At 51.3% G+C, this 66178-nt stretch overlaps 7 protein-coding genes across 9 annotated transcripts; 1 reads left to right on the forward strand and 6 right to left on the reverse strand.

Moving 5' to 3' along the window:
• Nucleotides 1–15298: 15298 nt before the first annotated feature.
• On the reverse strand, nt 15299–16703 carry HOXD8 (homeobox D8). Of its 3 annotated transcripts, XM_054278272.1 has the most exons (3): nt 16578–16703; nt 16160–16307; nt 15299–15594 (listed from the first exon to the last, which is right to left on the reverse strand). In XM_054278272.1, exons 1-3 carry the CDS (start codon nt 16701–16703, stop codon nt 15299–15301), a joined length of 570 nt encoding a protein of 189 aa, XP_054134247.1. The 3 variants fall into 3 exon arrangements, with proteins under 3 accessions (XP_054134247.1, XP_054134246.1, XP_054134245.1); XM_054278271.1 differs by having other exon boundaries at nt 15299–15591; nt 16160–16703; XM_054278270.1 differs by having other exon boundaries at nt 16160–16703.
• Nucleotides 16704–21554: 4851 nt separating this feature from the next.
• Nucleotides 21555–23042, reverse strand: HOXD9 (homeobox D9). The gene is made up of 2 exons (XM_054278297.1): nt 22370–23042; nt 21555–21796 (listed from the first exon to the last, which is right to left on the reverse strand). Exons 1-2 carry the CDS (start codon nt 23040–23042, stop codon nt 21555–21557), a joined length of 915 nt encoding a protein of 304 aa, XP_054134272.1.
• Nucleotides 23043–27109: 4067 nt separating this feature from the next.
• HOXD10 (homeobox D10) lies at nt 27110–29529 on the reverse strand. Its single transcript, XM_054278360.1, has 2 exons — nt 28788–29529; nt 27110–27387 (listed from the first exon to the last, which is right to left on the reverse strand). The coding sequence occupies exons 1-2, from the start codon at nt 29527–29529 to the stop codon at nt 27110–27112; spliced, it is 1020 nt and encodes a 339-aa protein (XP_054134335.1).
• A 7854-nt stretch (nt 29530–37383) lies between these two features.
• On the reverse strand, nt 37384–38799 carry HOXD11 (homeobox D11). The gene is made up of 2 exons (XM_054278358.1): nt 38193–38799; nt 37384–37619 (listed from the first exon to the last, which is right to left on the reverse strand). The coding sequence occupies exons 1-2, from the start codon at nt 38797–38799 to the stop codon at nt 37384–37386; spliced, it is 843 nt and encodes a 280-aa protein (XP_054134333.1).
• A 6034-nt stretch (nt 38800–44833) lies between these two features.
• On the reverse strand, nt 44834–45971 carry HOXD12 (homeobox D12). Its single transcript, XM_054278453.1, has 2 exons — nt 45410–45971; nt 44834–45072 (listed from the first exon to the last, which is right to left on the reverse strand). The coding sequence occupies exons 1-2, from the start codon at nt 45969–45971 to the stop codon at nt 44834–44836; spliced, it is 801 nt and encodes a 266-aa protein (XP_054134428.1).
• Nucleotides 45972–51362: 5391 nt separating this feature from the next.
• HOXD13 (homeobox D13) lies at nt 51363–53066 on the reverse strand. Its single transcript, XM_054278423.1, has 2 exons — nt 52403–53066; nt 51363–51613 (listed from the first exon to the last, which is right to left on the reverse strand). Exons 1-2 carry the CDS (start codon nt 53064–53066, stop codon nt 51363–51365), a joined length of 915 nt encoding a protein of 304 aa, XP_054134398.1.
• A 7921-nt stretch (nt 53067–60987) lies between these two features.
• EVX2 (even-skipped homeobox 2) lies at nt 60988–64005 on the forward strand. The gene is made up of 3 exons (XM_054278489.1): nt 60988–61411; nt 62551–62810; nt 63358–64005. The coding sequence occupies exons 1-3, from the start codon at nt 60988–60990 to the stop codon at nt 64003–64005; spliced, it is 1332 nt and encodes a 443-aa protein (XP_054134464.1).
• Nucleotides 64006–66178: the final 2173 nt, after the last annotated feature.

The following is a 66178-nucleotide window of genomic DNA, read 5'->3' on the forward strand; positions in this document are numbered from 1 at the left end:
CTGGACCCTTGACAGGGAAATTTTGCTAACGTCTCGCATATCTAGCTAATTTATGAGTATCTTATAAAAGAATAAAAGACTCATTCACTGATTGGTAGATAATATCTTTTTTTTTTTTTTTCTCCCAGAAATTTTGTAACTTCTGGTGAATTTAACTGTTTAGATTCAAAGATTGTCAGTGAGAGTTAGGACTGAACGACAACCGAAGTTTTAAGAAACGTCCTAAAACCTAGCAAATAGGAGCGAGGCAGCAAAACTTTTATAATTTCTGAGTGTTCAGCACGCACATGCCTCTTGATTCCACCAGTATTTTAACTTCTAACCATCTGCAGAAAGGTGAAGTTTTTGCATCGACCATATATTCCCCTAGAATCGAATCTGTGACTATATGAATATCACACAAATTCGGTTCTACAGGGTATATATAGACAACGTAATAACATTCTGTTTTCATCTACAATATAGCAGGTCTCTGCAATTCTCTTAGCCTCTTACTGTCTTCTGAGGAATGCAAACTATTCTGCTGGGACTCAGTTCTGAAATACAGATTTGCAGGAAGGTGGGATTTCAGAAAAGATTCACGCTTGTTATTATTGCTGCAATAGAGCTACACGACCCTCCACCAATTCAAAGCGACGAATTTCGCCTACCAAATTCTCAGAAAGACCTGCCGCTTTCTTTAAATTCCCTGCCACTTACGTCCTCGCTATGGAAAATGGACGTGGTCAGTCAAATTGCGCTATTTAGAATGATAATGGTTAAAGTAATTTAGCTAAGAGTCTAAATATTTAGGCTAACACGAATCTGAAAAGATTCTCCATAATTAGAAATTCCCCCAAAATAAAAAAGATTTTCTGAAAAATCGAAACAGGAGCAAAACAGCCGACAACAGAAACAGCGGTTGGTGAAAGAGATGAGGTTAAAAGCTGGAGTTAGTTGCTCTCGGGAAAAAGAGAGTTTCCAAATTTACCTTCATCCTATTATGCTGGTCTAGCTATTATCCCCGCGATCTGCCTGCGAGCCTTAGCCTCGCACCCTCCCAGGTTTTCCCTGCCGTAGCGTTTATGGTGAAGGGCAGGGCGAGAGGTCAGCCGAAATCATTTACAAACATATCACAAAGTTTCATTATTTTTACTTTGTCGACAGCGGCACACAGGAGTACAAAAGTTCATGAATTGTGTCTGACCCAGCTCCTCACTGCTGTCCTGCGGTCAACCTCTTCTCCTTCCACTATTTAAAACAGGCACCATAAGGACAAATAATGGTGCGGGTGTGATACATCCAACCACTGCGGAGGGCAGATTTGGGGGTGTTGCGCTTATCCGAGCGATGTGCACCGGGTTGTTTGGCTGCCTCCAGCTCCCAAGTGCCTGAGCTGGGAGATGCTATTTTCAAACGCCTGCTTTCCTACCACTGCGGCGGTGCCTCCTTCACAGCAAGTGCAACCCAAAACGACTTTATATCCTTCATCTCCCCCCGGATTCTTCAAATCCCTACCCAGCTATTTTCAGCATCTCTCTCGCTTTCGCATCCTTTCTCTGAGGGGAGAGGGGACACCCCCCCGCCCCCGCGGGGCTTGTTTAGCACCCGGCTGAACTGGCAGGGTAACTCCCCTCCGCCCCCCAAAGAGAGCTCTCCTTTGGGGCAGCCCCCGGGAGCGGACAAGCCCCCCTAGGGCTGCCCAGGGAGCAGCGAGGGAGCCGGGGAAGCAGCAGCTCCCCGTTCTGCTTAATACTACACATTTTCATATTTGTTAGACGCTGTGACCTGCGTTTCACCTTATTGCACGACTTGCTCAGACAGGTCAAAGCCAAAGAGTTATTGATGAACAAAAGCGTTATATATTCACCTCCTGTTCAACTGCCCATACAAAATACTTTTGATCTATCAGGCTTTTTGTATTCTGGTTCATAATCAGTATGCTAAATGTACGTTGGCAGAAAACAAGTAATCCATACATTTAGGGCCGACCCTGGAATAAAATGCCAAGGGCGTCTAAGCAGCACAGGACTGAGCTATGGGGGAAGGAAAGTTACCTATGGAACACAATTAAAATTGCAACGCTGAAGGCGATTCTTCAGCTCGTATTTATGGGACTCGAAAACCAATATTGCAATGGAAGACAAAAAGACCGCGAGAAGCTTGGCGCATACAGTGAAATAGATTATTTATCAGGAAACAGGGAGAGGAAGCGGGAAAACGCAAACAAACGCACACGCAAACACTCCTCTCCTTCACATGCTCCGGGTCAGAGCCGGGCTGCCAGAAACGGGAAGGGCGATGTACAACCTAATGCATCTCCAAATACCGCAGTCTTCCTCTCCCTCTTTGAGAGACAAGCCGGTCTCAGCCTGGAGGACCAGGACCAATGCACCCAGCTCCTCACTGGAGCCAGAAAGGTTCAACAGCAGCTCCAGACACACACTGATCTTCTGCCCTCCCCTCGGTCCCCCTGGCGCAGCTCAGGCAGGACCATCTGGGATGCGAAAACCCCTCCAGTAAAAGATTGCCCTGCTAAGCATGATACCCATTCTATTCCGTGCCTTCACAGCATTTAAATCCGCGTTAGAGTCTCCCTTGCTCCGAGACCTCTCGCACCAGCAGACCAGCCCTACTGCCCGCAGACCCGGGCTGCAGCTGGGCTGCCCCGGCTCGCCAGCGCTGACCGCCCCGGCCCCTGCCGCCTCTTTCACCCCGCCACCCGCCTGTGCCAAGCGAGGGGAACAGCAGAAAGCAGGCACAGCTCTGCTTCGGATCCCGTCTGCAGAAAAGAGTGGGAGTAGCCAAGGTTATGAGGTGCTGGGATACAACGTGATCCGTCTGGATTCTGCACAGGGAGGCGCTGTACAGTCCCGCCGAGTTAAAATGGAAACGCTGCTAATTGCTTTGGAGCGCTTAAAAGCAGGACGACACCTGTACAGCCCTGTAATAAACCCCCAGGAGACTGCACCTCTGCTTTTAATGCTAGCCAGGATTATGACATGGTACCACAAACTGACTCCACAAGAACCTTCCCATGCTGACATAGTCCTTTCTCTTTTTTTCTTTTTTTTTCTCTTTTGGGGGGGGAGGGGTGGAGGAGGAGAAGGAAGAAATATCCACCAGGAATCATAGTTTGCGGGTTTTTTAGGTCTGGAGGGAAGAACCAGGATTTTCGATTAACACAAACTACAAGAAATAAAAGGTTACTTACTGTGGATGTTCTTCCATGCTGCAGAACCTGTTGCAATAAAAACGTTTGTTACTGTTGTATTCCACATACGGGTGATATTTCTGGAGCACAATTACAAACCACGTTTGATAGATGAAGGCAGAAAGGAGCTGGTGGTAAATCCTGCAAGCAGAGGAGTGGTGGGATGGAAGCCCCTTCCAAATGAGGACCACGTTGCGTTCAGGCAGTTTTTTATGAATACACGCTTTCCCTGTGCCTGGGGTGTGATCTTTCACTTTTAATATTCATAGTCTAAATTTTATACGGGATAATTTCTAAAGAAATGAAGAGCCAGACCTCCTTCTTTCACTAATGGAAAAGAATAACAAAGGCCTTTTTCTTTTTTCTTCTGTGGGAATCCAGTCGCATTCAGATCACCTTTGCCAAACCATCACCCACAAAATATGCCATGCAGCATTATATCCGTGCTAAACACAGAAAGACCTGTAATTTTATCAGAATAAATATCGGATTACTCCAAAATAGTTCTCTTTTAGGATCACCTAATTAACCTCTCAGTAACCACGAGACATGCGCCTTTGTTTGCATTATAGAAGGATAGATTTGACTTCAACTTTCCTTCAAATATTTTATTAAATCTATTCAAAGATTACATAAGGGAAACAAACCCACACGTTTAGTCTAATTCTCCTGAAACTCGTCATATATTTAAAAGTAAATACTACTGGGGGGTTCTTTTCTGTTAGCGATTTTTCATCTCCTGTATTGCCTTCTTACGATATCTTGGCGAGTTATTGTATTAAACACAGAGCAATTGCCTCCGTATCAATACTTCACTGCATAGAGCTCCCCAAGACCTTTCTTGTTAATTTAATTATTTCTTTTTTTGTTGTTGTTTTTTTAAGTTCTGCCCACTCTAGGCAACATTCATAGCCTGCGAGGAGAGTGGATTAATATCAGTATTTTGGCACTAAGCATCCCCTTACGGAGCCTTCCCTTTTATCTTCGATTTTTATTAAAATATATGTTTTTTATTTAAAAAAATAAAAATAATAATTTAAAAAGCTTATCTCCATTTAAGAAACGCCATCAAATTCGGAAATCTCCGAATTTGAGGCAGAGCAGCCGGCTGGCCCCGGCGCGGCCGCAGCACCTGAGGGTACCTGCGGGTTCCCGGAGCCGCGGCGGGCGGGCAGCGCTGCCGCCCCGCTCCGGTGGGTGCCCGGGCCCGAGCCCGAGCGGCGGAGGGAGGCGGATTGCGGACTTACTGTGCGCTCCCCCCGCGGCCTGGGGGACCCGGGAGCAGAGGTGCCTGCGCGCTCGCATTCCGCCGACGGTTCCCTGCTAACACTTTCCCGATTACTGCTTCCAGGAACGAAAGCATCTGCACTTGTATGCTCTTAAACTAATTTATGGTGGGAATTATATTTTGGCTTGTCAACTCTCAAGCCATAAAACAAAGTTTATTGGAATCACGTGCTTCTAAATAGCCACTCAGGACTTATCTCTGTGGAACCATAAATAACCTTCAGCTTTAAACTTTTATTCGCTAAATAAAGGTTCTCTGAATCTGTCCTATAAAACGGGACCGGGTCGAAATAGCGGGGATGGGTGGAAGCTCAGCTGCATGGCGCTATGCCGGCCTTTTTGAGGAGCGTGTTTTAGGAAAAGCTGCAAAGGGGACTTAACGCTCCCAAAGTGCTCTTGGGAAAGGAGCCGGGCGTGTTTTCTGCGGGTACCAGTTCAAACCTTTCTTTACAGCTCTTGGGGTACAAGGAAGCACATCTTTAGGAGGAAATAAAAAAAAAGTCCCACAAAAAAACCCCAAACAAACAAACAAACAAAACAAAACAAAACAAAACAAAACAAAAAAACAAAACCAAAAAACCCCAAACCAACTGAAAGATGGAACCTTTTCTCCCTTTCCTGGGTGTTTATGGCATTTTGGTGAGGCTCCCCTGCAAAACGGCTTTGAGTCATTCATCTCAAAGCTTGGGAGAGCTGTGCCAGGAGCTGCAGGTTCGCCGGGCACCCGAGGGACCTTTGTAAGTGACCAAACTGCTGCCAAGAGTGAGTGCACAGGGCTTCGGAAAGGGAGAAAGTGTGAAGCCTGCCACAATGAGATCTTTGAGGACTGGAAGTTTAAGGACGGTTATAAAGCAATAAAAGAGCCCTGGTGTGAAGGGAGCAGGGTGTGAGCTCGCAAATGAGAATTTCAAGGAGCCCGAGCACAGGAAGTCAAATGTCCCAGGCAGTCACACAGCATGAAGAAACTCGGGCATCAGCTCCCAATCTATCATGGCTAAGATGGGGACGTCGGAGCGGCCAGCAGCTCCTGGCGCATCCCAGGAAGGGTTCGTGCCCTCCCAGAGGGCGGGGAGCTGTGTCAGCCCCGCCGGGACCGGCCCCTGCAGAGGAGACTCGGCCCCTCGCCCGGCCCGGGGGTGCGAGTGCGCCTCCGCCCGGGGGCTCGGCCCTGGAAAACGAGCAAAATGCAATTCCCTGCTGGGCGGTGGCACCAACTGAGTGGTGCCTGTTAACGCTAGAGTCTGCTCTTACTTATGAAGTCACCCAAAAGGACCAGCTCAGCTCTCGCTATATTTTTTAGATGGCTCCAGTCACAGCTGAACAATTTCTCTTCCTTCAGACAACAAGAGGCATCCCGAGGTCCTTCCCTGCTCCTTCTTTATGACCCAGAGTGACTTTGCATTCCACTATTTTTCTTGCTCTTTGCAAGCCCTTACTCACAAGGCATTGCCTTCATGGTTTTTCAGTGGCCTAAGCTGTGGAAGAGCCCTTTCCCCTCCCCTGCCCAGGACAGCTGGCAGGGGCAGTGCACAAGGTGGCATTTCAGACACAGTGCACGGTCTGAGAAGCTTTATCAGGCCCAGGGGCTCCAAACAGCCATCCCAGAAAAAAGGAATGGGCTGCCTTGCATGGGGCTGACTGCAGGGTCTCTGTCAGCTGGTGCACGGCCTGTGCTCCCAGTCCTGGGCAGGCAGAGGGATGAGATCCCTGGAGCTCCCTGAGCTCCTCAGGCACCTGGGCCTGGCCACAGTGGGCCCTGGATCAGGCTCTGTGGTAGCCTCCAGCTGCCTCCTCCCCAAACACATCACCCCCACTGGCCTCTGGAAGAAAGGCTTCAGCAGCAGGCAGCTGCAGGGAGCCAAAGTGGCCACACCTGGAGAGGGACAGGAAAAGGCAGAGTGGTGGGACAGGAGGGGTGGGGTGTAATGAGAAAGTGCAATAAAACGTAGGGAAAATAGTTTGGGACAAGAAGTAGGATGCAGAATTGAGTGTGTTTGCCCCAGGCCTGGCCCTGAGTGCGGGGTATGGCACAGGTCAGGCCCCAGGCAGCCATGGGTGGGCTCCAGACCCTGTGCAGTGCTGTGAGCATCACATCCCTCCCTCAGTGTCTGTGAATGCTTCAGCTCTCTTGGCCTGTCTCGTGGGCAAGAGAAGGCCATGGTTTGGAGATGAGAGACTGCCTGGCATGTGCAGGAGGAGAGGAGCCATGGACAGGCAGGTGGCATGGCAGCCATGCTGCAGAAGTGACAGCCCCTGGCGAATGGGGTGGCCCGGGCTGGGCATGTGCTTCAGACACACGTGTCCAGGACATGGGGCTGTGAAAGATGAGGCTGTGAGATTGTGAGGAGTTGATGATTGAGATACAACTCTCTCTCAGTTAAGGACAAGACAAATGTTTCAGTAACTGAGTAATTCTAGCCATGAGATTTTTGAAGTGGGAATTAGAACGATTTACACATTTCCTATTCTAAAATGCAGATGTGAAATTTGACTTTGAAGCTCTGGCCAGTTCATTCTCTAGGCTTTTATGCAAGTTTTCATATTTGGGGCTGATGGTCTGGAGACAGATAAGAGGTGTAATGACATAACACAGTAACAATTGGTTTCCCTCTGGTAATTGTGATAAAGAGGCTGGAGGAATAGAATCACATGTGCATGCCGCCATCGCTCTCAGTGCGACTTGACAGACACGACGACTGGCATCCTACCCTGAGGACCACACTGCCGGAAAATTACAGGCTCCATCTCTGACTTTGAAGACCTACTAAGCACCTTGATAGCGTCCAACGCATTTTGCCCCTCCGCTTTTATCATAACCCCGACTTTTAAAGAGTCACCTCGTCGCCCATGCCCTGGCAGAGCAGGATGTGGGCATGCAAAGTCCCCTGCCTGCAGCACCCCGCGCCCGCAGGCAGATCCGGGGGCAGCGGAGGCCTGGAGCGGGCAGGGCGGCGTCGAGCCGCGCCTCAACATCAAACGGGGCAGCGGCGGCGACACCTCGGGTCCGCGGGGGAAGAGGGCGAGGAGTGCGGGGCAGGGAGGGGAGGCCGGGGGCCGTGGGAGCGCCCCGCCGGGGCAGGCACGGCCCGTGGGGGTGGGTGCCGCCGGGGTCGTGTCCGGGCACGGCTGGGGAAGGTGAAGCCTGCAGGCAACAGGAGAGGCGGAGGCAGGGAGCTCTGCCGGGCCCCGGCTTGCAGGAGGCAAGGGAGGGTGCGCGGGGGCCGGGGGCTGCGCCCGCGGGAAGGGAGCCGGCGGGAAGGAGGGTGCTCTGGCACCCGCATCAAAGGAGCGGGGAGGGAAGAGGCGGGTGCCCGACATCAAAGCGCGGGCTGGTGACCGGGAGGGCAGCGGGGCACACGGGGGGAGCCCCGCGGCACCGCGGGTGAGGCGGGGAGAGCGAGGGCGCGCCGGGGTCTGCGGACCCGGGTGAGAACGGGAAATCGCGGCGCTGGAGGGAGTGGGACCGCCGGGTGGCGGCTTGAGGCGCCCGAGGAGGGCGGTGGAGCCCCGCCCATGTCCCCCGCCCGCCGGTGGGCCTCTGCCGCGGGCGGCAGGGCACGGGCCCGGGGCTGGCGGAGGGGCGGCGGGCCCCTGGCCCCGCGGAGGGGAGAGCCGCCAGGCTTGTCCTAGAGCGCCTTCTCCTGGAAGAGGCCGTGAGACAGGAGGGCTGGTGGCGGCGGCCGGGGCCTGTCGCGCCCCCGGCGGTGGCTCCGCGGCCCGGCCCGGCGGCCCCGAGGGGGAGCGCGGGCAGGTGAGCGCGTCCCGCTCCGTCGGGGCGGGCGCCCACCCGCGGACACACGCGGCGGAGCCAGGCCGGGCGGGCGCTGAGGGGACCCCGCCGCCCCTGTCTGAGCTCTGGCAGGCTCCAGCTCGGAGAGCTGCGGGCGTGGGGCGCTGGGCAGGCACCGCGGGCCGCCTCCCCTTCCCGCCGCACCCTCCCCCGCGTGATGGGAGGCGAGCGCTGGGCTCGGGCAGAGCCCGCTGCCGCTGAATGCAGTTTTATTGCCTCTTGTCTCTCGCAGGGACCCTTCCTCCGCGCCCCGCCCGGCCTCCGCGACCTGCTGCAATGTTTATTGCGCCTCATCTTTTCCTTTCGCTTCCTGTTTTTTCCTCTCCCGCTCCAGCAGCGTTGAGTGCCGCACTGCAGTAGAGCAGTAAATACCTTTAACAGCTGCCTGCCAACCGAGGGGTGAAATACCGTCTTTGTTCGGGTTTCTTTTTCTGTCCCAAGCGCACATAAAACACCCTGTGGGAATCATATTTTTTGGGGGAACGAGAAAATGAATCGGCGGGATTTTCAGTTCTTAAGAACGCAAAACCAACATATATATCTTCGCCTAGTCTCATCGGGTTTCCCGGGCCCGCAGTTCACAACGCACCCTCCTCCTTGCACCAAAGCCCTGCCTGGCTGGGGGAACAGAGCTGCACTTCTGTCCCATGCAACCTGCAGCAGCTAAGCGGGAGCCAACCTGGCTTCCCGAATGGCAGCGGGTGCCAGCGGTGCCCCGGCACTGACAGGGACAGGGGGCTGCCGCTTCCTGCCAGCTGCTTTGTGATGATGGTGTTTTTATACTGCCCGTGCGTCAGTAAAGGGTGCACTGGGGATCGGCTGTTTCCTTTCAACACGCACATACACACACACTAAAAAAAAAAAAAAAAAAAAAAAAAAAAAAAAAAAAGAAAAAAGAAAACGAAAAAAAGAGTACAATTTTGTCAAACAAATCAGGAAACGAAGCAAGTGCAAGAAATTTGACTGTGAATCTTGTACTCCAAAAATTTCAGCACACCAACACATCTATACTCATACCATGTTTATAGGTGCATAAATAGATATAAAAATACAGTCCTCATATGTGCCATATATATATAAACAAGTACATATAAATATATATATGTGCCATATATATAAAGGCGTATTTGTTTGCTATGAGTGCTTACAATTCCATAAGCGTATTTAAGAACGTGAGCAGACCTATGTATACTTGAAAGTTAATAATAAATAAATAAATACACACATACATCTGATAAGGAAAAGAATAAGAGCAAAAGCAAGCCAGGAAGGAAGCCATTTAGAAAAAAGCCGAATTCCCACATGAACCAGTGGAATCATAAATGCATGTGTATATCCGTATGTGTCAGCAGATGGACCCGCAGACACACACATACATATTAGAATTCGTTAGAACATCCTGCTTTTGTTTTTTTTCTTTTCCCCAGGCTACGAATAATTTCAAAACAACTCAAGGACGAGATTTTCCGAAGTTTTTTGAGAGATTTATAGTCAAGTAGCTATAATTACTGTGTCACCTAGGAGGGATTCTGAGAGTGAAACCTAACGCAGCGCATATTTTCCACGTTACTCTTGAAGACTGTTGCTATGTTGAAAACGATTCGTCCCAAATAATCCCCAAGTCCTGCAGGAGCGCAGGACGGCCGGCTCGTGCAAACAAGGGGGACAGGGATCTTATCGCTGACTGCAGCGGGGCTCGGGCTCAGCAGGCTGCGGGGTGCTCGGGGGTGGATTAAAGAACAATTTCTTCCGTGGGTTCAAAACATGTACTCGGGGCACGACTGGCACCTTTCCACCCTCGCCGTGTATTGTGTAGTGGGGCGTTCTGCTTTGCCGTTAATTAGCCGGCTGCTTTCGGGGTAAATGGCGAGTGGGTGAATTCCTGCAGTGCAACAGCACGGTGCCCTGCAGCCACCGAGCATCGATGTGAACGCTAAACACCAAACGGCGGCTTTTCCACCGTGCACCCACAGCTCGAAAATAACATGGAATGAGTAAAGCATATATACGTTCACAACAACGTACTCCCAAAGAGTATGTGCTCTGCAGAGAGAAATGGATGTGTGGATACGATATATATGTATGAATATAGGTAAGGTGAATATGGATGTATATACACATATGGGTAACGCAGGAATAGTTAGCTATTCTATCCCCTCGACACATTTTAAAATAAACCCAAGGATTTGTTGTTGGGTTTATTTCCTAGAGTCTGTCCTCCATGTAGCCCCCGATGATTTGCACGTGGATAGTGGCCGCACTGCGGCCGGGCGCTCCCGGCCGCGTCTCCGCGCAGCCGCCCCCACGTTCCGGCAGCCGAGCCCGGCCCGTGTGCCGCCCAGCGAGCAGCTCGGAGCCGCAGCCCTGGCTCCGCGCCGCAGCGGGACAAGGATGTGAGAAAAAGTCCCTGCGGGGCAGGGGAGGGCTCCCGGGACCGGCCCCGGGCACAGCCCCCGGCTCGACCGGCTCGGCGGAGCCGCCCCGCGCCCTCCGCCCCCGCGGGAGCTCTGACCCGCTTCTCCTGCGAAAACACCTGTTAGGCTTTAAACTTACTCGGCTGCCCTTCCGCCATGGGGGAAATAAACTACAGCATCACCACAGCACTCTTCAGTCTGGCAGGGCGAAAAACCTATCCCAAAAGCAGACGGCTTCATATCGGAAGAAGCCCCACGGGCAGGCGAGGCACTGCCTGCGCGCACCGCGCCCCAGCCTTCCGCCCCTCACCGCGGAACACCCAGACATCGCGGCCCGCAGCGCATTTTCCGCGAGAGACGGCGCGCAACAGCCGCTCTCACTCTGCGGCATGCCCACAACCACTATTAGTAATAATAACACCACGATAATTACAATAGCAACAACAACAGCAGCAATCATAGCGGTAATAAGAGTAATAGCAATACTAAATGGAAGAAGATGGGTGTTCGAAGGACAGGTGATGAAGAGGGACAGGAGGACAGGGGAGCCGGTGCCGTGCCGCATATCGCGGAGCACCGGCCACCAGCCCGAGGGGAACTCAGTGCTTACCAGCTCGCGGCATTGCCCGCCTGCAGAGAAGCCCCGGAGTGTCGCTGTAATCCATTTTGCACCCGAGTAGCAATCCGTGTGCCGGAGGAGATAGCGGCAGCGGGGGCGTCGAACGGTGGGAGAAGAGCGAGGGGCGGCGGGCGGCGCGGCGGCGGGCGCGGGTCTCCGCGCATCCCTCCGTGGGCGCGGGAGAGGAGGCGGCGCGGGGCCGGGCAAGTGTCAGTGCGGCGGCGGCGGGACCGGCCGCGGGTTTGGGGGAGCGGGGCACAAACATGAGGGCGACTGCCATACACCTCAGCCTAGACAAAGGTTAGAAAAAGAGGGGCTGAGGCTCTCTGAAGGCAGAATGCGGGGGGAAATTCGCCAGGGAAATCAGGAAAAGGCCATGAAAGCGCTCGCTGCCTGCACATGACCAGCCGCAGCCAATGACGAGCCCAAATAGGTCATAAAAAGGTCTATTACCAAGTTGTAAATTTTCTTCAAACAAAAAGGAATTTACTGCAATTCCTTGCGGATTTTGCACATACTGCTTCCCAGCGCCATGTTTCTTTCGCCTGCGCGCTGCGCTTTTACTGAGGCTTCGGTCCCGCCTGCCCTCGGCCTGCGCGCCACGGGCGCGGTGGCGGAGCCCCACGAGCAAGGCGGGGGCGCGGGAGATCCGCGCGGGGGCGCGGAGAGAGGGGCAAGCGGTCGCGGAACCGCATAAAGAGGGGCAGGACACTGTGCCGAAGGATCCGTTTCTTGCCAAACGAAAGGGGCCTTAACCCGCATCCCCACCCTCTTCTCCCACCCCTCCCCACCGCTCCGCCGGGCACTAAAAGAAACCACATCTGCTTTAGCGCCCACTACTGAAGCGGAAGCCGTCGCCGACATAAAAATGGTCCGAGGCTCTTTCCCACCCCGCCGTGCGCGGTTCCCGCAGGTTGCGCCGGGCACTGTCACCGCGCCCAGGGCAGGCTGCCTCCGCCCCCGATAAAACATTCCCGGGGCACCAGCAGGGAAAATCCGATTCCTAGAAAGTATTCTAAAACAAATTTAAATGGGCCTGTGTCCACTAGGAATATTCGGCTCGGAGACGGAATACTGTGGATGTTCTAGCTCAAGTTTTGTTTCAGGGAATAGCCAGAGCCCTCAATCCGTGACCTCCGTGCTGGTTGTAACTGCTAACAAAAGTAAACACGCCTAAAGATGCAGGATCGAGCTTGGATCTTTTTAACACGCTGCTTCAGGCAGTTGCACACCTTTGAATGTTGCCTCGGCGGAGGCTGTGGCAAATCCCGTGGTGTCCCTGCGGCGCTCACGGCCGCGCTGAGCTGCTCCTCAGGGAACGGAGAAATTCCGCGGAAACCAAAGGCGCGGAACATCCACCCCGCGGCCGCCTCAGGCGGCCTCTCGCCGCCGCTCCCGCCGCAACCCGCGCAGCTACGGCTTTTCCTGGCCAAAAGTCCGATGGCTCCGGTTTTACAGGGGACTCAGTGGCCGCCTGGCTCAATTCTTGACTCCGTTATCTTTTTCTTTCCAAGTGAAACCGAGGGAGAGATTCAGATGCCAGGCTAAGGGGGTAAATGCCTTAACAACTATAGCAATGTTTTGTTATTCTTAGTGAGTAAGACAGGGGCGATTCCAGTTAGCACTAGGCCTTGGCCAATTCTGCGGTCTCAGGGAAGTCAGTTTTTGCCTGCGTGGCTGCGTTCCCAGTCGGTCCTAGGAGAGCAACGCAACGGAAACTTCTTCAGGAATATTTTAATTTTATTCTTTGTCTGATAATTAAAAACAACTACCGCAGCAGCTCTTTTCCGGACAAACACCAGCCTAAGGAGTGCTCCGCTGGTGTGTGAAGGTCCTCGACGTGCGGGCAGCCCGGGATGGCAGCGGGCGGCCCCGGCACGGCTTTCCCGCAGCAGGGCCGCCGGAACCGCGCTAAGTCCAGCCTCCGCCGCCAGCGCAGCAAAACCGAGAGGCTTTTCCTGCCCGGAGACCAAATATGTCGGTGCCACTAGCACGAGTATTGTTTTAAAAAGCCAGGGGGTTTTGCGTGTCGGGCCACCGGGTACTTTATACGCGCAGCTACCAGCCCCACATCCTCCCCTGACACTACGTGTGCTGGTGTATTTATGCAAATCCATGCAGCAAAAATGTTTCTTTCACTGCTTTGTTGCAGCTTCCCCTTGTTTACAACCTTTAGCCAGCTAGGCGATTAAAATAAAAGCAAGAACAATAGCTCCGCTCGCTCGTGCCTCCCTCCAGAGCTGGCGCTTTGCAGCAGTGGAAACGTGCCTGCCTCGGTGGTGGGAGCGGGGAAGGGAAATGAAATGAACCCAACCCGCCCCGCAGGTCCCGTGCCCGCGGACGGCGGGTCCCGCCGCGCCGGGTGCGCTCCCGGAGCGGAGCGAGAGAAGGGCCCAGCGGCGGGCGGCACCGCCTCGGGAACCGGGCTGCGATTGTCCGAGCAAGGCCTCGGCTCGGCCCCGGCCTCGTCGGGATCACGCTCGTCTCTGGGCGGAAAATAGAATTATATATCGTGTTTGTCGCAGTTTCTGGCGCGTCCATTCGATTTCCTTCACGGAGCCATTACTCAGGGGAGCGTCAGCCGGTAGGGAAAAAAATGACGCAAAAATATTGGTAGAGATTTATACCTCATCCTTCGACCCTCTGCCTGCTGCTCCTAAAAAGGGCTGCTCTCGGCCGCCCTGCTTGATACCGCGCTCTGCGGGACCCTGCCGGGAACGGGAGCGAGAGGAGGGAGGGCAGAGAGAAATTAAATTGTTTTGTTAATCAGAGCGGACCTTTCCTCCCGTGGTTGCCGGAACAGTGAGGCAGGCTCTATCCTCAGCTGCGGCCTCCGCTGGGAAACGCATAATATGATAATATTTAGGGGCAGAAACATCTTTCTCTCGGTCTACGCATGGCTTGGGACTCCTAAGAATTACAGCCCTCCCGAAACCCCCACGCAAAGTCGCAAAAGCTTTGTATTTCCCTGCTCGTCAGCCATCCTCGGGGGAGGCTGGGCCCGTTTTTGCCGCAGTTTGCTTGGAGCAGCCCTTGGGGATGGCGTGGGGCCGGAACGCTCTGCGGGCTCTCCCTGCAGCCGGGTAGGCAGCAAATGCTCCCTAGGGCAGGGCCGCGGTTGGGGCAGCGCTGTCCCGCACTGGTGCGGGCAGGAACAGGGGAGAGCCGGGCCCGGGCACACACCGCGGCCGGTCCGCAGCCCGGGATGAGTGGCAGGAACAAACAGGCGGGAGCAGGGCCCGGGCACACACCTGCACACACAGCCTGCTCTCCGCTTGCAGGTGAGGCCGCGGTCCCTGCTGGCCGCTGCTTGGACCGCGGCACGGCAGCTGCTCGCAAAAAGCAGGTTTTATGCACAATGCGCCATTTCTAGACCCCGCAGAAACACGGAGGAGAGACGGAGGAGACTCTGGATGTTCCTTGAGGAGTAAATTACAAAATTAATATAGAGAGGCCGATACATTTTATAATCGAATAAATTCAGTTTATTTTAATCAAATATTATAGAAGAAGGTTAAATATATTCCTATGATATTTTCTTCAAGATTATTAATTTAATTTATTCAACATGAGATAAAAACAAGAATTAAAATAGTACAAGTGCACTTGTCTTGATTAATAAAGCATTGTTAAATGTCTTACTTATTAATATTTATTATTAGGAAGTTTATGTCGTTTCCCACAATCACCGTCCATTAAGATTGCAAATATATATATATATGTATATCATTAGAAATTTATTGCTAGAAACTCTGTATCAAATTTGAAAAAAATAAGTAGAGGAAATGTTAAATCAAGAGATCATTCTGGATACGCTAATAAACAAAATAAAAGCACAAACAAGTGAAGCACCCGAAGCAGGGAGATGTCAAATGGAGGGACATGGGGTCACTCGTCCCACGACAAGATCACGTAGAGGTGTGGATGAGCCGAGATGTCGGGCTTTAGCCCTGCTTGTTTTTGATTGACTCTCACAAAGACATTTGGGGCAAAAATTAATTCATCTGGCCTTCAGCTCTGTCTTCTTCCAGATCATGTGCTTCCTTTCTGGCCTCCCCTTCCTTTCCCTCCTGTCTGGAAGCGGGGAATTTGTCCTTGTTGTTCTCTTTTTTCCATTTCATCCTCCTGTTCTGAAACCAGATCTTTACCTGCCTCTCGGTGAGTCCTAGTGCGTGGGACACCTCGATCCTTCTCTTCCTGGTCAGATAGGGGTTAAATAGGAACTCCTTTTCCAGCTCTAGAGTCTGGAATCGACTGTATGTTTGTCTTCCTCTCCTCCTACCCGGCGCTGCTGTTTAAAACAAAAACACAGGGGTTTGGAGGTTGCTGCGGCCGTTCAAAACAAGGCGCAGGCAGGCAGCGAGGACCCCGGTGCCGCCGGAATCCCTCGAGAGACGCCCCACAGAGCCGCAGGGAGAGAAGGCAGAGGGCACAGAGGAGTCTAGAGCTTTGCACTTGAGTGAGAGGAGCACAGAGACAGTAAATGCACGAAGCGCCTCAGCTGTCCTCCTGCATAGAATGCTGCGGGGTCACTTTATCATCTTGTACACCATCCCCTTCCCGACCCCGCACCCTTCCACGGGAGACAGGCGAGCGTGTCAGCTGCACCTCGGCGTCCGACAGGCGTCTCAAAGGCTACTCCTGGGTCGGGAGCTGCCTGCTGCAGAGGTTTCTGCTTGCTCACTGCATCTCTTTATTATCGCAAGCCACCGCGGTGATAGGACTCGCGGTGAGAGAGGTAGGGAGTGGGGGAGACAGAGGCAGGGAGCGAGAGTCAGCGAGAAAGAAGCGGGAGGAGGAAAAGAAAGTTTCAAACTCAGACGTGAGATGGAAGCAAATTTTTGACTGCGTCCAACCTTGTGGTCTCATCCAGGGAAACATTTGAGCAGGAGACGAGCTCTGATTTAAGTGGTCTGGTTCCTCGCCAATATTAGCACTGGACGATTTACAGTCAGGATATTGTACCAGCTCGGCCTCTTGCTGTGTCGTAAAAATCTGCTGTCTCTGTAAGTTATCGTATCCGTAAAATTTAGCGGGCTCCCCGTGACAGGTAACCCCGCTGCAGGGGGCAGGAGGCGGAGGCGCGGCGGGGGGAGGAGGAGGCGGCTGGTAGGCGGCCGTGGGGCTCCCCCCGGCCGGCTGGTAAAAGTCCGGGGCCGCGCCGCCGCCGCCCCCCGTCCCGCCGGGCGCGGGGTGCGGGAAGCCCGCGGCGGCCGCGCCGTTCCCGTAGAGCAGAGCGGCGGCGGCGGCGGCGGCGGCGTGCCGGCCGCTCACCTCGGGTGCGAAGTGACAGTCGTAGTACGGGGAATTGATGGCTTCCCCCGCCGCCGCCGCCGCCGCCGCCGCGGCCGCCGCCACCTTGTACTTGGAGTAGAGCGGGTTGACAAAGTAGGAGCTCATCGGGGAGGGGGCAGCGGCGGGCGGGGGCTCGGGGCGCTGCTCTCGCCGCCGCCGCCGCCGGTGCCTCTACGCCGCGCTCATGCCGCCGCCGCCGCCGCTGGCCCGTGCGCTCCCCGCTCCTGCTCTCCGTGTATGTGGTGACCAGGACTGGATTATAATCGCTCCCAAAATGACCTGCCTCACTGCTTTTACTATTTCCTATTAGGCACACAGCAGCCCGCGCACGCACACACACACACACACACACACACGCTCATGAGCTCAGGGGGGACTTTTGGCTTCAGTTTACATGTGCCGCTCCTCGGGCAAGAAAAAAACTCGGCCCAGCCCTGCCCGGATCCACCCCGGCCGCGGCACCCCCGCTCCCCCCGCCGGTGTGCGCTCGCTAGGAGCCGCTGAAAGCCCCGGCGCGCAGGGGCGAGGCGGCCGCGCAGATCCCGCGCGATAACCGCGGGCGCGCTGCCCGGGGCCGCGCCGCCCGGCTCAGCGGGGCCGCACTGCCCGCAGCGCGGCCTGTACCGCGCCCGGCGAGGGCAGAGCCCCGCACAGGAGCCGATGCCCACCGCAGGGGCTCCGGGGTGCGGGCGAAGGCAGTGGGGTGCCCGTGGGGCGGCACCGTGCGGCGGCAGGGCCCCCTTGCCAACGGGCCTGCGGGTCATTTCCTTCCAGGCGAGCAGATCGCTGGGAAATGAGATGCACATTTACCCTTGACGCCTTGCACGCATGGCTGAGGCTCCAGGTTAATTGATACTTAATGGAAATCATGCCTATGAATATACTTTCCATCATTTCACCCTTGGTGGACGTCATTACCGAGGCAAAAAGAGGGAGGGGGGCGAAAAAATAAAAATGTGTGGGTGAACGGTTAGCACCGCTCGGGGACTCCGTCCGAAATAAGCGAGCCCTGTTGGCCGGGAGGAAGGAAGGAAGGAAGAAAAGCGCTGCCCAGCAGGCTCGGGGCTGCCCCCGCCCGGGCCGGCCACCCCCCGTGCCCCAAGAAGCGGCGTCTCCAGTCCTCTCTTTCCCGCTTCGTCCTGCAGTGGGAATCAGATTTTTGGAGAGACACCCTCAGGAGCTCGAGTCCGCCCTATTTTGGAGAGAGACGAAGAATGTAGGTGAAATATAATACAGGCCCAGCCAGAGCCACGTGTGACAGTCTGATGCGAATTGACAAAAAAATCCTTGTGGTTACATAAAAGGCATTTCAGGCTCCTTCCCCATCGCATCCCGTTCTTCCACCACCCCCCCGCCTCCAGGCCGATTAACTCGCTTTGTGTCGCTGACCAGCCCGGCTGCCCCGTATGTGAGCACCCCGCGGGCCCTGTGCCCGCAAGGACAGCCTTGCCCGGGCAGGGGCCCCGGGGTGCACGGCTTTAGGAACTCGCAGAGGCTTAGGGACCCCCGTGCAGCCCAAGGAAAGGCGGGGGAGGCGGGAGAGGCCCGGGCACACCCACACGGACACGGACACGGACAGACAGCAGCAAAAGCCCTTCGCCAGAGAGCACAGGAAGGCAGGAGGCCGGGCCTGGCAGGGGCTGAGCGGCGGCATAGAGACACTGCCTCACGCTGCGGAGGGGCACAGAGGGGCAGTGGCTGCTTCCCGCATCCGCGCCAGACACCCCCGGCCCCGTTCCTGTGCGTTGGTTCCGCGGGCGGCCCGTCCGCGCCCGTCCGTGCCCGCGGTGCCCAGGCCGAGCCGCGCTGCCCGGGCCGCGGGCGCGCAGGGCGGGCGCGGCGGCCGCGCAAGGGTGGAGCGCGGGCGCCCTCTGGCGGCGCGCTGCGGCAGCGGCAGGCGGCGCCCCCGGCCCCGCCGCTGGCCGGGAACGCGAACTGCGGAGCACCCCGGGGCCAGCGCCACCGACTCTGCCTTCGCTGCCTGCACTGGAGTTGGGTCCCTTCTTTTTTCTTCCTTTTTCTTCCTTTTTTTCCCCTTTTTCTTCCTTTTTCTTCCTTTTTCTTCCTTTTCCTTTCTTTTCTCCTTTTTTTTTTCCTTACCCCCCCACCCCCCCCTAATTTTACAGTGCCATTTTCTCTTAGCACGTTTCGGTGACCCTCTTTTATTTTTTTGCCAGAGCTATAATTAACTGCATACAAAGAGTGCGCCTCGTTTACACATGGCAGCCAGGGAAGACGCCTGTGCTTTGAAGACGACTGCTATCGCGTTTTCGATCATGTTCCCCCACATATTACAGCATGAAATCTCCATGTGCGGTAGTTTCAGAGTTATACGTTTTTCTCTTGAAGATGTTATTTTGTTCGCCTGCGCTTTTATGTATTTATGGATTGATTTATGTAAACAAAAGTAAAAATGAATCTTTGTTCACCCCCTCCTTCATCACACATGCCTGTGAATTATTCGGTATAACGCGTGTGCACGAGACTGTGCATATGTGAAAACATATATTAACACAACCAACGGGCAGGAGTTAAAATATTCTGTTTGACACTAAAAGTAATTTCCATAGATGAACTGCGTTTCATTGGTCGAGATGTTTGGTTTTCTTTCTGCCATTTTGAAATAAATGCACGCAATATTAAAAACAGGTCAACAAAAGGAAAAAATGTACGAGGTAAAATGTGTCAATCTGCCTGATATAAAATATTAAAAGATGGTGTGGGCTGGGTGAAAATTTCTTAACAGAACCTCTGCTGGGATCAACACAATGCAGTTTTGTGTACAAGGATATTGTTTATGTGTTGTTACAGATCACACACACACACCCCATCCCCCCCCCGCCATGGGTATTTGCGAAAATATTGAGGCTGGCATCATAGGATTCATTGCAACAGAATATCCAATAAAATACATTTCAACAAATAAGTGGACTTCGTAAAATCTCTGTTTCGTGACCTTCAGGTCCTTTTTGAGTCTGCTGCCTTGGCCCAATGCTGACATACTGAAATTTATAGTCCAAGGTTTTAAGACCTAGTTTGTCTGCATTTTTTTTGCCTTTTTTCCCCCCTAACAAACACAAACATCAAAATAAGGTGCTTTCAAAGAAAAGTGCCATAGCATATCGTAAACTCATTAGGTCCAGACGTCTAGCCATCTCAATGGTTTTATTATACCACGGTTCTTCCTGTTTTAAAAGAATTATAGGTATCTTCTCGACAATGGATGGGAAGCAATGCAACACCTTTTCCTGGCGGTGCATGCTTTTGCTTTCTTTTTTCTTTTTTTTTTTTATTCACAGAGGTAAAAAACATTAAACACCAGGTCTCTCAGCTCTCCCCTTAATCTTGAATTAACCGAACTGCTCGTAAATATTTACGGGTCCTTCATTTTAATGGTTGCTCTTTAAACAAAGCATTTTTTACAATGAACTTCATCTCAATTATCTTGATAAAGTCATGTGTGTTTATAAATGCGGAAGGCATGAGGCGCGTCGCTAAATGAGCTCTCGCCAACAAAGCCGAGCGTTTGGCAGCAGCCGTGTCCCCTCCAGAGCTTCCAGCCTCCCACTTAAAGAAAGCAGAGGTTAGAAGCGACCCAGTAGGGAAAAAACCCCAGGAATAAAACCCATGTTTAACCGAATAGGCATCACTGTGTGTCCTTGGCTCCTGCGGACCGGCGTGGAAGCATTTCCTGACCGACCCCAGGGGACCGCTGCTGTTTGTGGGAGCGCTGGTACCTGAGGCCCGGGCACGGCGCGGCCCCTCGGCGCTGGCCCCTGGCAGCAGCTGCGGCTGGGGAGCCGGGGCAAGGTGCCGGAGGTGCTGCTGGCCTTTCCCGCCACCCCGGCCTCTCCCGCCACCCCGGCCTCTCCCGCCACCCCGGCCCGCGGAGGCTGCGCGGGGCTGCGCGCAGGGCGGGCGGCGCGGGGCGCATGGCGAGGGGCGCACAGATTTCTGCTCTCACCGCAGCGCTGTCGTTGGGTCACGGCAGACTTTATTGTGTAATAAGTGACAACAATTACAACAGGTCCGTGCCGGAGCCACGGAGCGAGCGGGTAATGAGTACAAGAGCACCGCGGGCAGCGACGGCAGCGCCGGGGCACCGGCAGGGCCAGGCCTACGGCGAGCGGCTCCGAGCGTGACACAGCTCCTAACAGTGCACTAAGGGGGGGAAGCAGCTCGTGGCCTCTCTGTGGCATCTATTGCGAAGGATTCAGACCTAGAAAGCAGAAGTTTGGGGAAAGATTTCCTCTTAGTAGGTCGTGGACAGCACAGCAACCCCCATTGATTTAAGCGGCTGTAATTTAATATGTATTTTATTACCGTAATTATAATTAATTTCCTTACCTTTATTTTGGCAAAATAACTATCTAGTCTACATCACTTTTAAGAAACATGTCAAACATTTAACATCAGATAGAGTTCCCAAAGCTAACGTGCACTCACAATATTGTCATCTAAATGGTCTGGGAAGGAGGAGGGGAGTATCAAGAGACTGAAAAACACGTTGTCGAGCAAGACAAAATTTCCGGAAATACCTGACACAGACCACGTTTCACTTCTACCAAGGAAAAAAAAAAAGAAAAAAGGAAAAAGAAAAAAGAAAAAAGAAAAAAGAAAAAAAAAAAAGCGCGATTGATTTAAAATCCCTGGGGTGGAGTGGTGCAGGAGGAGGAGGAACGTATGGGGGGGCTAAGGGTGCAGAGAGCAGAGAAAGAATAAAACCAAACTAACAAAAAAAAAAAAAAAAAAAGAAAAAGGACAAACCAAACCACAACCAAACCCCCCAAAACCCCCACACAACCAAACAAAAACAAGCAGCCACAACCCAAAACCAAAAAAAAAAAAAAAACCACAAAAAACCAAACCCTCAACAACCAAAACCCCACACTGCCCTGATAAAAATCCAAACTCAAAACTAAATCAATAGTCTCCAACTACATTTCCACCCCAGCGTTAGTCTCCTTTATTGCCTTTCTCCTTGTTCATCTTTTTCATTTTCATTCTTCTGTTCTGAAACCAGATTTTGACCTGTCTCTCTGTGAGGTTTAAAATCCTAGCTACTTCGTAACGGCGGTCTCGGGTGAGGTACATGTTAAACAGAAATTCCTTTTCCAGTTCCAGAGTTTGATACTTTGTGTAGGGACAACGCTTTTTCCTCGTTGAACGAGCGTGGATCCAGTTTGCTGCAGGGTTATCTGGAAGAAGGGAGGTATATAGGGAACGGGGAGGGGGGGGAGAGAAAGGTCGTTAAATTAATTTAACGAAGGATGGACTGTTTTCACAACTTTGGAGGAATTATCATAAAAGCCTTAATGCCCCAGTCTGTTTACTGTACAAATGATGTCTTGATGGTAGGTGGTTATGTGGAGTCTTTTATGGGTGCTTGTTGCTGCTTGCGCTGGGGTAGGCGTCTAGACGTTTTTATAGGTTAGTAAAACTATCAGTTTTGCACATTCGAGCCTTACAGGTTTCGGCAATAAATCAAAGGGGCAATTTCTTTCTTTCTTTCTCTCTCTCTCGCTTTCTTCCTTCCTTCCTTCCTTGCTTTCTTACTTTCCTTCCTTCCTTCCTTCCTTCCTTCCTTCTCTCCTCCTCTTTTTTTTTCTTTCTTTCTTTTTCTCCCTCTCTCTCTCTGCCGCTATTCCTCTCTATTTCCCCCACTCCCCGTTTTGTTCTGATTGTCTTTTTCTTTTTTTTTCTTTTTCTTGTCTTTCTTTCTTCCTTTTTTGGGTTTTTTTGAGGGTTTTTTTGGGTTTTTTTTTACTTACTTGGGTCAAGTTGCTGCTGCTTCTCCTCCTTCAGATCGCTGCTCGGGCTGGGGTTGTGGCTGCAGGCGGCGGGCTCCTTGGAGCTGCCGGCAGGCGCTTTCTCCCGGGACTCCTGGAGGAAGGAGCTGCACGTGTACTCGGGCACACCGATCCCCTGGGACTCCCGAGACGAGGAGCATTCAGTCCTTTTGGAGGAGGAGGAAGAGGAGGAGGAAGACGAGGAGGTGGCTGCTCCCGTCTCCGGCTTTATCCCGTAGTGGCGCCCGTTGGAGGAGCCGGAGCTGGACGCGGAGCCGCCGCCGCTGCTGCCTCCGCTGCCTCCGCTGCCGCCGCCGCCGCCGCCGCCGCCCGGGAAGCCCGGGAAGGGCTCGATCCAGGAGCGCACGTAGCGGCCGGCGTCGGCTGCCCCTAAGTGGGGCTGGTGCATGTAGGGGTGGTAGATCCCGGTCATTGCCGCAGACGGCTGATGGTGAACAGTGGACCAGGAGGTGGAAAACACGGTGGATTTTGGTGCAAAGCTACAAGAGGAAAAATCTGAACTCTCTGCAACACCTGATGGCCTGGAGGTCGCACTGTGACCTCCCTGGACGAATCTACTCCCGTAAACTTCTTCGCTTTCATGGCCTATGAGAGAATCGACATAATAGTTACTTATGGTGCCACTAGACGACATTTTAGGCTCCCCTCTTAGTCATATAAAAGGTTACACTGTTAACTGTATATGATACCCTCCCGGAGAACAATCGTAGTATTTTGCAGACTGCAACCCTCAACCATTGGTTGTGGAGCCCACGTGATCATATTTACCAATACTGCGAGTAAATCAATCCGCTAAACTGGGGCTGCTGTGATTAAAAAAAAAAATCATCATCAACAGGGGCCCCGCACAGCGCTCCGCACCGCCCGCGCCCCCGCACGGCGCGGGGCCACCCGCCCTGCCCTGCCCTGCCCGCCCTGCCCGCCCTGCCCGGCCTGCCGTGCCCGGCGTGCCCGGTGTGCCCCCTGCCCGCCCGGCCTGCCCGGCCCTCCCCGCTCTCCTGCTGCCCTACTTGCCGCCTGTCTGTCCGCCTGTCTGTCCTGCCGGCCCGGGCGCGGCGGGCGTGGCCGCGCTGGCTGCCCACGGCCGCGGCGGGTGCGGACTATTTCTTCACCTTCGCTGAGCGATTTCTGCCATTCATTTCTTAATCAATGAGAGGCAGGGTGTTTAAATAAATCCAACAGCCTTGGCTTGCTAATCACACTCCAAGCTGCTGAGGGAACCCGCTGGGAAAGGGGGATTCTTGCCTGTAAAAACAAACCATCGCAAGCTGGGACTGTAACGACTTCTCATAAAACAGGAAAATGTTACAGTAAAAGCACATTGCGGTACTTCCATATTTCAGAGCATGTGCGGGTATTATTATCCGCTCCCCTCACCCCCGGACAGAAAGTTTCCCTGTAAAGGATACACTTTTAAAAAGAGATGCCCATTGTGTTGTTTTAAAACAGGTGGAAGACCTCTGTAATGATTTTATGCCTTTCAATAAAAATTTTATGAGGTGTATTTGATTATAGATTAATGCGTCCCTAATAAAATGGACGGATGGAAACAGCAAAGCCTCTGTCTCCGAGCACGACTGACGTGTGGCTGAACACACGCTCCTCTATCTGCGGAACTTTGGGGCTACACAGCCTTCGCACAGCCCCCCTTTGGGGTGTGCGGCGCGGCCCGGCAGGGACGCGGGCACAGACAGCGCGGAGCAGGCGGCGCGGCCGCGGGCAGGGCCGCACGGGCGGGCGGGCTCGGGGCCGCGGGGCTGGCGCTGACCCCAGCCCGCCGGCAGAGCTGTCTCCTCCGCCCCTAGCTCAGGGGGAGCCACGTTCAATGCCTACGTGAGGGTTTTTTTGCCCCCTTGTCTTTCTCTTGCATGCCTTCCCTCCCCAGCCTTCCCTTCCCTCCCGGCCTGGTTTTTCTTGCCCGAGCGAAAGGACGCCCCGTTAGTACTGAAAAGTGGATTACCCATGGTCTTCTGCCCACGCCTGCTTCCCCGGGCGAGGGACGGTGGCTGTGTCGGGATCTGGAGGAAACGCAGAGAGTTAGTGGCGAGCCCGCAGCACGGCCCGCCGGGGGCACGGACAGCAGCGCTGGGAAAACACTTCCTACTCGCGGGCCGTTATGAGGAAGGGACTGAAATTCCTGTTTATTTAATGATTTATTGCTCTCCTAGGTTGTTTTCTTCCTTTTCCCCCTTTTTTTCTTTTTAAATTTTTTTTCCTTTTCCTTTACTCTCTCTTTTTTTTTTTTTTTTTTTTGGTGTCATTTGTCTTTAGCATTTTCTTCTGCCATTTTATAATTTCTATTACATTGTTTCCTAGAAGCAGGGTTTGTGATATGGCAAAGAATTGCCCCTCGCTTCAAAGAGATATAAATTGGTAAAGCAGGCAAATTAGAGTGTGCCTCATTTTTACATACGTTAAACTCTTGGTATGGAGCCAGCTATTTACTTCTCACTGCCGAAACTTCTTTGGTGGTGTAGCGAGTACCTTTAAAGGAAAAGAAAAGGCCGTGCGAATGTATGCAATATTTACGGGGTTGTTTTGTGGGTTTGGGGTTATTGAGGGGGATATTTTTTAAGCATCATTTTGATGTTTGTTTTCGAAAAGGGAAGGAGCACAAAGTACCTAGGTGCTTGCGGCTCTCGCAGCTCCAAAATGATGATGGTTTGGTCGGAGGAATATATAGCCTCTTCCCTCTGAGTAAATGTGCACACGAGGAAGTACTGGATTAAATTAAATATCAGCGACGAAAGAGCAAACAGAATGCCACCAACAGCATTATGAGCAGCGTCTGTCACCAAGTCGCACAATATTGGCACTATCTTGAGCTTAATTTCTTGATTTAGAAAGAGCTTAGGGGAGAAATGGGCGTTGATTGTGAGCAAGCTGGTTTCCCAGCGCCAGCAGCAGCCACGCTACTTTTGCAGTGCCCGTTTGAAGGTGAAAGTATGCCCAAGCATTTGCACTTCAGTTTGAAGTCATGTTCATTTGCAAGCTATTTGCAGTTCTACTGAGTATATGTGCTCGCATTCGCCCGCTCCCAGCACACGTACCTTCCTCAGCTGCCAGCGCAGAGCCCTGCTAATACTATTTTTCAACTACGTACAGAAAGGGTTAAGAGTCGTGAACGTCATTAGCTGGATGTGTGCTACTAAAATGGAATTGCGCGAAATAAAACGATCTCTGAGCAAACAGAAACGGTGCAGGGCGACAAAAGTGGGTCTGAAGAGGCTGGTGTACTTTTGTGAGCACGCCTGGGAGGGTTTCTGCTCGAAAAAAGCCAACCTCGCCAGATGCTGGGAATGTTTTGAGGGAATATTTTTTCCATCCACGGTCTTCTGAAAGCTGTTGAGCCGACCGAAAACCGAGCTCCTTAACATTTACTTATACCTAGCTTTGCATTTATTATGGAGGTTTTTTGTTGGTTTTTCCTTCTTTTTTTTTAGTGAGCAAAGACATGAAATCAAAGTCTGCACATTGTAAGCACGGAGGGAGTGATATTTTTAAAATCAACGTATGAACATCAAATAAAATGACACACATATTCCTGACAGCTTGTAGTAGAAAGATATTTTTATCACTTACCATTAACGAGTTGTACGAGTTGATTGGATGAGGATGTCCAGTAAAATCATAATATTTTACAACTTTTTTATCCGTCCTCTTTTTTTTTTTTTCTTTTTTTTTTTCCTTTTTTTTTTTTTTTTGTTTGGTTTGGGTTTTTGTTTGTGGTTTTTTTGTTTGGTTTTTTTTTTTTTTTTTTGCATTCAGTTTGTCAGACTGCGAACATCACACAACATTTTATCAAGTAATCAGTTGTTTACAGACACATTTATAAATTAATTGGGTATACATCATTTCCCGGCCCAGTCTCCACCCCACCCCGTAGGGAAAAGAAAAAAAAAGAAAGGAAGGGGGAAAAAATGGAGGAAAAGAAAGAAAGAATGCCAGGCAAACACACACAAAGGCCAGAATATGGTAAAAAAGGTACACCAGTCCAAAAAGCTGTTGACAGAGACAGATCAGGAGACCAACCTGTATCCGTGCTTCAAACATTTGTAGAAAACCAAAGGAACCGCAGTAGTTTACAGAGTTTATTGCATTATACATGCAAACAGAACATGCACAAGAAGGACAATTTGCTGCTGAACGACTACTATTCCACATATGCACCACAAGGAAATGTCTACAATGGAGAAGAAGGAAATATTCCATTTTACGAAGGACAATCTCTAAGTTCATTTGAGTGGATAGTTACATTATAATGTGCTTCTCTTTCCCCCCGCCCCCACAGTTTCCCCCCACTCTTTTTCTGAAAGTATTGAATGTACTCAAAATGTTATGGCCCGTGTAACAGCCCCACATAAATACCATTTTGTTAGTAAAAACATGAAAAAGTCACATTGCTTGGATGTTCGACAGTTCCAATAAGTTAAGACCAAATGATAATATTCAATAATAGTTACCCTGCATTACGATGAGAACAAAAATAAATTACACGTGCTAGGTTTTATATATACTCATCATAGTAATACATATTCACTTGCAGCGCTAAAAGAAGGACGAAGAGTCACATTCTATCAGAAAACAAAACAAAACAAAACAAAACTGGAAAATGCCGGGTTTTGCCAGAGTCTCTCCTGCCTTTATCAAGTGGTGGTGCTGTGCCCATTCCTCACTGGTGCCCCCCCCCGGGGTTAGGGTTTAAGAGAAGGTCAGATTAGCGGTCAGTTCCCGGATTCGGTTCTCCCTGCTCATCTTCTTGAGCTTCATTCTGCGGTTTTGAAACCAAATCTTGACCTGCCTGTCAGTGAGGTTTACGCTCTTACTGATCTCTAGACGGCGCTCTCGAGTGAGATACATATTGAATAAGAACTCTTTCTCTAATTCCAGTGTTTGGTGTTTAGTATAAGGACACCTCTTCTTTCTGCCACTCTTTGCAGTTAACCAATTGCTTGTTGGAGTATCAGACTTGATTTCCTCTATCAAAATCAAAGAAGAAGAAGAAAAAAAAATCAAAAATACCTCAGACTGTTAGAGTGTACCCTTGGCCATGACCCCTCCTCTGCAGTGTCTGGCAGATATGGTGGATGTGGGCATTGCCCAGCGCCCGGCTGAGGCGTGGGCTCAGCCAGGGGACCTGCGGCCAGGCTGGGCTCGCCTGTCCCCAGCCCTGCGCCCTGCCCTGCGGCCACCCCGCTCTCCTGCTCCTGACAGGAAGGGTCTCGCAAGTTTTCGGCCGGCGTTTAACATTTCAACAATATTTAACCTGCCGTCCGCCCCATGGACACATCTAAACGGGTCTAGCCTCGCCATGGCCGACTCGGGCTCCCACGACAATTGCCACGGAAATATTCCAATTACAAAATAGTCTCGCACTGTATTTTGAAGCAGCATCCCCACACACATCAGCTGAATCACGCAAGCACACCTATAAACAGATATAGACATTTCCCAGGCAAAATGATATACAAGAAATTACGACCCCCTGCCTCGGATTTTTTTTTTTTTTTCATTTTCCTTTTGGGTTTTCTTTTCCCCACCAGAAAGAAATCTCCCCCACATGAAGCTAGACCTGTACTACTAAACATAATTGAGATAAAGAAATTCTCAATGCACACAGAGGATAAAAATTGACCTAGAGGTTGCAAAGTACATTTTGATAGCAGAAAATTTCTCGTTTTGGGATTCTTCGATACACGCCGTTCGAAAGAAAGGCGTTAATGCACTTTAAAAGGGAAAATAAAATCAGATGCCACCACTTTCAGGTTTCAAAAGCATTTCAAAATACTAGTGCACTTTTGGAGACCAAGCCAAGGTTATCTAAAGCACCACATTGAAATATTCCACCCTTGGACCAGGCAGATAGCGGGCTGCTGCTTTCATTGTGCATTTCTTTCCAACTTTACCCAGTCTGGTAGCACCTATTCCTCACCTATTTTAAGAGGATCGTAATTAACTTTAAATGCAATCAAACCCCAGTAAGGCTCAGTGGAAAAAAAAAAAAAAAAAAAAAAAAAAGGCGAAATACTACGAGAGAAAAGTTGAGCTGCTCGTATTTTACAACCTCCAGACCCGCTTTTTTTAGAGGTATGGGGCTGCTTTTGGCTGCTGCAGCGCATTACGGAGCACACGGCTATATTCCCCGCATCACAGAGGCTGTCTGCGTGCACGGGAGAGGCAGATCTCTACGGAAAATCTTTGGACCGTTTTGTGAAGCATTTTTGCCTGCCAAAATCTTCAGAGAGACAGCACCTGCAGCCCGATACTCCTTAGCATTAAATGTGATGGCTGTGATGCTCGTTAGTATATTCGAGCGTGTTTTATGGTGCTGGCGTGTTGGAGTTACACCACGGCACGGCTTAAACTCGGTAATACAGACCTTTAGTCTCCTTCTCCTGGACTTCTGGGCTGGACACGGAGCCTTCGGGCAGACAGCTCCGCTCCTCTTGCAACGTGGACTTGGGCTCGGGACTTTCCACTTGAGAGACTTTAGCGGTGCTGTCTTGGTTGTTCGGGTTTTCATTCATTTTCTTTTCCAGCTGAAGTTGAGCAGATATCTGCGGTTTGGAGCTGCCGCGAGGGTTTAACTGTAACATTACAGTTGAACTCGTTTCAGGGCTATTATTGTACTCTTGGGTTTTCCCAGTGGCGTAGGTCTGGCTCAGTCTAAAATATCCTGGGACAGGAACCTCGGGGTTCTCAATGGGGCATGATTCAGACACCAGCCTCTGGTAGGAAGGGACGTCTGCAGAAATGAGTTTGGATCTCTTATCGGAATACATGCAGCAATTGCTTTCTTCTTTAATATTTGTAGTGAAGGAACAAGTGGGGACCTGCTGTGTAACAGGTTGCTCTATTCGACAAGATCTGTTCGGGTCTGTCCAAGTGTCTACTTGAGGTATATAAGGATGTACATTCATACCCATATTTTGGTGATTAACTTCTCTCTTAGCCAGAGACGGAAGGAGTCCACAGGTTTGCATCCCATACGTCCCAATGTCTGTGCTAGGTGGCATATACATGCTGGCGCTGTTGGAGTAGAAACTGTCACTCCTGCACGCACTGATGAGAGAATCTACTAAAAAAGTATTAGCGGCAGGAGAGCTGTTGGGAAAGGACATTTTGGGGCGGAATTTGAGGAAGAGAGATTGTGTCCTTTGTAGGCTGACATCTCTAGGAAAACATTCCCGTGTAATTGCGGATGCCTCCGCGCGACCACATGACAGGCGGGCCAATGGCAGCGCCCGCCGCCCCGCGCGCCGCCGCCCCGCCGCTGACGCGCCCCGCCGCGCCGCCCCGCCGCGCCCCGCCGCGGTCAACAGCGCCCCCTGCGCCGCCGCGCCGGCACCGCACCGCGCCGCGCCCCCGCGCTGCGGCACCGGCCCGCGCCGCGCCCCCCCGCGCGCCGCGCCGCGCCGCGCAACCTCCGCGCCAGCCCGGCCGCGGAACCCCCGGCGCGGAGCGGAACCGCGCCCGCCCGCCATGGCTCCTGTAAAAGCCCCGCCGCTGACAAGCGCGGGGACAAAAGGTTGCGGGATTTATTAATGCGTATTAAGGAGAATCAGGGGCGATCAATAAAACCCTCATCTACATTCTCGGGCTACTCGGTAATTTTCTTGCTTCTGAAGCTTTTTCAAGAGTTATACCCTCTGTTGCCGCGCACGGGAAGATATTTTATTAACAAATCAATCGAGACTTTGTAAAGGATAAGATTAATAGTTAAGATTTAGCATAATGGCGTTCGCGTTATGAATTATTGAAAATTATACTATTGATTTTTTTCCTAGCTGCTAACCGAGAAGGTCAATTTTTGTTTTAACACAAATCGTCAAATATTAAAAGGTGGACTTTTGTCATAACTCGAATTTTATAGGGAAGCCACATTCCTAAAATTATTTTACAATGCTCTCTCCCGACCGCCTGGAAAAAAAAAAAAAAAAAAAAAAAAAAAAGAAAGAAAGAAAGAAAAAAAGAAAAAAGAAAAGAAAAAGGAAAAAAAAGTGGGTTTTTCTCTTGCCCTGCAAACCGAAAGCATCAAAAAGGAAATTTCTCCTTCTGTAGTGTTGCTCATCAAAAAAGCATGCAGAAACTCATGTCCTCACTGCAACTCCTTTAACTCCTTTAAGCAACTTTTTCTGTCTTTTTTTATAAGAATGATGAATGCATCTGTATCATAAAGCAAACAAACAGCAAAGAAAGCAACCAACTAAAGGCAACACTAACTGTCTACATGGCAGATCAGAGTTTTCCGTCCCAACATTTTAAACGTGTTTTATTGTTTTTCCTCCCACTCCTTAGCCGTATTTGCACCCGCAGCTACTACATTTTAAATAGTGGCGGTAGAAACTGTTTATTACTCTTTATCGTTTTCCTTTCCTTTCTCTTTCCTTTTTCTTTTTTCTTTTTTTTTTTTTTTTTTTTTTTTTTTTTTTTTTTTTTTTTTCCCAAACTGGGGTATTTCTTATCTGGGACCAATGTTGTCAAGGACCCTCATCCACACAAAGTGAACTTGTTGATAATTTTTGTTTGGGACTCGTTCGCCTGTTTATTTTGGGCCTTTCTACCATCAAAACACCCTTTCAGATCCCCAAGAGCAGGCAGCGCATGAAAGGATTTTTAAGAATTTAAATGCGTCTTTCGCACACTTACAAACGTGCGTTTTCCACCAGCGTGGGTTTGAATTTTCCTCTGTTTCCTGGCATTTGGATGTTTTTGTACTTTACCGTACACTTTAGACCGCTGGAAACAATAACCCTATTTAAAATTTCGCGGTGGTGGCAATGAGACAGACCTTTTAAAACCTTATCGCAGCTGTTCAAATACAACATCATTGTCAGGTTAAGAGCCAGTGTCTTTTATAGCTGCGGTCTCCAGCTCCTGGGTTGCCGGAGAGTTTAAATATTACCTTCGTAATATTCGCTGCTCGCAGGCTCTTTCGGCAGCATCCCCTGCGCCTGGCGCAGCCCCTGCCCGCCCCGGGCACGCTTGGCCGGCGCCGCGGGCTGAGCCGAGCCGAGCCGAGCCGAGCCGGGCGCGGTGGCCACGTAAGATCATGATCAGAGCCATGGCTAAGACTCGCCTGCGCCGCGGAGAAGCCGCGGCGGAGCCCACGACGCTCCCTGCGAGCGCCGCGTCCCCCCCCGCCTCGCCTTCTAGCAATTTCCTCCTCTTCAACAACAGCCTGGACAACCCACAGAGTTTAAAGAAACAAAATACTATTTTTCTTGACGCAGTTTAAGGCTCGACTATTAAATCTAATCAGGAATTTTATGCCCATCAAATGGTTCTTTCATAATCTTTATTTACACTGTAAGAAAAGGGGTCCCAGAAATATCCCGGCTGAAAGTATCAGCCCAGAGGTTTGCGGCGGGTTTCGCCCAACAGTAAAGTTAAAACAATAAGCAAATGCTGAGCTGCTTTCCACGCCGGCCTCGCTGCTGCTGCTGCTGCTGCTGTTGCTGCTGCTGCTGCTGCTGGAGGAGCTGAATTCTGGGCTCCTGATTAGACATGAGGGCTCTTTGATTTTTTGTAATTGAAAATATTAATTTCATGCATGTCACTACACGGAAACTCAGATGACTGTTGTGATTATAGTAATTTAAATATTGCGTTCAGGACTGGCACACGGCTCCATAAGACCCTTCGCTCACGGTAAATCATGAGGGATTTAAAAACGGGCAGCAATTTTTTATTGAAAATGAACAGTAGAAAGTTTAAGTTTGATGTAAATAGAAGTTGAATAAACATGCGAGAGCCATTGGGGAACTGGGGACTTAGGCTCTGGGCATTTAATGTCACTATTGTTTTAAATCATATTAAAATGGAATAAAGTAATTAACATTAATAAATAAATCAATATTGTGCAATAAATGAGATATACAATCTACATTAATATAAAGGTTTTGCTCTCAGAGCCCCATATTTTTTAGAACGAGGGTGAAAAAATGCCCCAACCAATGGGTCCATGCAGATGTAAATTACTGTTTGTAATAAAGCATAGGTGGACATTACAGTTTTCTCCTCTAGCAAATGTCAGGGCTAAAAACTGGAGGTTACCAGACGTGGCAGCAGGGTTTAATTTTCACTGCCTTATCTCCCTGAACCTTATTACTGGTGATATGATTATGTTTTTGTCTCGGCTGTGTCGAGCATTCTCATAGTTGCAATTTGCTGTGTTTGTGTCCCATTATGCGAGGGGGATGGGAGAGGGGTACGGAAGAAGCCAGATATTTTGCAGATGCCTTCAGTAACAAAGGTATTGCGAGAAATGTCTTATTTTCAAAATAGGCTGGAACCCCGGAAGCTTTTAGTAAATTTCCTTTGATTTACTTGATTTCACCATTTTATTTAGGGTGTCTTTAAACGCGCTGACTGTATATTTTATGCCACGCTGTTAAATTGCAGGGACATTGAAGAATAGTTTTATTTAAGAAAAAAAAATTGGGTAGGATATTGTGATCTTTCTTCTTTTAATAAAGCAACTGTCACGTTGCCCAGATTTCTCTGTGCCGTATTTTCATAGAAAGAGTCGGCGTCTGGGCTCAGATTCTCTAAATTTTTTTGACCGAGGTAAGGGGACAGACACGACATACTGATGACACTATGCTTTTTCCTAAATATGAAATCCTATAAAATAAACAAAATAGCACGCTGATCTTTTCTTCAAAGGTGTTAATTCTGAGCTTAAGGATCGCCCACTACTACTGACCGTACGCTCGGCTTCGCCCTGAACCCCAGCCCTTCTCCTATTGAATTTCCATATTTTTGTGCACACAAAGGTGCCTGAGTGCGATGAGATTTTAGCGTGTATATTGGTGGCCAGTTCCGCCTTCAGCCTCGGTATTTGTGCTGCATATTTATCTTTCGGCGGATTCCTGCCGCATTCATATTTTAATCGGAAAATAAGCAAATGCCCTTTTCTTTCTATGTAAAGGACAAGTCCAAAGACATTTGGAAATAGCTCACAATCTTTTCTATCTAGAGGAATTTAAGTGGGAAAAGGATAAAAAGGAAAAATAGAAGAGGTTACAGACAGACTCGCACAGAATAATCACATTTACACAGTGGTTAAAAAAATTTAAAAAAAGGAAGAAAGCGGCCTTTCCATGTTCTCTTGTATAGATATAATTTTCCAAAATGAACAGCGCACCCAGGTTGCCATCACCCGTTCACATTCTCTGCCTTCGGCCTCACTGTAATTGCGAGGGTTTCGAGCACCTCGTATGGAGCCTGATGGGCTCGGGGTTGGTGCGGGCTCTCGCAAGGAGCCCCCTCATGCCAAGGAAAACAAACACCAAAACTTCGCTAAACATTTCACCCTAGGAAAGTGTAGGTCCACCGAGAGACCAGGGCATTTTCCTCCGGGATACGGCTCTGCCTGCAAGGGCTACCTCTGGCGTCAGGGATCCCAAGGATTTTGGATTGTACAATGCCGGTTTATTGCCGCCGGAAAGGCTATTTCTAGGAAAGTGTTAACAATGAACTTCTAAAAAGGAAAAAAAAAAAAAGAAAAAAAGAAAAAAGAGAAAGAAAAATAAACCACACACCAACAATCCAGCAGACAAAGTGCCAACAAATGCGTTCGCGAGAGACTGGGCTCTAAAAAATGCGGAATATGGCTAAGCCAACATGAAATAGATTTCGATGAATTCTTCAAATAAGCAGAAAGCAGCGAAACCCTTTCTTTCCTGAGGTTCTGACCAGAAATCCACACTGAAAAGAAAAAAAATCTTAAAACAAAACAAAACAAATTCTCAGAAAGACAGAACATGCTCGGTCGCTGGAGAACGTCCAAGAAATTCATAAGAATGACTTTAATTCTGTAAGCTCTACTTTCATTTTAATAGATCTCCATAGCACTTTTAAAGAGAGGGACTTCATTCAGCAATGCCTTGGAAAGGTGATGTTAAGATATTAAAAATATCTTTTCTCTTTAGTCTCTCTGTCTTTCTTTTAAAAATAAGCATGCTCAGGAGCTAAAGTTAATCTCGCCTTTAAATAAAATACGTTTTTAACATTATGTTTTCTGTACCTAGAGATTTATCTAAGAAAATCCGCGAGTAAGAATCAAAGATAAATTGTGGAAATGCATATTTTTTATATTACTTTTGTTCCAGCCGCATTAAGGCTGTTCTTAAAAGAGTAGATAGATTTTCGTTCTAGGGAACGAATTCTGAATATCTTTGGGGTTTGAATTTTTTTTTTCCTTTCTTAAAATTATGGGATTTTTTTTAAAGCTCGGATGCATTATAAAAGATTACGACCAAAAAAAAAAATTCTTTTAAAGTGGCATATTTCTCCAGCACGTCACGGTTATGGGTTATTTGTTTAATAAATCTTTTTGATGCTTTATTTTCTCATTTGGAAGGCCCTGAAATCTTATCGTTACTTATATATTAGATATTTTATTAGCGGCGGAATTATTATTAGGGGGGAAAGAGGCAGGAGCGGCGGAGGCTGCGGCACTGCAGCGCCCGGGGGCGCCCTCCTGTGGCCGCTGCCCGCCAGGCACTGCGAATTTCCTCCGCTCCCGGTCTTTCTCCTCCGCGCGATTCCTCCCCAGCCGTGGGCTTCTTCCCTTCCTTTTTCATAGAAACTTAACACCGCTATCATTGAGCATTTAGGCGAGATTAGTGCCGGGGTGTCTCGGTTTCCGCGGCCCGCTTTTGCGGTGTCTTGGCGTTTTGAAGGCGTATTAATGGGCTGAGATAGACTGTCAAAGCACTGCAGGGAACAGAAAACCAAACGGCTCGTTCTAGCCCTGTGGATTAAGGATCGGGAGACACGCGAGAATTTGGCTGTAAGGTCGGGCAAAATGCCGTGAGGAATTCCCCGCGACTTCGCGCATTTCTAGTTAATGGGCTTTGTGGGGAGGCCGCATAGAAATATCGTCTTTGTGCCTAAATTGCGAGACATTTCCTACTATTTTTTTTCTAAGCAAACCTCTCTTTTTCTTATGAGCTAAAAAAAAAAAAATTAAAAAAAAAAGAAAAAAAAAAAAGAAAAAAAGAAAAAGAGACATTTTTTGGGGGTCGAATTCCCAGGGCGCGGAAGAGAAAGAGAGGGAGGTGAGGAGCCCCCTGTGCTCCAGCTGGCAGGGACTGGGGCAGGGCACGCTCACTGCACGACGCCGAGAGCTCACCTCGACCCAGCCGGGATTTTCTCTGCGTTATGATGCATTTGCTAATATGGCCAGCTATGCGGTAAAAGTGTGTGTGTGGCTGTGCGTGTGTGTGAGAGAGAGCGAGGGAGGGAGGGAGAGGGTGAGACAGAGAGAGAGTGGGTGGTGGTTGAAAATAACAGAGGAACCTTAAGGCGCCTAATTATTCAGAAAGGTTAAAGGTGATGACCTTGACATTTTGGAAGTTCAAAGGCATACACTTATGTTTTTCTTGCTAAAGTGTTTTAATTTTTTTTTTTTTTTAGTCATGCCTCCCTCCTCTTCTATTTCTCTATTTTTTGAATTCTCCGGTTTTTCCTAACTTAGTTGGCACTTTTGCCTTCCCTGCCTGCGAGAGTAGCGAGAGCCACCTCGTCCTATTCAAAAAAGCCAAATTCTTTTCTCACTCGTCGCCTTTATTGCACATTGCGGAAATCTCTTTTTCGCCCACCAGAAGGTGTATAATATAACCCAATTAAGCTGTTTAGAACCTCGGGTTTTATGGTGTTGTCTAGACAGTTCAAGGTTTTGTAAACAGCCCGGCCAGGTCACGCAAGATAAAGCGGCGAGGAGCGGAGCGGGATCTGCTCCGGGTGCCGGCCCCCGGCGGGGCCCGCCGCGAGCGGCAGCGGCAGCGCGCTCAGCCCCGCTCCGCTCGCCCTGCCCGGCCGGCGCGCTTAGAACCTCCCCTCTGCTCCCAGAGCGCTGGGGGTGGGTTGTGCTTTTGGTTTAGGGTGGGTTTTTCTTTTTCCTTTTTTTTTTTTTTAAATTTAATTTTCTTTTTTCTTTTTTTCTTTTTTTTTTTTTTTCCCCAACTAGTGCCAATTGTTTATAGCTCCCTCTTGTCTGACTCCCTTGGAGCCCTCAGTCTTTCTGCCTTGCTCTTCACTAACAAGTAAACAGTCATTGACGTTGAGGATTCTGGGCTTATTCGGAGCCTGACCAGCTAAACGAAAAGCCTTTTTCGTTGTTTATAGTAATGGTAGCACCATCAGAAGTGATGGTCTGCAGACAGCCATGTTGGCTCTGTCTCACAGCGAACGGGAAAGGTACGCATACCTACAAAGGAGACTCAGCCATCTGAACTATTCCTTAATTAAAATGCTTTTTAAAAAACCCGGGTAGCCTTCCTCACATTATTATTTAACTGAACTTGGCTCTAGCCCGGAAAACGCTAAGATCCTTTGGAGATGGAAATCCATACAGTGCACGGAAGTTATAACCTTAACTTTACTAGAAACCATTTATTCACATGAAAAAGACAGTGGCCCATGCTTTTGGATGACAATAGAAACATATATATATATATTTTATATATAGCGAGCGTACATTTACCATCTCTTAAATAAACCGCATTCACTTAAAGGGAGGAAAGTGTTATCCTAGCTCAAAAGCAACAACAGAGCCCCCCCCGAACTCAATGAATTGTAAGCAACAACTACCAGACACACTGCAGGTCCATTGCTGGCACTGTGGGAGAGGGAAAAAAAGCACCTTTGGCGAAAAACACTCGAGAGTGGACAGTTGGATTTACCCTAGCTTGCCCTTATCAGGAATCTGCTCCGCCAAGCCCCGAAATCTCCAGTGGCCATTCAGTGTGGGGAGTTGCACATGAAAATGAAACTTTGAGTTCCGCAGGGTGGATGTGTCAAGTAAACAAATGAACTTTTGCATTCAGATGGTAGGTCAGAGAGACCGACATTTTCTTTGTTTTTCTTCTTTCTTCCTGTTCTCTTGCTTTTTTAATATTATTTTTCTTTTCTTTTTCTTTTTCCTTTTTTTTTTCCTTTTTTTGTTTTTTTTTTTGTTTTGTTTTTCAAAACAAGGGATTCCCTGTGAAATACTGGAGTCGATCTCTGTTCAGTTTCTTTTCTTTCATCCTTCGGTTCTGGAACCAGATTTTAACTTGCCGGTCAGTGAGGTTGAGCATTCTGGACAGCTGCAGTCTCTTCTCTTTGTTTATGTACACGTTGAAGAAAAATTCCCGTTCCAGTTCTCTTATCTGATATTTGGTATAGGGGCACCTCTTTTTCCTCGATCGCTGGGGAATTGCTGAAATTCAAGAGAGAAGAAACTGATTCACGCTGTTGCTGCGAACATGCTCAGCTAGGGTTTGGTCAGAGACTTTGATAATATCCCATTGCCTGCAAAGCAGCCCTCTAGCACTTCAAAAAATATTCCCGACGCTTATAATCTCCGGGTGACTTAGCAAGAAAAACCAATATTTCCCAACTTCTCCTTAAAAGAGAGCTCTTCGAGCAATACAGAGAGATATTTAAATGGGCTGGAAAAATTCCAAGTTTCTCAAACTCCTCTCGCACACACCCCCCGCCCCAAACAAACGAAGATCTTAAGCTCTAAACCGAAGGCAGCTCTGAGCACTACCTGTGAAATCTCTCCGTCTCCCCCCGATGAATCAACAATTTAATAACAATTAATATCCTCTTCCAAGAATACCTTAAGCCCACCTAAATTGGTTTCCTATCGTAAACACGCTTTACAACGGTAAAGGAAATCTTATAGGATATATAAAATCCTTTGGATGCTTATAAAATTGCACATAAAATGCGGCTTGACAAAGTGTTGGCCTTGTACTCTTGCCCCCAATTTACTACTGATACCTACCTGAACTGTTGCTCTTCTCTGCAACAGCCTCACCAGAAGGGGAATCGGCGCTGTTTGCTGGTGTCACTTTCTTCTCCTGGCTGGAAGGTGTTTTACTGCAAGTGCTGTTCTGGGCTTTCAAGTCGCCCTTCTCGGCGTCCCCCTCGCTCTCGGAGTGCTGCTGGTACGGGGGTCCGGGGGCTGTCTCGTAAAACTGGTCGAAGCCTTGCGGCAGGATGCCGTTCCTCCCCACCGAGCTGTAGAAGTTGGAGGCGGCGGGAGACGGTCCGTGGTGGCCGCAGACAGGGTCCGTTTTGAACAACATTTCCGTCCTCCTGTTCGCGGGCTGCAGAAAGTCTCTGTGCATCACCTCTTCAGCTGAGTAATAAGGAGCATAACTGCCCCTATACTGCCATTTGCTGCGCTCTAATCCGTATTCCCTGAATGCCACTTCGCGCACAGGTTGAACATGAGGTAAATTAGAAGAATAAGGAAAAGTCATTTGACAGGACGACGATTGAGACAAAAAAGAGGGTTTCGTCGAGAAATCTGAGGGTGAGACGTAATAGGCGCACCCTGGCAGATACATATTGGATGTGCCGTGACTGCAATCGTCAAACTCAGTCATGTCTTCCTTTTTGCGATTGCAAGCAACCAGGAGGCTTCAATGCATTGAACAAGATCCATCTATTGCACAAGAGGGTTTGGACAGGATCAACTAAGAAAAAATCCCCACCGTGTGCTGACGTGCAATTCATCTTGATTGATTCTAGTGGTAATTATGTCACGTGACGCGATGTAGAAATGTCCTTATATCTATATCAGCCCCTCCGAAAGGCTCCTAAGATCTCTCCAAAGAGCCCTCCCAGCACGGGGAGGCGAGCGCGCCGTTTGTACAAATATAGCCGGGTTTGAGTCTCATCCTTTCAGCAGGCGCTGCGAGGCACACGTAGGTGGTGCGGATCACCTGGGGCCGCGCCGCCCGGGCAGGCTCCTGCCCACCGCCCGAGCCCGGCGCGGAGCCCCCCGCCCGCATCCCCGCCGGCCTCCCGGCAGCCAGGGGGGAGCTCGGGAAGGCAGCCCCGGAGCGAGCCTTGGGGGCTCACGGACCGGCACCCCCGGCTCGGAAACGCGATCGCTTCCTCCTCAGAGGGAGCGATGCTCTCCGGGCCCCGCTCAAGCGGATGATGAGCGGGTGGGTGATGGTTCACTCAGGAAAGCCAAGTCCCATTCACACATTCGAGTGTGCGACCGGATCTGCCCGCCCGGCTCCTGCAATCCGCAGTTGGCATCAAAACCGGTCACGAAATTCAAAGCCTGAGTTTCGATCACCTCATTTTCCCTCGCTTATAAGCCCAAACACTGCGCACTTGTGTCAGGGCGCCAAACTGAAATGAGAAATACGCAAACAGAACATCTCTCAGCAGCCGCATTTACGAAAGGGAGATACTTTCGGGCTCTCTGTAAGGCAGAGGGCTAAGGCAGGAATAGAAGTCCACCAAGCACGGTTTCCTTGGGAAGCAGAGCAGCAGACAAAGTGACCTCTGTTCTCCTGCCTCCAACTCCCACCAAAATGTTCATTTTCATTGGAAGGGAAAAGCAAGACTTGGGAGCTGGCGGCACGCACGGCAGCCGCCAGCCCCGCTCCCGCCCTGCCTTCGAGGGCTCATTTTTGCCAATTTTCCTTTTTTCCTTAAAATATGATTTTATACAGACAAGCACAAACAGGGCCGCAAAGGTTGAAAACAGAGGAGAATAACGAATACGCGCCAGCAATAGCCCTATATTCGACCAGTCCCTCATTTCAGAAACATTTGCCAGTTCTCCATGGGAATGGGGTTTTTCCGCCACTGTGCCGCATAGCCAGGTCAGGTCCATCACATGGCGCTCCCCAAATAGCCCCGGGATCTGGGCGAGCTCCCCAGGCCGAGCACGGCGCCTCCGGACACCCAGCAATGCCCGGGCGGAGGCTCCGGCAGGCGGCAGGGCCCGTGTCACCTCCGCAAAGGCACCTCCGGCTCCCGCAGCCAGCCGAGAGCCCGGCAGGTGGGGAACCGGCCCCGCAGAGCTCCGGGCAAGCGGGGACCAGGCCCGTGGGCTCCCCGGCTCCTCGGGCCGTGCCCGCAGAGGACTCGGCTCCGCTGCTCCAGGAGCCTCCTGCTCGCCCTCGGCCGCGCCGTGCGGGGAGGCTCCGAGGGCGGGAGCCCCGCAGCCCGGGCTGCCCCGCAGCCTGCCCCCCGCCCCGACACCGGCACCGGCACCGGCACTGCCCCTCCTGCCTCCCCGGGCTCCCCAGAGCAGCCCGGGGCTGCCCAAGGGCTTCCACGCCGCAGCCCAGCTAGCCCTTTCTAAACATAAAAGACCAAAGCCAGGCAGATATTATGGAGCTCATTCTTAACATGCCCCCACGGTCGCATCTTTCTTTCCTTTTCTCTTTTCTTTGTACAGTTGGTTTTTTGTTTTGATTTTTTTTTTTTTTTTTTTTTGCTTTGGTATCTCACTCACGAAACACCTCAAACGCCACACATCGCTCTCAGCAGATAGACTCTTGCAAGTTGTAAGTTATCCCTAGAAATCAAAGCACAGAACCACCACTCCCTCCCTTAATCATCTTCCGAGCCCTCTCGGTTCTGCTGCAACAGAAAAAAACAGCCTCCCAAAAATGATGTCTGCGCAGTTAAAATGGCTCCTGTGTCACTAATTGCCCTGGACCTTGCAGCAAAGCAGGGCAGGGCTCCGTTCGGATTGTGCCCCCCCCAAGGTTTCTGATCGCCCATCTCTCCAAGAGAGATGGTTCTGGAAACCTATGGAGCTTCATTTTCTTTACCGTTCAAACAACTAATTGCGCCTTAGCCCGAATCTTTCACGTTCTTTTCGATGCAACAAGCCTAGCATCAGTTACATTTTGGCGCAGGAGCCAACCGGTTTCAACTAATTCAAGTTCAAAGACATGGCGACGATTTGTTAGTACGAAAGCTCTTTTAGGAAACAATCCTTTAAGAAACGATCTAATTTGAGAAATGTGAGACCAATATCACAGCAGAGACCCCGCCGCAATAAGGCAGAGCTGGGGGTCCCCGCGTGCCAGAGCATTTTCACCCCGGGGTCGGTACCAGCCCAGCTCTGAACATCACAATAACACCCCCACACACTCCCCCCCTCTTTTTTTCTCTTTCCCTTACGCAGATTAAACAGCATCGAAACATAAATGCACATCATGTACACAATCAGGCGAATACTTTACCGTTAGGCGTCTTGAAACATCTGCAGTCGTTGCCTGGAATCACCAAGTATTCAGGTCCAAGAGACATTTCCAAATGCTCTCCGTGGAAATTAAGGCGACTTGCGTAACGTTTGGGCTTAAAAATATACCCGGTCCGGCTGGAGAAGATGCGGTATTTTTGTGCCACCCAAGATAAGACACTAACTTGACCTTAACTTTGTTATGGCGCCCCTAGTATCTGGAGAACGTGAACAGACACTGTCTGGCAGCTCTCGTAAAAACCGACTGGAGAAGAGATTCTGAGTCATTTCATTTATTGCCACTACAGTTCTGCAAGAAAGCTTTTCCTCTCTGCCAAACTTTAATTATTTATGCTCTTTTAGGAAGCACAAAGGCATCCAGAGCCATTCCCAACAAACCAAGTTGCGTTTGCAGCCTTATCAAAAGAGGAGGGATGGAGAGCGTCCTCGAAGGGCTTTATCACGTTTAGGCTGCGGTGGAAATGCAAAGATGTTTATATTTGAGTAAATAAAGGGATGAACCGTCGCCTGCGTGCTGCGGAGGGGCGCGGACGTGGGCGCAGCAAGCGGGTGCCCGCCGCTCCATCCCGCCCCGCACACACCCGCAAAGCCGGCACAGGGGGCACCTGATGAGACACCCGAAATAATCCGGTGGAAGGGCGTGGAGTACATCCCCCGGACTCGGGTGCATCTCCTTGCCGCCCAGCCGGCGTGTCGCACACGCTTGTGCACACGTGTGCCCAGGGGACAGCCCGCCTGGCTGGCTGGCTGGGTGTGCGCAGGCAGGGCGCGCCCGCGGCTGCGGCTGTGCCACGCGTGTGTGCCTCCCCACGCCGAGCCGCTGCCCTCGCCCACCGCTGCCGAGGAGGGGATGAGCCCTGGAGTGTGGGCACCAGCGAAATCATGCACCATTCTCTACCGCCGATGTGCCTGTGCGCAGTGTGAGCCCACAAACACGCGCGTCTGAGTGTGCACACGCGGTTACACACAACGGGCACTGCTGGAATGAGAGCATCTATGGATACACGAGCACACACAGAGACACATTATACACAGACTTTCTCAACAAACCGCAATTTAGATCCTACCTCCTCTGCCTTTTCTCTTTCCGTAGGCGATTTAGACTAGGAGCCTCACAATAAGCCATCATCGTGGATCAGATGCGTTTAATAAATAATATATTGCCTTTCACGTATTTTCATCCGAGGTTCCTCTTCGGATTTCATATCACCCATGCTAGAAAGGGACGGGTTGTACTGAGGAGGACTAGGATGGGGAAGAACAGCAATGGGTCAATTTCTCATGGACTGTAGCCGTCTGAGTAGTATTCCAGGAGAGGGTAAGAAAAGGGACTTTATCTGGTTTTTGCTCTTCTCCTGGCTTGCATCGTTAGGGTTGCTTCTAGGTTTTTAATTAGGGAATGCCACTGGATGAAGAGACCATCATTGTCCGCAATGCGTCAACTCCCAGCACAGAGGCTGAACGTATCCAAGATTTGGAGGGACCCAGGAGTGGTTCCTGTGGCTGTGGATGGCTGGGTGTGCATCCCTTGCCCCCGGGGAGCTGTCACCCGGCGAGGCTTCGTCCCCGCTTTCCTACTTGCAGCCACCCCGCCATGAGCGAGGTAGGGTTTTGTCTGCATTGGGCACTGCGGGCGGTAAGAGTGGCGACAAATGCTTTGGGCTGGTTTTCCTTCTCCCCCCGAAACACCACCCAAGCGTTACCTTTGGGGCTCCCTGGAAAGCTTTCGGGAAAATGGCTGCGTCTCTGCCCGCCTAGGAATCCGGGATTTAGCTCCGAATTCATCTGGACTACCATGCCCTCCCGAGCACGCACAGGAGTGAGTAGGAGCCAAGTTCAAATATGATTCTTTATGAAATACTAATGAGTTTATTCTATCTATCTGCCTGTGTAAGTAGGAAGCAGCTTTGAGACGTTCCTTGCTGTTGTTTAGACTCTTTGTATACGCCACGAACAACCATATCTGAGCCCATTTCACACGCCAGAAAAGAAGGCAGCCTCTGCCAGCCTAATTATTGTTACTGCTGGGAGCCGTGGAAACGCTCTTCGTTAAGAAACGAAGACTTAGGTTGAAACTGCAGCCGAAAGGCATTTTAATATGGACCTATGAATGCGTGAGATTTTTCTTTTAGAATTCATATTCTGAGGTGTCAGACTAAGAGCAATCTGTGTTTTCCTCAGGCCTTGGAGCTCTGGCCAGTCTGACTGCTCGGGTGTTGCAGAGGCCGGCGGCTCTCGGCAGGGAAAATCTCCCGTCAAGATGAGGGAAAAATCGATCTCATTCTCGTCCCAAAACAGTGATCAAACGGCTTAGACACTGCTACCAGCCCCTCTGGTCGGGTTATCCTCTGAGGTCTAAATCTGGGCAAAATCCCGAACCCCTTCTCACTTTTCCCTCATACAAATCTATGCAGAAACCGCCACGGGGGCTGACCGGTGAAACAATCAGCCCCACCAAAACCTCCGTGCTGTTCCTGCGCCTGCAGCACCTCGGGGTGAGACTGGGCCCAGCCTGCCCTCAGCCGCTCTGAGCCCGGGCCTGTGTCCCGGCACCGCCCGCCGTCCGTCTGTCGGGGCAGCGCCTGGACAAGGCCAAAGTCAGGAGGGCGAAGGGCAGGGCCTGGCCCCGGGGGAGGCCCCGCGCTGCCCGGGAGGCGCGGGGGGCAGAGGGGCGCTTTTCCCGGGGCTGGAGCCCTCGGCCGTGCCCGGGGCTGGGGCACACAGCGCTCCTGGCCGCGCTGCGCCGTCGGGGCGGCTCCGCGGGGCCGGGTGCGCGCTCAGGTTACGCGCGGCCCTGCGCGGCTGTCACGTGCGCGCTCCGCAGGGCTGCGGTCGGGGCTGCGGCTCCGGGGGGGAGGGTGGAAAGGGGAGAAAAAAAAATACTAAAGAAAAAGGTTTATTTGCTAACCACTTTCCCCATCGCTGCTCGAGCAGGTTACTCCAAACCACAAAACAAGCCGGCGCCGCAGGCTGGCCCTGCGTGCAGGGCAGCAGATGAAGGGAGCGGCCGGGACTCACAGAGCTGACGTCTTTACTAGGCGTTATTCCTTTATTTTGCTGCAAAATGGTGTTTACATACAGATAAAAGAAATCGATCTTAGTTTAGCACCGCTTGTTCTCCGGGGAAAGAGAGGGTGGGTGGGATGCAGGACAAAATCTATATAAATGGAGAAAGAAAGGTAAAAAGCTGATAATACATGTTTCCGTGCTGGTCCGGCTCGTCGTCTTCATCTTGGCCAAGAACTCAGCGCTGCCTATTTACGGAGGGATCCTACGCGTTTCGAGAATTTGGTTTAAATGGTAAAAAGACACACTGCCCGCGATTCCCTGCGCGTACGCTCTACTCTAGGGGTGAACACTCCGGGCACAAGTTCATGCAGGAACGGGTGGACTCTGCTCTAGTACATAGAAAGAGCCTGCTCTCGCATAACTACTCTTTTCTTTTTCATCCTCCGGTTCTGAAACCAAATTTTAACTTGCTGATCGCTTAAATTCAGTCTGTTTGATAGTTCTTTCCTCTTCTGTCGGTTAATAAACTCATTGAGGAGAAACTCGTTTTCCAATTCAGCAATTTGTTGTTTTGTGTATGGTTTCCGTTTCTTTCTTGATCTCCCCTGGGTGGGGCACCAAGGCAAACCTACAACAAACACGTCGATAATTTAGTGGTTTAAGCCTGGATATGCAAATATAGGAATATGAAAAAAAAACCCAACCAAAAACCCCCAAACCAACCAAAAAAGAAAAAAAAAAACAACCCAACAAAACCCGCAAGACATCAGAGCTAAATTAGGTCTGAAAACTGGGCAAAACAAATCTGACAGCACAATTTCTATCTAACCTCCGAGTCAGATTAAGCGATTTTTGCTCAGAAAAAGTTACATGAGGTTTGCAAAGTAATTACAGGCGTCTCTTAAAAAGAACTATATATATATATATGGGTCTCTTCTAACTTAAGCGAGATATTTAAGGCATACCATCCTGCACTGAAGGTCTGAGGCATGACTGGACTGCTGCGGGCTGAACTGTCAGGTTCAAGTTGACGGGATTCTTGATGTCCTCCTTTAAGCTTGAATTGCAGGAATTCACTTCAAAAAGAGCAGCCGAGCCGTGCAAACTTCTCTGCAGGCTCGAGTGGTCATACTTTACGGGCTTTAAGTTGGCTGTGTGAGTAACAGTTGGGTCATTTGCAAAAGATTGCCTCTGCCTGCATCTCTCCTCTTGTTTGGAGCTCGTATCGTGGGCGTAATATTTATTGTTGTCTTCCAGGCACTCCTTGTTGCCGTTGGAGCCGATGTTGATTGGAACGGAGCCGGGGAGGTAAGGCTGCGCCGCGCCGCCGAACGCGTGGCTCTGCGGCTGGGCTGCGCACGAACTTGAGCAAGTCCAGGGGATCGAGCTCCGCGGGTAGGAAATGGTGGGCAGAGCCGCCAATTGACTGCCATTAGCCCGCAAATTAGGAAAATAAAAGGAATCTGGCGATTGCAAATTCAAGAGAGAACCAACGTAGCCAGATCTGTAGAGACTGCGATCACACATTTCCAACAAAGGACTTCAGCTGTTCTTACAGCGGTATTTAGTTACAACAGGGAATAAGCGGAAAGCCTGAAACGATTGGACGAAACTTTGCAGACAGGTTCTTCAAAGCCGGTAATTTCAGCACCGCCTCCAGCGACCGAGCCACAGAGTCCCCCCCTCTCCACCCTTTTTTTTTTTTCCCTTTCTCTTCACCCCCACTTTTAAAAAGTCTTATGATAACACTTGAAATATGAAAATATCGAGCTCGCAAGGGGGAGGGGAAACCACGGTCTCTGCTTCTATAAAAGTGGCCGGGGTGGGTTGGCAGAGCTGCGGCGCCGGCGGAGGGATGCGCGGAAAACAAACATTTGCAGAGAGGACAGGGCAGCCCCGGCGCAGCCCGTGCCGGCCGTGCCCCCCGGCTGGCAGCGCCCTCCGGGCCAGAACCCTGATACCCACGGTAAGAGTGGGCACCGAGGGCTGGAAATAACTTGTGATGTCTGTGAGATGTGGATGTTTAGGGCATACTTGCGTACTTCTGCCCCAACCGCACGATATGCGTCTGCATACGCGTGCAAATAAAGTGTAAATCGATGGAATATTACCGAGATCGTCATTCTGGCACACTAATGACCAGCATTCTCTCAGGTCCGCACGTCTGGCCTTTTTACCCCTTTTGCCTTTCATCTTCACTTGGAAGCGCTTCTGGCGAACAACGCTTCTAAAACTCGGAATCTGTTTTGTCTTTGAAATACAATCAAACAAACATCAACAAACAGAGAATAACAACAGCAACAACACGGAATTATTTGGGCAACCCTCTGAGATTAAATAAATAAATGAACAAATAAATAAATTCGGAAGACTTCAAGAAAGAAAATGCCAGGGTCTGCTCTTCAGCAGAGAGGGTATGAATGCAGCAGCGGGCACAGGGATGGGAGAATCAGCCTCATCTCCCAGGTTGTGTGTGAGGAGCTTTTCTCTCATGAGAAGAAAATCATCCCTCGCTGTTTTATTACTCTGTTATTCTGGGGAGTTACACATATTTTTATATTTTTGATTGATCAAAAAAGAGGCCATTTGTTCCATTATCTCTCTCATTCCCCATAACCCCAGAGTTATTAAAATCGTATCTGAGAGCATCCTCACAGGAGATTGCCCGTGTCCTTTCCCAGACCGTGCGGTTAGGGAGACGGGGAAGGGGCAAGGCCCCGTGAGCTGCCCCCGGAGCCCTGGCAGGGAGCTGGGGAAGGATTGGGGCACCCGTGGGCTCCGCGCTCCCGGCTCCCCCTGCCCCTGTGCCCGCAAACCCGCGGGACACTCTGGGGCCGATCCGCCCCCCGGAGCGGGGTTTCTGTGCCCGGCCTCTCTCCCAAGGTCTCCCCGTGTCTGCGAGCCCGGCGTCCAGAGAAGCCTTAATGCCCGGGCTTTGCCACTTCCATTACCTCGGTTAAAAACTTGAACCTAGTTAGCATGTAGGGTTAATTTTCCCTGTTATTATCCTCTTAAACACAGTTTTAATCTTGGTTTTATTTCTAAGGCGAGATCAGAGACGCTGCCCTTCTTGACATTGTCCTAATCAAATTCATCTTTCTGTTTAATGGGAAATTGAGGGGAATTCTGCAGTAATTTCATTGCCCTGGAAAAAAATCTTTAAATGATTGCTCTCTTCTAGACCACACAGGACCACACAAGCACCGCTGGAGGATATTGCTGACCACTGCCTTTAATTTTTATTGTTTGAATTATGTCTACCAATTGAATCTCCCTCTTATTAGCTGACTTGTATTCTAACTTTGTGTTCCCTTAGAAAATGGGAAATATATATATTTTTTTTCATAATCGCTTTTTACGAAAGAGCTGATTTTCGGTTCTTGGAAAAGAAAAGGAACATTCAGTTCAAAGGCTATATTTTTGTCTGCAATAAACACAAGGAATGGATGTGAGTTCCCAGTTACCGGAAAGAAAGGTGACACTTCAAACTAACTTTTATGGGGTTAGAGAAAACAGAGCTTTCAATTAATATTCAAGTCATTTGTAATTGCTAATTAATACAAAAAAATTAAAAAGAAAGAAAAAAAAAAGATAACATAATAAAAACCTGAAATAGCTGGAGACACTCACAGTTACGGAAAGTGTTTAAATCTACACGGAAAAACATTGAGAGAAACATCATGTTCCAGAGGCGGCTGGCCTCGGAGCCGAGGGGAGCGGGGTGGAGTGGAGGGAGAGCCTCGGACGGGCTTGTGCTGCTTTTTCCAGCCCCAGCTGGCTGCTGGTTTGGGGGCGGCGTGTTAATGCCTCGGGTGTCCCCCCGCCTGTGTCTGTACAGGAAATATCGCCGCTGAGGAACAGGGCGGCCCGGGGGCCTGCTTCACACGCTCCTTTCCTCTTTTCCGCTCTTTTTTTTTCCCCCTTGGTTTTTAACCAGGCGTCCGGATAGGCCTGGACATCAGAGCTGACCACACGCTGTAATTTCACCGGCACAGTCCTCCCGTTCACGGACGAAGGGTGCTCTGCGTGTGACCGAGCCTCCCTCGCTCGTTTATCACTCGGAACGCGGCGCCCGGAGCCGGGGAAAGGCTTCCCCTGCCTATGCCGGGGGTTGTCCAGGAGATGGCAGGATTGCCTCAGACATGGCTGGGAAACAGCGCTGCCTGACAGGAGCCCAGCAATGCATCGCTGCGCCGCTGTGCTTTTGCAATGCGCTTTGTCGAGGTACATGTTAATTATCCGCAATAACGCGCGCTACGTTTCAGAGGAACCTTCACAGCCTCTTCTCTGAACATGGGCGGCTGGGGCTGCGCGGCTGCAGCTGTGGCCCAGGAGGTTTTGAACAAGGCTCACCAACGCCCCAGCTCCAGGCTTAATTTCAGCCTTTTAATTTCACCTTCTAATTTCAGCCCGTAGGTAGGGGGGCAGATGTGCGCCTCATCTTCCTCCTGCCGGTAGCTGCTGGCTTCTTAATGATTCTGCCCGTTCTTAGGAAACTAAAAGGCGACTCCTCTCCATCTGGTACCGATTTGCCAGACAGTTCGGGTTTCATTCTGCCCGAGGAAGGCGGCCTTGGCTGGGCAAGCTGCGCCTTCCGAGAGCGCGGAGCCCGGCAAAGGCAAAGGTTAAGCCTGGGAGGAGGAAGAGAGCAGCCCGCGATGGCTCCGCGGCCGGGAAACAAAACAGCTCTGGCACTGCCCGGCCGTCCGTCCGCCGGGAGGCTCGGGGGGAGGAAAACCTCTGCAGAACTAATGGCAGTGTGTGCGGGTGAGTGGGGGTGCCGAGGGGCAGGAGACAAGAATTTAAAACATTCGGAGAAAAGAAGGTTGCATCAGCAGAGCGGGCTGTTCCAGGCACGTAAATGAAGAGCGGCACAAGTGTCCTTTTATACCAGAATTGAACAAAAATGCGCTTTGCGATAAAATCTGAACTGCTCAGAATTTGATTTTTTCGTCCTTTCAGGGAAAACAAACGCCATGAACGTGCGAGCGGAGTAGAAAGGGGAAAGAAGAGGGCGGAGGAGGAGGAAGATAACCTCCCGATGGAGCCCGGCGGCTGCGGGGAAGACGGAGGCACCGCTCCGGGCCGGCCCGGGGAAGCGGCAAGTGCCGGGACGTTTCGGAAAGGGAGAACAAAGGGGCGGCCGAGGGCAGGCGGAGCGGGGCTCGGGGGGACAGGGCACACACAGCCCTTCGCCTGCTTCCCAGCCCTGCGCTTCTGCCGGCAGCATTTCCTTCTCACTAAAACCCTTTGCTGCCGACGAGGCACCCTCGGATGCTCTCCCTCATCCTTTAATGCCCGTCTATCCACCTCTCATTTGCCAGGAACGGCGTCCTGTGTCCCTGAGAGGATTCCAGGCAGACCTGGAGACCGTGAAACCCTCTGCGGCAAAAGAAGGCGAATTTCTTTCTCTCTTTTTATGTACAGCGAAAAGAAATAGTTTTATTAAAGATGGTTCAGGAAAAGATTTGCATCATCATTAACAGTTTTGAAATTCAGATTGTATTTCCAACACAAAGTAAAAGTTGACTTTAAGACAAATTTTTGAAAAATCGTTTATAGAGAAATAGATTTATCGTGTGTCTTACCACATACAAGGTTAATCAAAATGTTTAGAGCAATAGTATATTATAATAAATAATACTCGTTTGGAACACATTTTAATAATTAGATGAGGCACATTAACAGAGAGGATACCGCTTCTCTCTCCTGGTTGTTGATTAGCGTGTCTGATCACCCTGTGTATATCATAACATGCGCACTAGGTTTAAAAGAATAAAAAAATCGACAAAATCTTAGCCTTTCGGCCCATATAAATTATGGCATCTTTTGAATTTCCTTATTTATTGCTTCTGTCATTGACACCCGTTTAGTTTTGTAAATTAAAACCTAGCAGTGACCTTCGCTTGTCCATCAAGGAGTTTTTGGGCGTGAGGAAGTGGAAGAGCCTTGGGCTGGTCCAGACAAACAGGGCAGAGCGGGCATTCCCCGCCAGGTCTGTGCAGGTCCATACACACCTCTGCAGGGCAGCCTCTCCTCCGGCTGCAGGCCGAGCTGCCCGAGCCGTCCTGCCCCGGGGCTCCGCGCTCTGCTCCTCCGCGGAGCGCTCAGCCCTGCGCGGGACACGAGAGATTCCCTTGTCCAGCCGGGGCTCCTTTTCCAGCCGGGGCTCCTTTTCCAGCCGGGCAGCGCGGCTCCCTCGCACTGAAAGCGAAACTGGGGCGGATAAAACGCGCAAACCCGAGCTCAACCCCAAACCGCAGGAGCGGGGAGCGCGGCGGGACGCGCCTGCGATTCTGCGCCCCGCAACTGCTCCGAGAGGTTCTCCCTTCCTCGACAAAGTAATTAAAAACTCTGCTGCAGCCAGGAACCCTGCACTCAATTCTCTCCGGGTCCCAGTGGGCCAGGCAAGTTTGGCAGAAGCCGGGTGCTGCCGCGGGTCTGTATTCCGGCTTTCTTGCATTTCCGATTTTTTTTTTTTTTTTCACTCGGCGTGTTTTGAAGTTTACGATACCAAATCAAAACTGACACTTTCTGGCACTGGCTGTTGCTCAGAGGAAAAAAAAAAAAAAAAGAAAAATCACAGAATACCCCCCAAAGATTTAAGCATTAAAAAAATTATAGCTTTTACCATTCAACATATTTAAATTCGTTTATACTGGCCTAGAGGGAAGAACAGAAAATATAATTAATATTAATATTATTATTATTATTTTCAAAAAGAAGAAACTATAATTCACTTGTCAACACTCCCTTACACTGAGAGAAAAACGCTGACTTTCACGGAAAACAATTCCCGAAATTTCCGCCACAGCTGGAAGGACAAAAAAAAATTAAATATATTTTCAAGTCTTTTCAAAAGTCTTTAGCTGGTGGTAAATTTAGTGTATATTTTCATCACTGTCCGCAATTAATGTATCAGGATACGTTGTCCTTCAGTTTGGAGACTATTTTCTTATCCTTCACCCTCCTGTTCTGAAACCAAATGGTAACTTGTCTCTCAGACAGGTTCGTGGCTGCGGATATCCTTCGCCTCTTGTCCTTGTTAATGAACTTGTTAATGGCATATTCATTCTCGAGTTCTTTAAGCTGCAGTTTTGTGTACGGCACTCGCTTCTTCCTCCCGCGCCGGTAGACACACATATCGGGCTGGTTTAGTGCAACGTCCCCTATTGTAAAAGACATTATGTGAAAAATCAGAATTTTATTACAGGCTTTTAAAGCTCAGCCGATACTTGTTGGGCACTGGTTTTCATGGGCAAATAAATAATGCCGGGTTGTTTACAGTTTATTATTATTTACACTGCCACATTATTTGCACTCTAGTAAAGCCCCACCAAAACTTTGATGGACTGTCATCACTTTTCAGGCATGCATCGCTAACCGAGCGTGCAGGGCGGTGGGGCATTGGCTGGGGGGCTGAGAGCGGCTCGCTGCTGGCAGCGCACACAGAAATCGCTTTGCTGAGAGTTCCCCGGGTTTGTTTGCATGTGGTTTGTGCCTCTGTGCCCTCACTGCTCGCGGTCTCTTAAGTGCTCTGGGGCCGCCGGATCAGTCGCCAGCCGCAGAGGCAGAGGAGAGCAAGCCTTCGAGCCACCGTCCTGCACCCTTCAAACGCGACTCTAAACCCGGCACCGAGGGAAGCAGCGGGAGAAGGAGCCCGGGGCCGCCCGGCACTCACGGCCCGGGGGTCGGGTGCCCTGGCGCTGGTGGCGGGGAGGTTCTGGGGTCAGTCCCGCGGGTATGGAAAGCAGAGGGTGAGGGTTTTCTCGGGGGTAGACGGCCGAGGGGGAAGTGAGAAAAAGAGAATATCCACCGCCCCCACCCTGCTCTATGCGTGTCTGTGCAGCGTGTCCGGCTCGGCAGGCCGCCCCTGCAGCCCGGGGGCGGGGGAGGGGACGGGAAGGCGGAGGAGGCGCGGGGGTGTTCTGCTCAGACCATTTCTCCCCCTCTCGTACCTGGAAAGGACGATTTCCAGAAGTGCGAGCTCTGTGTCTGATCTTTGGCACAGTAAACCTGACTATTCCAGCCATTAGCCAGAGTCCAGGACTGATAGCCCTCCATTGATATGTATGTTTCGTGTCTCGGTTCCCCAGAGCCAAACGTTGAGACCATGTCTATGTACCCAGGAACGTGCTGGTAGGGGGTTGTATAGCCCTGGTAGAAGGACACTTCCTTTGCCCTGGAGGAGACTTCACTGGCGGGGACACTCGTGCTGGTCAAGCTGGAGACGTCCATGTACTTTTCCACGGGAAAGCCGCCAATGGAGGCGTGGGGGGGAGACTTCAGGGCGTTTTGCTGTATCCCGACCCCGTGGGACATCCTGCAGCTATAGTATCCATTGCCAAAGTGATACCCATAGCCCAGCGCGGGGGCGGCGGCCGGCGTGGCGGAGCCCGGGCAGTCCTTGGTCGGGGGGTCGGGCCTCGCCGCCGCCCCCGAGCGCTCCCCTCCGCCGGCGTAGGCGAAACCCGAGGCGGCGGCGGCGGCAGCGGCGGCGGCGGCCGCTCGGCCCGTGTGCGCCGCCCCGAAAACGGGCGAGGAGAGAAAGTTACGGCACTGCCCGGGGGCTCCGCCGCCGCTGCCGCCGCCGCCGCTGCTGTCGCCGCGCAGTCCGTCCATGTCCCAGCTCGCTGCTTTGCTCATGGCCTTGCACATCGCGGGCGGCGGCGGCGGCGGCTCGGTCCCCGGCCGGGCATGGTGCGGATGGTTATTTGCCTCCAACAGGTTGGATCCTGGCGGTACGTTTATAAAAACGAAGTCCAGGTTGGGAGGGGGGACCGGGGCGGGGGCGGCCGGCCCCAGATTAGTTTGCCTCAGCCCGGGGGGCTGCTCATAGGCTGCCGTCGGAACATGTGACCCTCCCGCTGCCCGCACTGCCCCTTTCGCCTCGCAGCCCCCCGGTCGGCACCGACGGCGCCCCCACCCTCCGCTCCCACCCCCGCCCCGCCGCCGCGCTCCCGCCCCGCCACGGCCCCGGCGCTGCAGCGGGGGGAGATTGGGCTGGCGAGCAGCGGTGATGCCCCTCCGGACCAACCTAGGCCCCCGTTGCCTCATCTCCCCCTTCCTCCTGCTCGCGGCTTCAAAAAGGCCAGCCGAGTACCACTGGACCTTTTGAGGCCGCCGGCAGGGGCCTTTTTTGCAGCCACGGACAGGGGTCTCACCGGATCCACAGGGAGACCTTCTCCAGTTCATTGTTGCCTCTGCAAGAGGGGGAAAACCCCAACCCAGTCTTTGTATTCTATCCTCCCCACCTCCCTTCTTCCCGGCGATGTATGGAGTAAATCGGCTTTGTTCTATGGGAAAAGGGGTGCCCTGGCTTCACTGAGCTGTCGGTCCCTGGGAGAACCCTCCTTTTACCCACCCCCCCTTACCCCCCTCAACTCTCCCCGATATCGCTCCCGGCTAGGAAAATGCACGGGGCTGTGCGCAGCGCAAGATGGTGAGCCTGGCACTCATTAGATGCGGCTTTTCCCCGTGCAGTGTCAGCTCGTGTCGTGGTAAAGCAGCCTAGTTAAAACGCGGAGTTTGCTTACGCTGACGGCTGTTCTCGTGATCACTTCCCAAGAAGGTGGCAAATCCTTCTGTCGTCTCCCTCGACTCTCTCACCGAGCCGGGATGGAAATGCAGGAGCGCGAAGCACTGGAAATGGAGAAAGCTCCGAAGACGACTCCCAGCTCCAGCCCCAACCACAACCTCAACCACAACTCCAATCCCTACCCCTCTGGACCGAGTCCAGTCGCTCCGCAGTTGTGTATTGCACACTTTGCTCTCTCTTGGGCGCGGAGGGCAAGAAGTTGCTGGGAAAAGTGTCAGCTTCGGGGGGAAGGACAGGGAAACTCCGCGCCGCTGAAAACCCCAGAGCTGGGCTGTGTTTACTGTCCCTGCGGAGGCTCGGGCGCATGGGAGGAGAGGCAGCGGCCATGGAGGTGAAGCTCAGTGCCGGCACCACTGCGGGGCTCGGGGGTGCCCGTGCCGAGCAGCCCGGGCAGGTGGCTCGGGGTCCCCGCTCGCTGGGCTGTGCGGGACAGCCGCAGGTCCCGCAGCAGCGCCCGTCACGCAGCCCGGCTTGGTACCCGGTCTAATAATCGCCGGCGGTACCCCTGGAAGTGGGTTTGGAGTGACAAACGGGTGCCCATAATTACAGAACAGCCGAATGTCATAGACGAGTTCATGTTCATTAGCTCTGACCGCATATTTGCTATTAATCTTTCGTAATCAGCTAAGGAGTGAGCCAGGCGTGACTACAAGTTTCTCTCAGTTATAAGTCCAATCAGTATTTACTCTCAGGACATTAAACGCTCCGTAATTAGAAGGAAGTTTTGTGGAAGAACAATTTTCTCACCCTTTTATGTGGCTGCAAGCAACTTTCTACTGAAAACTTTGCTATCAAAAGAAGCCCAGAGAAACGAAGGACTTTATTTCTCCCGACATCTTTCTATATGCATTCCCACGTCCTGTTGTGTTTCCTCTTTCAATAAATGCGGCAAAAATTTCTCTCATGTCAGGATCTTTAAATAAGGCCGCGAAAGAAAGGAACACCTAAAGGGCAGGGTTTCCGAGCTTTTTGAGGTCGATTGCATCAAAGGAAACCACGGTGCAGCCGCAGCGGCTCCCGTAGAGGTCTTCAGCCCTGCCGAGACCTCTGCTCCAGCGAGAGCCCCTCGGTGTACCAAAAAACTCTTTGGGCGGGTTCATGACCAACAACTTCAATTCTATAAAGAGCTGCTTTGTGAAGGGTGTAGAAAACAGCATTGCCTTGCACGGCAGGATATTATACACAGGAATAAATGATCTCATGAGCAAAGGTCGGTTCTCGGAGAGCACCCACCCAGTTTACAAGTCGCAGGATGGGTCCCGCACCCCCGGTCCAGGGGCCGGGCCGAGGCCCCGAGCAGCCCGGCGCTTCCATTGCCCAGGGAGAGCAGCTCCCACCGGGCTCAGCCGTGTCGGGCAGGGCAGGGGGACCTGCCGCGCTGGCCGGGTCCCTGTCCCTGCCAGGCCGTCCCTGTCCTCTCTGGGCAGCGCTTCCGCGGGTGGCCAGCGCCCCGAGGAGTCGCGTCGCATTTTCCATTGACACATTGCATGGGAATACGCAGAATACATGAGCTAGAAAGCAACGCTGCAGGCGTGCTTGTGCTTCACCAGAAGAAAAGCTTGTGGGTTTGTTTTTTTTTTTTTTTTTAATTTTTACAATCCTGAAATCATCTCATTCAGACAAGTGCATTCACCATGATTTAATACAGTTCGGATTCCACTCAAACTTTTAGCACACGCTTTTAGTATCTGTCTAGCATCCATCTCTTACAGGAACCCCCCCCGATTTTTTATCTCCTCCCTCTCCAGAATTTGCCGATGGTAATTGTGTTGACAGGAAGTTGCTTCTTATGTTCTTATTTGGTATAAGAAAAAAATTCTCGTCCAGGACAAACAGAGAACACAAAAAAAACCACTCGATTTGTACGTCTCCCAAACTTTATCCCGTTTCCACTGCGTTCCATTGTTACCTTTTAATTTGTATGAATTTTTAATAGCTAAACAGAACAGAAGAACTTTCATTTTCCTCCATGCCTTTAAAAAAATAGCCAGTTATGATAACGAATAGATTGAACAGCAACACGCAAAGAATTATTAAACTATTTCCCCCTCCAGATCTATGCCACAGCTTCTCACTTCTTTAGTTACTTCAGCCTTAAATAATCCGTTTCGAGACGGAGAAAGTTTTCTCGGGGCTCCCCGCGCGGTGTCGGTGCAGCGGCCGCGGGCGGCTGAGCACTGCGGGTGTTGAACTTGAGCTCTGGGGTCACGGGCCGGGGCCGGCCGCTCCCTGCCTGCCCCCGCCGCTCTGCAGCAGCGCGGGGACCGCGGGACCCTGACCTTGGACCGGCTCTGCAGCCAGCCGCAGCTGCAGCCGAAACTGAACCACCGGCCGAGCCCCTTCGCCACCGGACGTGGGCTTTATCGTTTGAGTGCAGAGGCAACCTCAGAAGGCACCGTGGAACTGTGAAACTGTGACACTCAGAGCCATGGAACGGCGGAACTCGCCTGGCGCCCCGTGGGTTTCTGGCGGGCAGCGCGGGGAGGGGCGGTGTGCAGGGCCCGCGGGACTCGGGGACACTCTGTGCGAGTGTCCTTCCCTCGCCAGTGACATTTCACAAGCGATATAGACTGAACACGCCCCGAGACCGGCCCTGTGCTGGTATGGCGGCCTGGGCCAGAGGGGACAGTCGGGGCTGGGAAGGAAGAAGCGTGCTGCGTGCTCAGACACCGGCACAGCCGCTGAAGCTGCCCTGCCAGGCGGCCTCCGGCTGGGGCGAGGGGCGGGCAGGGCTGGACCAAAGGGTGGCAGCACCTGCGGGCAGGACCGGCCAACAGGGAGGGCAGGGCCGGCCGTCAGATCCGATAGGGCCGGCGGGCAGGGCGGGCGGGTACGACAGGCAGGAGAGGCCTCCGGCTGGCCGCAAAGGAAGGGCAGGGCTGGCAGGACACAAAGGCAGGACTGGCAGGGCTGGCAGGACAGGAAGGCAGGACTGGCAGGATAGGAAGGAAGGACTGGCAGGATAGGAAGGAAGGACTGGCAGGGCTGGCGGGGCAGGGCAGGTCTGGCAGGGCGAGGCAGGGCAGGGCAGGGCTGTCAGGGAAGGACTGGCAGGGCAGGGCTGGCAGAACTAGCAGGGCAGAGCTGGCAGGTCAGGGCGGGCAGGACGGGCAGGGCAGGGCTAGCAGGGCAGAGCAGGCAGGGCTGGCAGAGCTGGCAGGGCAGAGCGGGAAGGGCAGGTCGGGCAGGGCAGAACTAGCAGGGCAGAGCAGGAAGGGCAAGTCTGGCAGGGCAGAGCAGGCAGGGCAGGTTGGGCAGAGCAGGCAGGACAAGTTGGGCAGGGCAGAGCCGGCAGGGCAGAGCTGGCAGGGCAGGGCTGGCAGAGCTGGCAGGGCAGGGCTGGCAGGTTAGGGCGGGCAGGGCCGGCAGTGCCGCCAGTGCCGCCGAGGCGCCGCCAGGTGTCGCCGCCGCGCCTGCCGCCGGTGCCGCCGGTGCCGCCGCGGGCCGAGCGCTCCCCGCGCCGCGGGTCCCTCGGGGCCGCCCCGCCGGGACCGGCTCCCCGCGCCCCCGCACTCTCCACGGCCACCGCACCCCCCGAGCACCGCACCGCCGCTTCTGCCACCCCGCGTCCCTGCGCTACCGCGGGTGTGTCCTGCGCGCTGCCCCGGGGCCTTGCTGGCAGCCTGCCCCGCTGCGGGATGGGAAGCATTTATTCCCGCTCGTCTTCCTCCCAAGAACGCTCCGACCGGTGAAAAGTTGCCCGAGATGTTTGTCTCATTTAATACAAACTTCGGTTCAATTAAACTACGTGACCTCTTTTCTCCGGGTAAGATTTAATAAATGAGTACTGAAATATTCTTTGATGCCTCCAGCAATAACTTTCAAGGTAAAAATCTGGCCAAAAGCCTAAGCAGCTATTTAAACTTACAAGAACAACTGAGTAAACAGAGTCTAACAAAAGCTCACGTATTTCGGCAATTTCTCGGCGGTCTCTGTAACTTCCTCCCTCTTTGCCCACTAATGTCGCTTCAATGTCCGTGGTTTTTCAGGCTTAGCTATTGATTTTGAACAACTACAAACATTCTGAGAGATTTTGTAGGCGGTGCTGTTCTTTTTGGAAAAAGAAAACCCCAACCAAACAAAACCCCCAACGGAACACCACAAAAGAAAAGCAACAATAAAAAAAAATTTAAATAGCTAAACAAAATAACAATCCCAAAATATAAACTCTCCTGACCCACACAAACAGCAAGCAAAGAGATAAATATCAGTGCAGTAAAAACCTCTGCTTTTCTGGGATTTTAAACAACAGACAACTAGTTTATTAGGGGTTGACGGTCTGGGGTGAACTCATTAACTGCATTGCAGGGAACAGCTTTGTAACCTCACCTCTACCTAGTGGAAGATTATTAACGTCTTGTATAACATTTTATAACTCTTGCATATGAATCTAGCTGTATTTTAAGATACTCTGTACATAACCTAAGGAATCAGTATTATTTAAAAGGTGCAAAATATAACCCTAGTAAAGATCATTCATAGCGGCACTTGAGTGTAACTTATTTTTCTCACATTGGGGCTTTTCACATAGTCTTTTTATCCGCTCCAAATAACATAAAACCCGTTCTCTCCTTTTTAGTGGCGCAGTAACATTTTTTGAGTCTAGAGCTGTGCCGGTTCTGGTGGTGCGCACACACGATTGCCTCCGAGATGTGGTATCGCGGCTGCGGTTTCCGAGAGAGCGGGGGGAAAGATGCTTGCCGCGTTACAGCATGTAAGAAAACAGACGAGGGCGCCAAACGACAGCAATAAACCCGGCCGCAGGTTTCCGCTCCGCCTCCGCGCCGCCGCCTGCAGCGGAGCCGGACCCGGCGGGGCAGCGCGGGCAGCGGGAGCCGGGCGGGCCCAGCGGGGGCTCCCCGGGACGCGCTCCGTCCCTCCGGGAGCGCCTCGCAGCTCCCGCCCGGCCCGGACCCCGCCGGTGTCACCGCTGCTGTCCCCTCGCACCGGCCGCTGCTCTGCCGCGCCCGCGGGCCAGGAAAAGTTGACATTGACTCTTGTCGGGTCTGGGGGCTGTAAAACGCGGGACACCGCGCTGCAGTCTAAATTCACATTTCAAAGGGCTGACATAAAACTCTCATTAATATAGAAGGCTGGATTTTGCAAACAACGCCTAGAATGTTTCTTAAATATTTGGTGGAATGTTTAGGGGGACTTTAGTAGGCTATTGAAAAAAAAAATCTGACAAGTATCCCATTTTCGAACTATGAATCATGCGCAAGAGCACAAGAACTTAGGAGATGCGTGTGACCAAGATTAGCAGGAACAGCTCTCATTAAAAAAAAAAAAAAAAAAAAAAAAAAAGAAAAAAAAAGAAAAAAAAAAAGAAAAAATCAAACCCGCGTTTAATCACAGGAAACATTCGGGTGTTTCTCCGGGAGATGAAACTCGTATTCCCAAGGTCTAAACACTAGATGATGTAGGTGAAAAAAATCACGGCGAGAAAAAAGGTTGGGCAGCTATCGAAGCGCACTCCAGAGATGCTAACGACAAAGGATTTATCTTCGTTTAAATGGTTGCCATCAGCGTCATTATTACTAGCAAAGTTCCCGCTGAAGGGAGACTTTCCGACTGTCACGTCTGCCGAGCGCGGCAGCCCGTGGCTCCAGCAGCGCGGCCACGCTTCGCCCCGCGGCAGCGGCCAGGAGCGGAGGGATGAGCTAACTGAGCCACAGGTAACTTCGGAGAGAGGGTGCTGAGGTGATGTTCCTGATAGGTCGGAGCCTGTGGGCAATAACCCCCCATCCATCATTTAGTTCTATGATTATTTTTTAATTTTCAAATGCTTGGGTTTTATTGGTGGTGGGGAGGAGAGAAGCAAAGGGCTGGAGTGAAACCTGCCGGGAGAATGAAATGGATGCCCACGGAGTGTTTTAAATCACAAATGTGTTTAATGTTCTCCATTATTTCCTTCTCCTATCATACCGTAAAACAGTCAGTATTTTCCCAGAGGGAAGAAAAATCCCGGGCTAGCTTCGTCGATAAGCAGGATTATAGAAAGTAAAAATGAGATCATATTTAAGAATTCAAAGAAGACAAAGATAATAGAGTTGTAATATACCACATTGTAACAAATATTTTAATCTCCAGGTAGCTGCTGTAGGTACGCTTGAATGCGGGCAGCAGACTTGTAAAGTCTGGGCATAAGGATCGCGCGTGTGAGGGGGTGCGTAGGGATGTCAGTGTAAATTCCTAAATAAAAGTACTAAAGTGGTCTGGAAATGGGAGGGAAAAGTAAAGAGATATCAGCGGCAGGAGCTTCTCGATCCTCTGGTCCTGTTGAGCATTTCCTTGCCTTGTGATCTAAAATTCGCCTCAGAAATAATAATAAAGAAAAGGATTATCTAATATTTAGCATGTAGTTCTGTCCGAGGACAAATGAGAAAGAAGCTGCATCATTAGGACCTAAAAGGGAACAAAACAAAAATCAGAGCATAATGATGCACCTAAATGAAGGGGGAAATGTTGCACAGCTCATTTTATTAATCAGACTGTCAATTCCACCCCAGAGGCCAAACCCCAGAGCAATTCAAGCAGGATCTGATCAAGCTAAGGACAGGAGCTTTACTCCTCACTTCTTGTCTTTCTTTCTTTCCACCTGGATATATTTGTCTGCTCTGAAGCCGCCTTCATTATCCACTGACAGGAGCTTGTATTTATTTGCTTATAAACCTGTTACAATAAATGATTATTCGAACAGCGTCATTCGTACCTTAATGACGAGCACCACTTTTTGATGAATGACATTTCGGGCTAGAAAGGATGTATGGGTCATTTTGACCAGTCATTCCCTCGCTTTGGCATCCCACAATTTTTACACCTCCCTCAAAAACAGATAATAATATTTAGAGACACTTGCCGGGCTGAATGTGAATTAGCCCCTGCTGCAGCTCATCATTAGTACAGGACCAGCCCTGCAACTTTGACATTTTTTATAAAGCTGAGATGATGGAAAGAATAAGAAAAGAGATGATCCTGATGGAGAGAGGGCTGCACAGCCCTACAGCTGGCAAAAGGCTCTCGAATTTGTCAGACTCAGCTGGAAATGCGGTGTTGGAGGCCCTTGAAAATTCTCCGCACAGTGGTCGCCTCAGCCCGAGACTGACTGCCGCCTCCCTGCACAGCGCTATAGGGGACATCTCCGCCAAAGGCAAATTTGAAATAGACACTTTATTCAATCTCCAGCATCCGAGCAGCGAAAGCACTGTCTCCTCCGAAATCCCGCCGTCGGAAAGCAGGAAGAAAATCAGCCTTTATTCCGAAGTTGCTCAAGAGGCAGATATGAACAGTGATGTGGAGGTGGGCTGCTCCGCGCTCCGCTCCCCGGCCAGCCTGACTTCCTCCCAGCTGAAGGAAAACAGTAACAAAGGTAACTCTTCCTTTATCATCTTCATCTAAGCCCCGCGCTTTGCCAACCGGCTTTAAAAACCAGAGGAAACCCACTGCCAGCGCCAAAGTTGCCGGCCTCTGCATCGGCGCTCTCTCTTCTGCGAAGACAGAGCTCCAGGCTGTAAAATATTATTACAATTACTGCTCTACCCCAATAGCCGAAATACACTGTCCGGGCAGCTCCTGTGCCGGTGCCTTCGTGCGTGTGTGTGCATGCCCAAATCCATTGAAATGTAGATATATATCCAGAATATAGGTGGGCACAAATATCCACCCACCTATATCTAGGCAAAGCTTTCTCCGTGTATTTCCCCGCGCTCTCGGAGCTCTCGGCGTCTCTTGAGCTGTATATGAGTGTATATACATAGATTAAATTAGAGAGAGAGAGAGAGAGAGGGGGGAATGCGAGGAAACTGCCCGCATTTGACTGTGTGTGTCCTTCTCTGTGTATATGCAACGTGCTGTCTGTGTCCACCTCGGGCTAATTTGGCATTGTTCACTTTTCCTCTGCTGTTTTGAAACACCCTTGTCTCCTTCCCCGTTCTTAGCGGGGCACAGTGATGGACGGTGGTTGTTACTATTGCAGGAGATGGAGGTTGTTATTGCTGGGGAGGTGTAGGGAGATGAACGGTGGATTTCCTGGGCGCCACAGTGCATGCCTTTTTGGTCAAATGTGCCAGAGAAAGGAAGGGATGCTCGACGTAACCCTAGAGAAAAAAAAAAAGGGGGGGGGGGGAGTTTATGGCTGCTTTTATTTTGTATGTCTCAAACGAAACTAAAGAACGGCAGTAGAAGGGGAGAAGCTAGCGCCGAGCCCGGGCCCCGAGCCACGGCCGGGCCTTCGCCCGCTCTCCCCTGAGCTCGGCTGCCCTGCAGTCTCCAAGCCCGCCCCATCTGAAAATAAAGCAGTTACGAAGGATTGAAAATCCCCAACCAACCAACCAAACAATAACCAACAAACAACCTCCAGATCCAAATTTATCGATTCTGTTAGCAGCGGGGATTTGTAAGAATGACAGCTGGCCTTGAGCGCGGGCGTAGCGGGCCCGGTCCGGCCTGGCCGGGAGGACTGGGGGGCCAGCGAGTGTCCCGCTCTCACACCGTGCCCTCGCCCCGCAGGCTACGCGGAGAGCAGCCCGACGCCCAGCGCCGCCGCCGCCCCCGCCGCCCCCGCCGCCGCCGGGATCGGCAGCCTGCACAGCGGCGGCGCGCTGGGCGGCTCGGCGGCGGGGGCCGACCAGGTGCGCCGCTACCGCACCGCCTTCACCCGGGAGCAGATCGCCCGCCTGGAGAAGGAGTTTTACCGCGAGAACTACGTGTCGCGGCCGCGGCGCTGCGAGCTGGCCGCCGCCCTCAACCTCCCCGAAACCACCATCAAGGTACGCCGCGTTCCGCGCCCCGCCGAGCCGCGGCTGCCCGAGCATCCCGGGCCGCGGCCGGCCGGGATCTCCGGCTGAAGGACTCGCGGGGCCCACAGCTATGAGCGCCACTCGTGCTCGTTTGCTTTTCTGCATCCAACACTTTTCATTTGCTTTTAAAAAAGTTATTGTCATTGCTGTTGTTTTTATTTTCCTCGTCGGTTTTTATCGCGTTAGCCTATTTCCTAAAGTGAAGAGGGAAAATAATAAACGTAGGGGGAATGAATGAGCGTCGGTACCGTGAAGACAGAGTCCTGAGTGGGGAGGACGGGACGATTGGAAGGGAAACATTTATTAGGATCGAATGGGTCCCTCTCGAGTAGAGGGAGGGCCGTACCACCGCTCCCCTCGGGCAAGGTCACGGGAGATTGCTCGGGGAGGGAGAGGCGTCGCCTGGAAGCCTCGGCAATGTGTTTTGGTGGGCGCCCGCCGGTGTCCGCGGGAACGGGTGCTGCGGGGGCGCGGAGCGGAGCGGAGCTGAGGCCGCGCTGTGCTTGTATCCCCGCAGGTGTGGTTCCAGAACCGGCGCATGAAGGACAAGCGGCAACGCCTGGCCATGTCCTGGCCCCACCCGGCCGACCCCAGCTTCTACACCTACATGATGACCCACGCGGCGGCCACGGGCAGCCTGCCCTACCCTTTCCACTCCCACGTCCCGCTCCACTACTACCCGCACGTCGGGGTCACGGCCGCCGCCGCCGCCGCCGCAGCCTCGGGGGCAGCCGCCGCGCCCTTCGCCACCTCCATCCGCCCGCTGGACACTTTCCGCGCCCTCTCGCACCCCTACTCCCGCCCGGAGCTGCTCTGCAGCTTCCGACACCCCGGCCTCTACCAGAGCCCGGCCGCCGCCGGCCTCAACAGCAGCGCGGCCGCCTCGGCAGCGGCGGCGGCGGCGGCGGCGGCAGCGGCGGCGGCGGGCTCGGGGCCGCCGGGGGGCTCGGCGCCCTGCTCCTGCCTCAGCTGCCACAGCAGCCAGACGGCGGCGGCGGCGGCGGCCTCGGCGCTGGGCTCGCGGGGCGGCACGGCCGCCGAGTTCCCGTGCACTGCGGCGGGGCAGCGCTCCGAGAGCGGCTTCCTGCCCTACTCGGCCGCCGTGCTCAGCAAGGCCGCCGTGGCCTCGCCGGACCAGCGGGAGGAGGCGCCGCTCACCAGATAACTACCCCGGCCCGGCCCGGGCGTTTTGTAGCGGGAGTCGCGGGGGGATGGGGGGGATCGGGGCGGGGGGCGCCCCCGCGTTCGGCCAAAAAGTTCCGTCTATTTTTTTATTGCTGAGCGCCCCGCCGCTGAGGGGCGCGGGACCGGCGGGGAGGGCGCTCCGCGGCTCCCGCGCCCCCGCGGAGGCCGCCCCGCGGTGCTCGCTGCCGGGCTTCGCGGGGTGCAGGCAACCGGGCCCGCGGGGCAGGGAGGGCAGCCGGCGGAAGGGAATGTGTTTCTGGCCTTATTTTATTATTTTTAATTTTATTTTTATTATTATTATTATTATTTCGGTTTGAGCTGGAGTGAATGGGAAATGTCTCGAGTATTTCCGTACGACAGGCGGTAGCTGTCGAGGCAGCCGCGTTCGGGCCAGTAACGGGAAAGGAAGTGTGGCACTGTCGGGATGGGGAGAGGCATTTTTTAAGATCACGCTTTCTAACTACCATAATCCACGCTATCTGGGAAATACTTGAATCTCTCTAGGTGTAGGCTGTAGTCCTGAAGCATTTACCTTCCAGACACTTTTCTAAATTTAATTATTTTTCTCGACGGCTCTTTCTTCGCTCGGTAAAACGGCTCTCGGATTTATTTCTCACGCATCTCTATCGCGCCTTTGCCTCTGAAAAGCCACCACTGGGTAACTGAGACCCGCTATACCAAACCACTGCTACTGGAGGGACTTCCTTGAACTTGAAGAAAGGCACATCAAAAACCACCAGTGTTACTGCCATGTCAATTTTGATGCTAATAATGTGCAGATTATGACGAAAATTGCCAATCATGTTCTCTGATGGACCTCCTTTGAATGTGGAATTGGAAAAAAGTTCCCCGCACAGAGACCTGCTGTCAAGTACTAACAACCCGCTAAGGGAAGTCATTAGAAGAGACAGATAAGAGACTTGGTACATAAAACATTGTTCTTGGTGCATAGAATGTATGTTATTTAATGTTATCTCTCTTACCTGAAGTGATTTCGCACAAGAAAGCCACTTTCTTATCATCTCAATTGCCAATTTTCATTTTGGTAACTTGGACACCCCGGGTAGACTTTTCTCTGTTAAGTTGATATTCCACCAATGTGAAGAGCCTCATTAAATCAAACCCAGATATTTCCATAATGCTCCCTACAGAGCCACTTCACTCTTCACATAATGAGATTTTTCTGAAGAGTTGAAGCCCTCATCTAACTTGCTATTGCTTGTTTAGGCCCTGTGTGATTGTGAATACACACACACACTCAGTTAGACTCTAACAAAAAAAAAAAAAAAAAAAAAGAGAAAAAAAGAAAAACCCCTCTATTATGTATTTCGATTAAGTGTCCTGAAATACTTCTATTTTTAAGACACTGGATTTTTTCATATTCTAATAATGAACTTTCAGGAAATGAGTTTAAAGGCTATGCTGTTTTTTTCAGTGAACATAAATCATAGGTTGGTGTTTTTTGTCCAGTGGAACAGATTCCTTGGGCGGGGGTAGGTAAGGGCAAAGAAGAAACATCCCTAGGCTTCTGGAGCAGATTCCTAACAAGACATGTACATTTTCTGGATAGAGAACTTTAAAGCACGGTAGAAGACACCTATACCCACAAATTTCTCCTTTTGTAAGGAACGAATAGGAAGACTACTTATGTAAAAATATCGATTATACCAGCTGTTGTTCACTGAGTTTACATTAAAATTTTTTTATTAATATAATTTAATGCTAAAGAAAATAGACCAAAACGTAGCACTCTTTTACCAGCTTAACCTTTTCGATCGTTGGAATCGTTTGTTATGATCACACAAGTATGGGATGTATATACGACGATTTTGGCAATAATGTTTACATTTTTCCAAAATATAGGTATATGTCTATTGAATGGTCGATGAGGACGCTGGTTGGTAAAATTAACATAAATTCGTTTTATGTTAGGTCCGTTGGACCTGGTTATTATATGAAACTGTAAATAAAGTCTTTGTGCTTTAAATATTGCTGGCTGTATGAACTCACTGTAAAATATTTTACAAATGTGCAATAATTATAAAGCTTTGTATATTACGTTATTTATTGTGTTTGGTCATGTAAAATAAATGTTATTTAAATCAAAACGAGATTATTTGTTTAAGAGGCTGCAAAGCATTCCGTACTGATGT

This window comes from Melozone crissalis, unplaced genomic scaffold (genome assembly GCF_028551555.1).
Source record: "Melozone crissalis strain CALT ecotype California unplaced genomic scaffold, PUWL_Pcris_2 ptg000023l_1, whole genome shotgun sequence".
In the NCBI taxonomy this organism is placed as follows: domain Eukaryota; kingdom Metazoa; phylum Chordata; class Aves; order Passeriformes; family Passerellidae; genus Melozone; species Melozone crissalis.

Bases quoted from the DNA above. Each gene is read 5' to 3' on its own strand.
- HOXD8 (XM_054278270.1), bottom strand. From the start codon at position 16,703: ATGAGCTCCTACTTTGTCAACCCGCTCTACTCCAAGTACAAGGTGGCG. The intron at 15,595-16,159 runs GTTGGACGCAGT...TGTTTTAAACAG, and splicing joins TCCCTGGATGAGACCACAAG to CAGCGCCGGGTAGGAGGAGA.
- HOXD9 (XM_054278297.1), bottom strand. From the start codon at position 23,042: ATGTCGTCTAGTGGCACCATAAGTAACTATTATGTCGATTCTCTCATA. The intron at 21,797-22,369 runs GTAAGTAAAAAA...CCCTTCTTCCAG, and splicing joins GCAGCAGCAACTTGACCCAA to ATAACCCTGCAGCAAACTGG.
- HOXD10 (XM_054278360.1), bottom strand. From the start codon at position 29,529: ATGTCCTTTCCCAACAGCTCTCCTGCCGCTAATACTTTTTTAGTAGAT. The intron at 27,388-28,787 runs GTCTGTATTACC...TGATTTTGATAG, and splicing joins CCAGGAGAAGGAGACTAAAG to AGGAAATCAAGTCTGATACT.
- HOXD11 (XM_054278358.1), bottom strand. From the start codon at position 38,799: ATGACTGAGTTTGACGATTGCAGTCACGGCACATCCAATATGTATCTG. The intron at 37,620-38,192 runs GTAGGTATCAGT...CTTGAATTTCAG, and splicing joins AGAGAAGAGCAACAGTTCAG to CAATTCCCCAGCGATCGAGG.
- HOXD12 (XM_054278453.1), bottom strand. From the start codon at position 45,971: ATGTGTGATCGCAGTCTCTACAGATCTGGCTACGTTGGTTCTCTCTTG. The intron at 45,073-45,409 runs GTATGCCTTAAA...TGTTTGTTGTAG, and splicing joins CAGACCTTCAGTGCAGGATG to GTTTGCCTTGGTGCCCCACC.
- HOXD13 (XM_054278423.1), bottom strand. From the start codon at position 53,066: ATGGACGGACTGCGCGGCGACAGCAGCGGCGGCGGCGGCAGCGGCGGC. The intron at 51,614-52,402 runs GTACGAGAGGGG...CTTTTACAATAG, and splicing joins CTGGAAATCGTCCTTTCCAG to GGGACGTTGCACTAAACCAG.
- EVX2 (XM_054278489.1), top strand. From the start codon at position 60,988: ATGATGGAAAGAATAAGAAAAGAGATGATCCTGATGGAGAGAGGGCTG. The intron at 61,412-62,550 runs GTAACTCTTCCT...CTCGCCCCGCAG, and splicing joins GAAGGAAAACAGTAACAAAG to GCTACGCGGAGAGCAGCCCG. The intron at 62,811-63,357 runs GTACGCCGCGTT...GTATCCCCGCAG, and splicing joins TCCCCGAAACCACCATCAAG to GTGTGGTTCCAGAACCGGCG.